The sequence below is a fragment of the Ahaetulla prasina genome, chromosome 5 (genome assembly GCF_028640845.1).
Source record: "Ahaetulla prasina isolate Xishuangbanna chromosome 5, ASM2864084v1, whole genome shotgun sequence".
NCBI classification, from domain to species: domain Eukaryota; kingdom Metazoa; phylum Chordata; class Lepidosauria; order Squamata; family Colubridae; genus Ahaetulla; species Ahaetulla prasina.
The window spans coordinates 44099609-44171697 of NC_080543.1; the positions used below are offsets into that span (position 1 = coordinate 44099609).

Here is a 72089-nt window from a genome sequence, read left to right on the forward strand (position 1 = left end):
TAGTCTATAACCATAAGCACCTTCCACCTGCATCTACATCTACATCATGCAGTAATGTCAATCTCTTTTGAGTGTGAAGATGATTATGATGTACTTTCTCCTCAAGAGGGCATCCTTGGACAGCTGGATCCATATTAAAAATATGATCTGAGATCATTTGCAAAGAACCTGAAGGAAGCCCATTATGGTCAGGTGTCAGTCCATGGTCCAGCACAGAAATGGCATTGTGCTTTGCTTGCTAATGACCAACAGAGCTAGCATGGACCTGTCAGAAGATTTCAATATCATTGATCATGTTTATTTTGGACTAGTTGTGGACAGGCACTGTAATAACTAGTTTTCCTCCTTTCTCAGCTAGTAGCAGGAGAGAGAGGTGTCCTTGTTTCTTCATTTGTGGAACTTTGATTCTTCCTTCCCTCCTATTGACATCTACATAAAACCACTGGGACAAATGATTTGTCAATTTGTGTTTGTGTATCATGAAGTTTGTGTACCTGAGAATTATCTGACCAGGACAAATGTCTTCTGTTGTACACCTGTTCTGTGAGATGATTTCTGCCCAGATTTCTATGTGGCTTCCATCCTAATGATGGAAACATTGTTTGGATGTTTTTTAAAAACTATTCTTCTAGGTCTCGAGGTTGACTAGTTGTGGAGTTCCATTAGTGTTATTTTTATGAGCTATTTTCTGCACTGTTCACATTTTTCCTTTTTGGTATCTATTTTTTATTGTAAATTAAATTAGATTTAGCTTCCACATCTAATAAATTAAAAAAACTTTCAGTGATAAGACCTTTACCTTCAATAGATTGTTTCAGGTTGATAAGATGGATAGATAGGTAGATAGCTAGACCTTCTATTGGTTGATAGTTAGATCACTGGGTGGTTCCAAGGTAACTGGCTCTGAGAGATGGGAAATTGCCACTAAGTTCTGTAAATGCTTTTCTTAACTTAAGATAGAATATGTTTAATATTTAGTAACATATAGTAGAGACATACATACATGTTAGGTATCCATTTAGCCAGTGGTGGGATTCAAGTAATTTAACAACCGGTTCTCTGCCCTAATGATTTCTTCCAACAACCAGTTTGCCAAACTTCTCAGAAAGTTAACAACTGGTTCTCCCGAAGTGGTGCAAATTGGCTGAATCCCACCACTGCATTTAGCTTAGTTTTTTATCATAACTTGTTAGGTGATTCCTGTTTAAAATAGCTTGGGAGAAATGTTAAGAGTACAGAACAAAAAAAAAAAAGAATTTTTTTCTACATTTCCCAACAAAATATGCTTGAATGGGAGACTTACCCACAAAAGAATACAAACAGTTATTTGATTGAATAAAGCTGTTAGACTGTTCTGATAAAGCTTGGCTGAGCTTTCTTCCTACTGATGTTAATAAAATGAAATATTTTATTAAAAAAAGAAAGAACTGGAAAACTGTGTGGCCTTGTTTCTTTCAATCAAATATCTCAAACTGGTGAATGTATCCTAGCATATTTTCGCTTGAATGAGTGTGGTCTAATTAGCATTTTATCCTTGTAAATATCAGAACTGGGAAATTTAATCATTATTGTATGTGATATGAAATTCCTTTTGAACTGGGTCCTTCCATTTTATGGAATTTTGCTTTATATCTAAATATTTTGCTATGCTTCTTTTTATTGTACTTTATTCCTAAAGCTTTCTATATGTATTTACTGTGCTAACTATGCACCATGCAGACAAGACTTGATTACTTTTTTTTCAAACTAGCAAAGCATCTACATCTATACAGTGATGAGATGCTTCTGGTTTAACAAATGGTTCTGTGATCGCGCGCTGTGTGCGCATGCACAGTTTTACAAATACTAACCTTCTTTATTACCACTTGGGAGTAACACAGCTAAGGCACAGCAATCTGCTTTGCCGTGCCAATCAGCTGAGAAGATAAAGGTAAGTAAAGCGCAGGAGCAGGTAGGTGGGCCGGTTCGCTCCCAACTAATCGTTGGAGCTACCGGTTCATCTGAACCAGTCCGAACAAGTAGAATCCCACTCTTGCATCTTTATCTATATCTATATATCTCTTTCTGTTTCTGTTTCTGTAATGTATTACTGTAAGTTTTGGCGGGAGTTTTAGGCGGGAAATATCTCGTTTCTGATTGGATGCAGCCTCAGGCTGAAGTGTATATAAGGAGAGGTTTTTCTCCAGAGTTTTGCTGGGTCACACTATATTAAAGAGCTGTTGTCACTAACCTGGTCTCCTGCCTCGTCAATACCCAAACTTAACATTGGCGACGAGGATGGGATATTGAGGCAGAGCACCAGAACAGAGCTGAACTCACTACGAGAATCAAACCCAGCAAGGTGACGGCGAATGCAGCGATGACCGGCTACACGCCACCCACTCCGTTTGACCCTGCCCAGGAGACATGGGGAATATATATGACCCGTTTCGAAAGTTTCCTGGAAGCAAACGAGTTACAGGGAGTCTCCGACAACCGCAAACGGGCTTACTTCATAAGCCACTGTGGGTCAGCAGTCATCGCCGTCGCAGAAGCCCTAGCGGAGCCAACACCGCTACACTCCGTATCGTGGCAGACCCTTCAGACCCTCCTGAAGAATCACTCGCACCAGCCCCGTCCAAATCGTTCGGATGCGAGTTTGGGGGCGCAGGCAACAAGAAGGCGAGTCTATCAGCGACTACATGGCAGCCCTGAGACAAGCCTCCAAGCATTGCAGTACCGCGATCTGGACGAAGAGCTGCTGGAACAACTTATACGGGGGTCAGAGACATCCGTTTGAGGAGACGGTTGCTAGCCAAGAGCAACCTGACATTGGCAAACGCTCTGGACGAAGCCAGAGCCCATGAGATGTCCAACCATGCAGCAGACACCTTACAAAGCGACTCACGCCGATGGCGGGCGCAAAGCGAGCACAGTCCACCACGAAGAAACCTATCGTGAGTCAACCAGCGAAGAGGAGGAAGAAGTCCACTACACGGAAAATCGACAAGGAAGACCGGAGGAATGCGGAAGTTGCGGGCGACATCAGCGCCAAAGATGTAAGTTCAGGGCGCCATTTGCGGCGGTGTGAAAGGAAGGGCACCTGGCTCAAGTCTGCCGAGCACCCCAACCTTCCGCCGAAAATTCAAATCGGCCAATCAGAGCGGCTCTGAGTCAGAGATGCAAACCCCACATTCCGCGAAATTTCAAACCAGCCAATCAGGCGCGAGATCGGCGAGGCGACCGCGATTGGCCAGGAAAGAAAGAGCGAAGTCAAACCGAATGACTGTTACCATAGACCACGCAGCTACCGCATCGAAGAAAAGATCTTCACAAACCCGACAATTGAAGGCGTACCGTGCCGACTGGAAGTAGACACAGGATCAGCTATCACAATCATGTCCTGGGACACTTTTGTGAAAGCCTTGCCGCACATCGCAAAGCGCAAGCTACAGAAACAACGACTCCGGGTGCAGGATTACCAGGGCAACCGCATCCCTGTTCGAGGAGCAACGACCGTCGAGGTCAAGTACGGGACATACGAAAAGACCCTGCCCATCACGTTAGTCGAGGGAACCTTGCCAAGCTTGCTGGGGCTAGACTGGTTCCGGGCGTTGGGAATGGGGGTGACTGGCGTCCACCGGAGCGGATGCAACCTGCAAAACGCCCTACTGGATGAATTCGCAGACGGATTCGAGGACCGTTTAGGCAAGTACAAGGGACCCCTATCTCCTTCAATTTAGACCCCCAAATAGCTCCCATTAGGTTAAAGGCAAGGAGGGTTCCTTTTGCACTCAAACCTAAAATCGACAAAGAGTTAGATAAATTAGTCAGCCAGGGGATACTAGTGCCAGTTGACCATGCCAAATGGGAGACGCCAATCGTCACCCCTATAAAACCAGACGGGTCCATAAGGATTTGCGCTGATTACAAGGCTACCTTGAACAAAGCATTGCAAAAGAGCGCCTACCCAGTTCCAGTAGTGCAACACTTATTGCACTCACTAGGGCACGGACAAGTTTTCGCCAAATTAGACTTGGCACAAGCGTACCAACAGCTACCCGTAGATGCTAGCACAGCTGAGGCCCAGACCATTGTAACGCACCGGGGTGCCTTTAAGTGCACCCGGTTACAGTTCGGGGTGAGCGTGGCCCCGGGGCTATTCCAAAATTTGATGGAGCGGCTCCTACAAGGGTTACCGGGAGTCGTACCCTATTTCGATGATGTGTTGGTATCAGGGGAAGATTTAAGAGAACTGGGGAAGCGATTAAGGAAAGTTTTGGCCATTTTTAGGTCGGCAGGATTAAAAGTCAAAGCAAGCAAGTGTCAGATAGGGGTCGAATCTGTTGAATTTTTGGGCTATAGAATAGACAAAAAGGATTCACCCACTGAGAGCAAAGTCAAGGCGATAAAGAGAGCCCCAGCACCCAAAAACAAGACAGAACTCCAGGCTTTCCTGGGTCTGGTAAACTTTACGCCGTGTTTTTAAAAGACAAGGCAACCGTTGCTGAACCGCTGCATAAATTGCTTGGAAAAACACTGCTTGGTCGTGGGGAAGTCAGAGAATAGGGCATTTGAGGCAGTAAAAAGTTTGCTATCAAGCGATAGCCTGTTAATACAATACAACAACAGACTGCCGTTAGTATTGGTTTGTGATGCGTCCCCCTATGGAGTAGGAGCGGTACTTAGCCACAGACTCCCAAACGGCACTGAAGCCCCTATAGCGTTCTATTCACGAACGATGTCCCGGCTGAAAGGAATTACAGCCAGCTAGATAGGGAGGCTCTAATAGTGTCAGGGTGAAAAATTTCACGAATCGTTTTGGGCGAGATTTCGAAATTGTTACTGATCACAGACCGCTATTGGGGTTACTGGCTGGCGACCGCCCAACGCCAGTAGCACTCTCACCTAGACTGACCAGATGGACTATTTTTTTGACCGCATACTCCTACAAGCTGCAGCATCGGCCTGGAAAGGAGCTGGGGCATGCGGACGCATTGAGCAGATGCCCATTGCCAGGGGAAATCGAGGACCCCACCCCGGGCACACCGTTCTACTAATTGACTCTTTGGACTCGGGGCCAGTCACATCGCAGGAAGTGGCTCGGCCTCCTACCGGGACGTTGTTTTAAGGACTGTAATCAGTTGGGTTCAAAGGGGATGGCCCGCTGCGCCGGGCGAACGTTTCAAGGAATTTGTAAAGAAAAAAGGGGAATTGTCTGTGCAAGGGGGGTGCCTGCTCTGGGGGGATAGGGTGGTAGTTCCAGAGAAGCTGAGAAAAAAAGTTCTGGAACTCCTGCATGAGGGTCACCCAGGAATTGTGAGGATGAAGGGTTTGGCTAGGAGCTATGTCTGGTGGCCCCTAATGGACAGGGAAATCAGTGACAGGGTTGGCCGATGCCAAGTATGTCAGGAATCCAGACCACTACCACCTACGGCCCCAGTTTTGGAGTGGGAGAAACCCCAAGGCCCTTGGTCCCGCATACACATTGATTTTGCCGGCCCCTTTCACGGCCAAACATTTCTAATTGTGGTGGATGCATTCTCCAAATGGCTGGAGATCATCCTAATGAAATCCACAACCGCGGGAGCTGTCATCTCAGCACTAAAACACCTTTTCGCCACGCACGGGCTACCGGACACCCTCGTGTCCGATAACGCCCACAGTTCACCGCAGCATTATTTGAAGGGTACCTGGCTGAAGGGCATCCGACATGCCCTCTCAGCGCCGTTCCACCCTGCGTCGAACGGCCTTGCTGAACGCGTTTTGTCCGGAGTGCGAAGAAGCGCTATCACGGCGGCCCGGCGATTGGCAGGCACAAATCGACGCATTCCTAACCGTCAACACAGGACCCCTGTGTGGCCACCGCCGCAGCCCAGCCGAGCTATTAATGGGCGGAAGCTACGGTGCCCGCTAGACCGGCTACACCGAACTACGTACAGGACGGGTTCAAAACAAAACCAGATAGAATCCGAGAGTTAAACATAGGAGACTCGGTGTGGGCACATAATTACAGCGACGGCCCTAACTGGATGAGGGGATAGTCATAGACAAAGCGGGCCCCAAATCTTATCTAGTGGAACTAGACGATGGCAGAATCTGGGCGCCACATAGATCAATTAAGAAACAGATTGAGCGATAAGGCAGAATTAGGCGAGAACAGCCCTGACTATGATTTAATTAACCCCACAGCTGACGGCGCCAAGAACAAACAGAAAGCGTAAGCAAAGAACCAAACAGAGACTTATCTGAGTCAGGCGAGGTCCAGCGACACCCTCCGGTCCCTCTAGAGGACAGCAGGTCCGAGCCGGCGAATAATCCAGGGCCGGATGGCCGGGAGGAGGAGCTCAGAGGAACGAAAAGTCCCTCCGGCAAGCTCGACTCAACTCCAGAAAGTGAACTGCGCAGGTCCGGGAGAGTCAGGAGACGCCCCACGTACCTGCAGGACTACGTAGAGAAGTAATATGCAAATATTGGCAAAGTGCCTTCTGGGAGGGAAGGAGTGTAATGTATTACTGTAAGTTTTGGCGGGAGTTTTAGGCGGGAAATATCTCGTTTCTGATTGGATGCAGCCTCAGGCTGAAGTGTATATAAGGAGAGGTTTTTCTCCAGAGTTTTGCTGGGTCACACTATATTAAAGAGCTGTTGTCACTAACCTGGTCTCCTGCCTCGTCAATACCCAAACTTAACAGTTTCTCTTTTTCTTTTTTCTTTTTCTCTCTTTCTCTTTCTCTCTCTCTTATTCCTATCTATCTATCTATCTATCTATCTATCTATCTATCTATCTATCTATCTATCTATCTATCTATCTATCTCTCTCATCTCTCCCCCCCCCTCAATCCACAAGAGACCTTTTAAATCTCATCTAGTGTTAACTTTTGATTTATAAACTTGATTTATATTCTTAGAATTCTTCTGGGAATCTACTCTTTAATTGTAGAATATAAATGAAATGGATGAAAATAGAAAAAAAAAGTATTTTGTATGCTGTACATCTTTAATATGATACTGCCCAATAGAGTTTTCTGTAAATTCTAAGAAGCCTAGCCCTTTTTCATTTATTAAAAAGAAAAGAAAAGAAAATAGTATCTTTAAAAGGGCTTAAAGCCTCATGTTTCTAAAAGATAGAGCTTGGTGACTTATTAATATAAATTATTATTCTTTCAGGAACTATCAATAGAATTTAAATATTAAATGTAGACAAAAAAAATCAACTGATATTTGAAAGTTCTCCTGCAGGTGTCTCTTTACATTAATTTTGTTTAGAAATAATTCAATGATAATTCTCAATTCTCTATTAATGCCGTGTTCATAGCCAAATAATGTTAATAAAATGGACAGTGATTGACAGAAATGAAGGTATGATAAAGACGTATGCAGTATATTCAGTCTTAGATGTTTTTTCAATTTACTCAAAGATTTTTAGTATAAAATGGATTGTACCAAATAAGATGAAAATAGATAAATTTTCATTTTTGGGATTGTGTAAAAGGAACAGCCTGATTTCTTTTATTATCAGCGTTCTTCCATAAGAAAATATTAATAAGATAGTTATTATAATAAGATTAATAAGAAGGGCCTCTGGTGGCTCAGGCTGGTAAGACAGTCTGTTATTAACAGCAGCTGCTTGCAATTACTGCAGGTTCAAGTCCCACCAGGCCCAAGGTTGACTCAGCCTTCTATCCTTTATAAGGTAGGTAAAATGAGGACCCAGATTGTTGGGGCAATAAAGTTGACTTTGTATATAGTATACAAATGGATGAAGACTATTGCTTGATATAGTGTAAGCCGCCCTGAGTCTTTGGAGAAGGGCGGGATATAAATGCAAAAAAAAAAAAAAGATAAGAGATTAAGAAAATAGCAATTTAGAAAATAAAAAATAAAACTAATGAAAAGAAAAGAAAACGTCATCTAGGCCTAAAAATGCAATAGTATCAGATAAATGTCTGGACTGGAGAACTACCCTTTTTTTTCCAATTACTTTTTGCTGGCATTCAAAATTCTATATTCTTGACTTTTCTGTATAAACATATGGAGAAAGAAATATAAACCTGCAGATACTGTAACCATAAAGTGGGACAAATTAAGGCTTTGGGAACAGCAGAACTCTTAAAATGTAGTAACCTTGTGCTTTAGCAAAGTCATACAACCTCCTCAATCCAACACAAGAATGGTCCACTGATCATTTACAACAGCTTTATGGAAGTAGTTTTTTCAACTACTTTTCCAACTAACAACTTTTATTAAAAGTTGGAATTTTTTGTGAGTTGTACCTCACTTCATCGGAAGCAGAAATAAACTAGAGTGATGATAGGATTCATGTGAGACAGAATACAGGTACCTTGTAAAATAACAAATATAATGTATTAAAAACCCCTCGTATTTGTTGAGACTGAGATTGCCTGAAACTTTCTCTTTCAATGGTTCTGCTTTTAAAGTTCACTTTTCTTATAATAAGCATTTTGAGTTTTGCTATGAAGTCTTCCTCTACCATGTGGCCAGTGGTGGGATTCAGCCAGTTTGCACCACTTCGGGAGAACCGGTTGTTAACTTTTTGAGTAGTTTGGCAAACTGGTTGTTGGAAGAAATCATTAGGGCAGAGAACCAGTTGTTAAAATACTTGAATCCCACCACTGCATTTGGCTCTTTGGGAAGGATAGGCAGTATTTCCTTCCAAGTTCTGATCAAAATTGGATTTTGCTCCTTCAATCACTTTAATACGTATAAAAGGTAAAGGTTCCCCTCGCACATACGTGTTAGTCGTTGCCGACTCTAGGGGGCGGTGCTCATCTCCGTTTCAAAGCCAAAGAGCCAGCGCTGTCCGAAGACGTCTCCGTGGTCATGTGGCCGGCATGACTCAACGCCAAAGGTGCACAGAACGCTGTTACCTTCCCACCAAAGGTGGTTCCTATTTTTTCTACTTGCATTTTTATGTGCTTTCGAAACTGCTAGGTTGGCAGAAGCTGCGACAAGTAACGGGAGCTCACCCCGTTACATGGCAGCACTAGGGATTCGAACCGCTGAACTGCCGACCTTTCAATCGACAAGCTCAACGTCCTAGCCCCTGAGCCACCGCATCCCCCCTTTAATATGTATATTGTCCCCAAATCCCAGATTTCTTGAGAGCCTTTAAGAAACTTTAAAGTCTTTATCTTATCTCATCATTCCAGCAATGGGAGACAAGAAAACAAAAGGGACGTGAAAAGTGGCCCATCTTTGTGATACTCATAGAGCCACAAACTATCAGTTTCTTAACAATTACATGTAACTGATTACCAGTAATAGTGCGTAGATAGGCATTGGTATTCGCCCATTTCTGTGTCTGTGCATGTTTCTATTCATATCTGTAGGCATCTCTTTGCAAGCTTACCCATGTTCTGATTCACTGGCTAGGAAAGCCCATATGTAGCTTTTCAGACTCAGTATCATTTGTACTGCAGACTGTGTTCTCAGTAAAATCCAAGGAAAGCAGCTGCGCCTGCCTGGAATAGCAACCGACTACCTGCTGTGTGCAAATACACAGCCCACCCCCCCACCCCCACCCCCGTGCCCATTCATGTTAATCCACATGTTAGCATGGTACATTGGCGGAAGATAACAGCAAAATTGTAACCCTAGCCAAAATCTTTTTTTTTTTTTTTTAGAACAGAACACAATTTTAAGCAAAGGAAAAAATAGGGATGGGAATAGGGAATCAAAAGGAATTAAGGGAGTCCACAGTTACCTGCGTGTTGTAGTCTGCTTTGAAGGTATCCTACAACTCTTCTGGGATGCCCAGTCCCTGCTGTAGCGAATTCCATAGATGTCGAATCATCTCTTGTCCCTACATGTCTGAAATATGGAGAAAGCCGCAATAAGAATTAAGAAAAAAGAGAAACTGTGCTTTCCTCACCTTTTAATAGGGTATATCAAAGAGAAGTGCCATGCTGTGAATTGATCCAATAGAATTGGTTGCTCATTACCATAAGCACAGGACGCACAACTGAAACAATAATTAAGTGTAGGTTGTAGGTTGATGTGTTTTCATATGTAGTTGTTCATCTGTAGGCTCTTGCCAATTTATGTACTTTTACTGAAAATTCCACCAGATTTGCCACACAGATGAATTCCCAGATACTTCCATCCTCTCCATAATGCAGTATAGGAAAGATAAATTTTGACATGGCACTGACAAACATTGTGAGAGAATGGATCTAGCATCACAGCATTGCTTCTGTGTGCTGTCCTGCATGACAGTAAGACAGTAATATTAAATTAGTATTAATTCATTACTACTATTCAATACTGTAATTGAATTATTATTAAATTTCCACCTACGGTTCAGCTTCTTCTGCCCTGAGTTGGAGTTCTTGGTGCTCTCTGAGCTTCGTTATTTGTTTGCAGACATTTCATTATCTTAAAAGGTAATATTATAAGTGCTAACGAGTGCTGTTGTTTTTCCTTAATACTTTCTAACTGATTTGGATGGAAACCTATATATTTTGTAGCAAGTATCACATCTTGCTAAGCCGAGTCCTGCCTGGTGGAGCTGCAAGAGCTAGCAGTAGCAAATACGTGAGTCACTGTGAATGCCACATGATTGCCAAGTTTTGTACTATTCTCATAAAACCATACCCATACCCATATCCTGGCAACCTCCAGGTGGGGGGACTTTGATGCTGGTTATCCAAAGGCTGCTAAAAAGAAATAACAGGTCAGATATAAAACCCAGCTTTCCCTCAATCCCCATACCACAACCTGGGTACCCACAATTGCAAGGATACCTGCTTTCCTTAGTATTACCATAGAGTGAAAGGAATATGTGTTGCTCTGGTGAGTTTGACTTGCATGGATTAGATTCATGTAGCACATGAAGCACACTGTAAGTAGGGGAAGGTGGGAGAAAAGAAAGGAGATTGTTGAGTGTTTTTCATGTTAATTTGATACAACGGTATACAGGTGTTTCCTGTTTAACCAGAAAGTTTTGCATACCTCTGCAGAAATAGTCTGTACAAAGGGCCTGACCATCCCCTCTGGCCACATACGTCAGCATTCCAGAAAAAAACCCAACTCCAAGTAAAAACTCTGAAGGAAGCATTTTTCAAAGTTCTATTTACTAGAATAGGTAAATTGGCACATCTGGGAAATCCCGAATCTGAGAAGTCCGGGTTTTCCCTCAGTAAATCAAAACCCCCAAAACCATCCTCTCACTCCTCAGACGATCACATGCTTCAATCACCATCTGTCCCATCTCGAGACAGCACTCCGAACACTCCTTTTCCAGATGCAGAAGCATCCTGACCTTGACCAACAGGAAGAATGCTATTATGTCTAAAGACAACCCCTCTACTAAATCCCCCTCCCTTCTACTTTCCCACACATGAGAAAGTGGCAGCATGGAAACTTTCGGCCTAATATGGCTTCCAAAGCTGACAACATATTTTGGTAACAGTCTGCTGCTGATGGACCAGTTGCCTCACATTGTATGTACACCTTTTCCTCTTTGTACTTCATCCACACCTGGTGGGTCATGGGTGGCTGGTAGCACTTTCATTCCAGCTCTTATGATTCTCCAGTAAACTGCAGAACCAGTTTACTGGAGGATGCAATTCATTTCCCCCACATCCCCATGCAGAACCATGGCCAGGATAATTTATTCAGTTAGCAACAGTAGAGAAAAGGGTAATGAGGTAAAGGAGCTGATATGCAACACTGACTAATCACATTATTGTTGCAGCAACTCCTATCTAACAATGAATCTGGATGCTGAGGCTGAATTTGCCTTTTCTCAACAACGTATCAAAACATGCACAATATAATAATGATGATGATGATGATGATGATGATGACGTTGCATAAATAAAACAAAAATTCAGCACTATTTCTGTCCCTTTAAATATAAACTACTTGGTTCTCATATTGTGGGAAATCAGAAAACCAGAAACGAAAACTATAAGCATTTTTCCAAAAGTTCATCCTGGGCAATAATAGCATTTCCTCTGCTAGCAAAGCAGTAATTCACAAAATGTTCCAGTTGGAAATGGTTTGGTGGTAATTTTATGAGCTTTGGCATTGAATTTCAGTAGGTGTCCTTTTAAAAACCACACTAGAAGAAAAGCTTAGATCTTTGCATCAATTTTTACAGATTTGCCATTTCTTTTTTCCTGAAATTATTTTTTCATCTCTGATCATCTCTGCCTATAAAGATTGACTATTATAACACACTTTAGGAAAGCAACTGACATTGTACCTGATAGACTAGAACGATTTTTTTTCCTCTTTGTATGTCCTATTTTTATGCTAAGGTTACGAGAATGCAATGCAAAATTAAATTAGAGGCTGATGCATATTCCATGATGGATTTCCAATTGCCAAATACACTGACAGCAAAAGAAAAAGCAAAAAAATTAACAATCTTATTTCCCCATCCTTCCTTGGGCGCAGTTGCTATTCCCCTCTTTCGCGAAGCAAAACAGACCACAGCATCCCCATCGCGCAATACCCCAATCTAACACTGACAGAGCGCGCACTAGCAACCTGCATAAAGGAGGGAATCCGGCACTTTCTTTTTTGTGAAAATCCACTTTCAGCCTCAATGCAAACTTTGCTCCAATCCGAAGAGGGCAAGGCGGAGTTTCCTAAGTTGGGACGCGCTGCCTGGTGCTCTAGCAACTGGTCGAGCGTGGGGGCTCCGTATTGCGTATATGATAATCAGGCGGCAGAGGCGTATTGCGCTTCTCTGCCTCCCCGTGGCTACGCTGTCTCCTTATGCGCCCGCCGCCGCCGCCACTTCAGAACTTCTTATATAAGTGTTAAAGCGGCCGCCTCCTGAAGATGAACGCATCTTGGCTTCGCAGTCCCATCAAAGCACCGTTGTCGAGATCGCCTGGGGAAAGGTAGCTGTGACCGGAGAGTAGAGCTGCAGGGACCAGCAACAGCAGGTCCTGCGGGTATCATGAGCTGCTCGGATGTGGTGAGGCATCAGGCGCAGGCGACGTGTCACCCGTCCCAGGTGAAATTCCCCGCAGCATCCGCCGCGTGTTCCACGAGTCCTTGTCCGTTCTCCACACCAGCTTTCACGTCGAGCCAACAGGTGAGACTCTGAACAAGTTAAAGGGGAAAGCTGTTACTCTCATAGTGAGAGGAGAAAGCAGAAATGGGAATGAGGGAGTCTGCTAGTCCCATTCTTGGGAGAGGTGGGATGGATGACCCCAGCAGTGAGAAAAATTTGATGAAGTGCCTGCTCAAAAACGAGCACTGGATGTTTATCTCTAGAAGAGGCTGGGTGATCTTTGCAGTGCCTTGTATCACTTAGGAGCTTGACTCCTGAGGCTCATTAAGTACCTGGTTGAACAGAGCTGGTTGCTCTATGTTGAGACCTTTCTTCAGTCACACACCATATACACAAATATTCTTCTGGCATTCTCTAATCTAGGAGTGCTACTCATCTCTTCAACACGGAGACTACATATAAAAGGACATATGAATCCAATCAGACACAGTGTTTGACTCAGTCACTTACTCACAGTTGTATTCATGAACATATGCTTTGGCTTACTACTAACCCCTTCAAACCTTAGTCTGAATATGATCCAAAATGTTCCTACATGGTGAATGACAGTTTATTTTTGCCACCATAAGAGTATTTGGGCAGGCTCTGAGCAGTGTAGGTGTAATGGCTGTGGCTTCAGCCACTGTCATTTGATGAACTGTCTGCTCAAAGTAGGAGCAATCAAACTTTGCATCTGGAGGGGCCTGGGTGATTTTGATAGCTTGATGACTGAAACTGAAGAAGAGAGGCTATCAGATGAGCCATCTGAGTCTTAAGAAGGAACCAGTAAGAGGATTGCCTATGTGGCAGAAGAAAAGTAACTTCAGTAACATAAAATAAATATACTGCAAACTGGTGGTACTTCATATTTAAAGTTGTTTCCCACCAAACCAAAATGGAGGTGTCAGTATCAGAGGATCGTGGGAGATATAGCCAGCTTGCTGTTTTTTCTTCTTTTTACCAATTCTGTGCCCAAGGCTGGATGGTTTCTTGAGTTATCCTCTTCTTGGAATGTGAAAACCTTTGTGATGACAATATTGAGAGCTACTCTATCCCTTTCTGAGTCACCTGAGATTTGTTCAAAGTTCTGCTATTCTCTTACATGTAGGAGTGTATGGGACTTGGAAGGTCAGACTGCTTGTATAATTTGCTAAAAAAAAAAAAAGGGATATTGGGGCTGTGAATTCATGAATTCACCATTAATTCTGAATAAAAGCTGGAAGTTGTCCTTAAGGAAGGCTGATTTTCTGCCTTTATGCCCCAGTTTTGAATATGCAGCATGCCCAGAAAGAAGTCACATTAAATTCAGTATGGTCTTTTACTTAAGGGTACATGTATTCAGCATACATGACTAGAATTTTCTTTTAGAAGGTAATGTAACATTGTTTTGTCTAAGTTGAAAGTAGGTTCCCAAAAAAGTTTGAGGTTTGTCATAGTGAAAATTTTATCATGATTACTATTGTAGACCCTAAGGCATAATAAGTCGTCTTAAATGGAAAGCCTAGTCACTTTAGAGTTTTAGTCTTTTAGAGATGTCACCAGAAATGCAGTGTCCCATAATTCCAAAGAGAAAGTTGGTTCATTACAGCAAACACTTAAAAAACTATAGGATGCATTACTGCAAACTGTATCATGATGGACTACAATCCTTTGCATAAAAGTATTTGATTAACTGAGTTGTAATGTATGGAAATATAGTATCTCAGTAAATGAATATATTTCTGCTAAAAGTGCCACAAGATCATGTTGCTTATACTGTTTCTACTGCTTGCTGTTTGTTTTTAATGAAGTCTATAGATTTTTGAACTGAATAGATCAATTCCAAACAGACATAATACAACAAAATTAAGAATTATATGAATCAAATGTCAGCATATACATTTACCATGGCAGCAGTTTCAGTAGACATGTTTTATTAAATACAATTTCAATGACTTCTTTACAGAATTATCTGCTATCATTTAAATAAATGATAGAAAGGAGCATTTTGCTATATGTTTGATTACAGTATTAATTTCAAAGAAAAGTGAAAAAATATAAAAACTACATATAAAATTTTATTTTTGAAATTCAGCTTTTACCCTTTGACTTAAGAATCTGATGTAACAAAATAAATCAGTACATTCTTATCAGGATGACAACACTTTTAGACTATGCTGTGCGTGGGTGAAGTGGGACTAATATTGACTTGGCTCCAATATGGTCATCTGAGAATTCACTTTTTTTTTTGGTTTTTACTGCATTCCATGAGGTTTTATCATTATTATGCACACACACACACACACACACACACACACTCACACACACACACACACACACACATACACACACACACACACAAATGTTTTCTCCATACATGGGAACTGACCCTTAATGCTATCATGGTTAAAATTCACAAATATGGTCTAAACTCAAATGATTTCTGTTTTATTATTTGTTCTTTCTGCTGTTCTAAGAGCAGTTTTATCAAAGCTAAGTTAAGCCCAACCTACAGTATATTAGTGTCAGAGCAATATAAATTAGGATATTCATTTTAATTGTAATTGATTTTTGTATGTAGGTGTTCAAGTTTATTTAAATTAATATTTATTGATTTATAATTTAAAGTTCTATGACATTAATAACTACTTTGAACAAACTTGTATGTCAAGAAGCAGATGTTTTTAATATCTAAAATTTAAACTGCTTTGAAACATAATGTATTCTACTTAAATTTTGCTTTTTATTTTTATAATAGAATATTGGAGTATCATACCATAACAGACAAAGTTTTTGTAAAAAAAAGGGAATATTTTGAAAATAATTGGCTTAAATTGGGCTGGTTTTTTTTCTAGCATAATTGCCCGGTTTATTGGAAAATAATTAAGATTTATTTCCAAGTAATTAAGCATATGATTGACATTATAATTCTTCTGTTTTCCACATTATTTATTCAGTTTAAATCTGCCTTTTTATGCAATGCACAAAAATACCACAAAGAATTTGCTTTTGCCAAATAAGAAACATCTTAAAGCTGAATAACACTGAAATAATAAATTGTTGGCATTCTTCTTTTTTTCATTAAAATATCTGGCTCTATATTTTATATGTGAATATGTACTCTTTTTCACTGAGGGAAGGGATTAATATTCTCTTCTTTCTCCATCATCTACTGTCCACGATTGCTCCTCCTGGGAAAGAGACATCTTTAAAAAAAAGTATTTGTTTAGGAGTGGGATATGATTTTTTACCATTCTGAAACCTTCAGAAAGACTTGTTTTAATTTTTTTTCTATCACAATCAAATAACCAGATGGGAAATATAAAGGAGATCCTAACAGGCCATGATAGTAACTAATTAACAAGCTTCCTACTATATAGAATGCGTCATGAATACAGTTGTAACAAATATATAATGTATATTCATTTTCATAGGTTGACTATCATTAGCTTTTATGATATGTAATTATGTATTATTCTACTGTCTAATCCATTTTTTTCTCCCCTTAGAATAAAATAGTTGTATATAGCAAGATGCAAGAAACTCTGGAAGTGACACTTTCTAATAAGCAAGAGGAAGAGGAAAAAGATCAGCCTACTGAAATGGAATACCTTAATTCTCGCTGCGTCCTTTTCACCTACTTTCAGGGAGACATTGGCTCAGTGGTGGATGAACACTTCTCAAGAGCTTTAAATCAAGCTAACAACTTCAATTCAGAGGCTGTTCTTTCAAAAACCAAAACAGACTTATGGAGAGGTAAGTTTTAAAAGGAAAGCTGAATTTAACATTGTTTTCTTCACAGGTGTTTAAAACACATACTGTGATTTCTTTCAGCTTGCCATATTATCTTTATTTAAAGAACAAAAACAATACAATGCAACACAATGCATACCGCTATCTGCGCTCACCCCATAAGATATACAGCTAGAAAAATTGGGCTAGCTAGCAAAAATATTACTTTGCAGAGATAGAATCTAAATAGCTGGAAGAAGAATGTGAAAACATTATTGTTTTAATTATCATTATTGTAATTATCATTTATTATCATTATTATCCTTAATGTATAGATTAATAAAAAATAAGAGTAAATAAAAATTCAAAAGACAAAGGAAAGCAATTGAAATGCCTATCATATACAGGCAAAATCATTTGCCCAATTTTAAACATATCAGTGTGTGATCATATGGAATAACATTGGTCATTATATCAATTAAGTTTCTATCAATAGACAAAGTGAACACATAGTGTTGATTCAAAATTGTCATTCTGAGCTCTCTGTTTTTAGGACACTGAAGAGTAGAATTGTTTTGTAGCATCTCAAACTTTGCAAATAGTTGGCATAATTCTTCATGTAATGATAAATTCAAAACATGGGATATTTAATGCAAGAGTATATTCAGCTCTGCAAACCAATTTAAATCAACTAAACAAATGTACGGATATGAAATTAACATAGTGACATAAGCCCATATCAAAGGAGTAAATATCTTTCCAGCCATTTTACACTTTCACTATTATGGGATTGGCAACAAATGCTTTTAAAAAGTTAAAACATTATCTTTCAATAATCATAAAAGGTAAACTTTTACTCAATTATTTCATCTGCAGATAAACAAATGAATTTTCTATTCTTCAGGGCTCTGATTTGTTAGTATGTGACATTCCAGTTCTTTTAAACAATTAATATTTATCTCAAGTGCACTCTTTAGTTTTTTATAAAAATATTTTGGAGATTTAAAATTATCCCAGACCCAAACTAATATTGAAAATAATTCAGGTTTAAGAATTATCTGCTGACTTATCTTGATAGAAGAGTGAATAAAAAATATTCAATGTACTTCTGTTTTGCAATGGCAGAAAAAAAGTTATGAAATGTTTTCCACTTTTAGAAATTTGGACACTAGTATGACACTCAGTAATTTTCTCACTTCTTATTAAAGGTAATCATAGTAATAGAAAGGCAAAGGTAAAGGTTTCCCTCGCACATATATGCTAGTCTCTGTAGGAGACGGTGCTCATCTCTGTTTCAAAGCCGAAGAGCCAGCGCTGTCTGAAGATGTCTCTGTGGTCATGTGGCCAGCATGACTAAATGCTAAAGGCACATGGAACACTGTTACCTTCCCACCAAAGGTGGTCCCAATTTTCTACTTGCATTTTTTATGTGCTTTCAAACTGCTAGGTTGGCAGAAGCTGTGACAAGTAACAGGAACTCACCCCATTACGACACTAGAGATTCTAACCTCTGAACTGCCGACCTTTCGATTGACAAGCTCAGTCACTGAGCCATCACGTCCCTTTTGTAATAGAAAACAGAAGCACAAATCCAACAGTTTGGGTTGGTAAATGATTATGTTTTTTTATAGCCATGAAAGCCAGCTCATTGACTTTGGGACAGTCATTATCTCTCACCATTTTACAGGTTGATGTGGAAAAATAGGGAGGGGACAGAAGTATGTTTGCCGCTTTGAGTTTTATATTTAAAAAGACAGTGTAACATTATTATGGTTGGTTGCATAATCAGCCAGATGTTTAGACATCTGGATTTGGCATTTCCGAGGACCTTGGATTGGCAGATGTTGTGGTTTGATGGTATTAAAGGTATTGTCACAGGATTAAGCTTTTCCAAGTCAATTGTCCTTGGCAATTGATTGATGATGATTTTGCCATTGCCAAGTATTTTCAAGCAGTGATCCCATTGCTTTGGGATTGCATCTGAGACACCTATTACTATCTTTTCTTTCCTTTCCCATAGTTGTTCTATTTCTGTGTAAAAGGTCTTTGTATTTTGTGATTTTTCTGCAGTTCTTTCTTTTTTATTCCGCTTATCATTATTTTATATTAGATAGTTCCAATAATATTACTACACATGCTTTTTCAGAAACTAGTAAACTTAAAACCATATAACACATTCTCTTCTAATTATTTTCATTAGTGTAACAGCAGACTAATAATAAGTTCAGTGAAGAAATACAACTAAGAAAGAATTTAAGTTTATTTTGGATGACCAGATCTAAAGAGATAGTAGCATCTTGAATTCATTGATTCATAGCAGTATCTTGAATTCATAAAGTAGTGTAACTTCATTGGATGAACAAATGATTTATATGGATTTGCAGAATTTGTGAACATATTATTACTTCTCAGTATATTAATCATTAACTGATAATGCTACAACAAATAAAAATTAGGAAGAAAATAAAATTGACATATTAAATTGATAGAAATCACTTACAACAGTGCCTCTGGATTACAAACAAAACCTCTGTTTCAGAACAATAGAAATAATAGAATCCTAAACTAATAATACCCAATACATGACATGTGTCCAGGCCTAAAAATCTAACAGGAATCCATATGCGCCAGCAACAAACCCACCACCAGGTAAATTTAATCTCCTAAGCTTATTGCCAGGGTGGATGTTCAACACACTTCTCCATGATTTGCAGTCCAAGGGTGCTTTCTGGTATAATTCAAGCTGTCTAAGGTCTCTAAGGTCATAGTTGACATAGAACAGCATTTTTCAACCCAGCATGTATGGACTTTGATACTAACTGGGAAATTCTGGAAGTTGAAGTCAACAAATCTTAAAGTTGCTATGGTTAAGGAACACTGGTATAGACTAAGGATAACTGCAAGAGAATCTGCCTATGATCATTTTTTCCCTGAGTATTGGCAAGGCCAACATTTCATGGATCCTTTCCATTAGGATATAACTAAATAGGAATTGTGCCTTCTCTCTTGAACAGCATCCCTGTAGAGATACTTTATAAGGCAGTTTGAGAAACCCCATTCTTATAAGAAAGATCGGATAAAAATATTTGTATCCATAATTTTATATATTGTTTTCATGTTATACAGTTTTTAAAAACTACCTCAAAAATCACTAGTTCATCAGATTTTCAATTATTTTGCATTATATTTTAATAATATGAAATTAATTTTAGGTTTAATTTAAAAGGTATAATAGATATAAAGCACTGGTCACTGTAGATAAGAAAATATTCTATGATTATTGTATTTATTGATGTAGTTTCATGAGCATTTAAAACAGTTATGCGCGTCCTTAGCTTCTCTGAGCCATGGTGGCACAGTGGTTAGAGTGGAGTACTGCAGGCTACTTCTGCTGCCTGCTGGCTGCCTGCAATTTGTCAGTTCAGATCTCATCAGGCACAAGGTTGACTCAGCCTTCCATCCTTCTGAGGTGGCTAAAATGGGGACCCAAATTGTTGGGGGCAATATGCTGACTCTGTAAACTGCTTAGAGAGGGCTGTAAAGCACTGTAAAGTGGTATATAAGTCTAAGTGCTATTGCTATTGCTCTACATAATAGCAATGGTGATTCTAAATTCATTTTAAGAGTTTATATCATTTTTGCTTTTTCTCTTAAAAGAGAACACAACAATTGCAAATCAAAGGAGGAACTTCCCAGCTTCATTTTGGACCAGTTCTTATCAAACTCCGCCTTCACCATCTTTAAGTGGAATTCATCGTGATTTTCCCATTACTATACCAAGCACTTTTTCAGTAGCAGATCCTAACGGCTGGCCAGGACATACGTTGCATCAGACTGCTCCACCTCCCTCATCTAACATGCCAGAATCTTGGCATTATCCTTTAGCATCTCAGGTGAACTCTTCATATGGACATATGCATGATGTGTACATGCATCACCATCATCCCCGTGTACACATGCATCATCACCATCATCCAACTTCACATCTTGACCCACGGTACAGACCTCTGCCAGTCCCCTCAGTTTGTGCAGGCAAGATTCCTCCACTACAGTGTGATGCAAGGTCAGATCCTACTACTGTCAGCTGTGCTACCTCAGCTTGGGCAGGAGCCTTTCATGGGACAGTTGATATTGTACCAACGTTTGGATTTGAAACAGGTAATTAGTTTTTGTGTATCTATGCATATCTCAGAAGATATATGACTTATAGCTCTTAAATCATTGTATTTACATTCTTCCATATTTTCCAGAGTTCAAGATGGTATACTTGGTTCTTCCTATTTTATCTTCATAAAACTCTAAGACAGGTTAGAAAATATTAATTGGGTTAAGGCAGGGGTGTCAAACTCAAGGCCCAGAGCCTGGATCCAGCCCATGGGGTGCTTAGATCTGGCCCATAGGGTTGCCCTATAACCAGGAAAGGACCGGCTCATAGTGCCTCTGCCAATGAAAATGGAGCTCGGGAGGGTGGCCCACCTGAGCTCCATTTTCACTGGCAGAGGGTTTCAGGAGAGCTTCACAGCCAGAAATGGAGCTCGCAAGGGCGATGAGTGGACCACCCAAGCTCTGTTTTCTCTGATAGAGGGTTACAGGAAGTCATCACAGCTGAAAACGGAACTTGGGAGCCCATTTTTGCTGGCAGACCACTCGGGCCACCACAGACGCCCCCAGCACAAGTGATATTGACCTGGCCACACCATCCCTGGCCATGGCACCCCCACCCTTCCCTCCGAGGTCAAACACAACCCTGATGAGGCCCTCAAATCGAGTTTGACACCCCTGGTTTAAGGTCACCATGATCCTTTATGGTTGAAGATTTGACTTTATAGTTCAAGTTTAACATTTTTGTTTATTAGTATAAGCAGTTATAATGAATTTTTTTCCTTAATCTTGTTCAAGAATAAAGGTAAAGGTTCCCCTCGCACATATTTGCTATTCATTCCAAATCTAAGGGGCGGTGCTCATCTCCTTTTTAAAGCCAAAGAGCCAGCACCGAAGAACCAGCACTGTCGTGTTCATGTGGCTAGCACGTGGCCACATGACCACAAAGATGTCTCTGTGGTCCTGTGACCGGCATGGCTAAATGCCAAAGGCACATAGAACGCTTTTACCTTCCCACCAAGGGTGGTCCCTATTTTTCTACTTGAATTTTTGTACGTGCTTTCGAACTGCTAGTTGGCAGAAGCTGGGACAAATAATGGGAGCTCACCCATTACACAGCACTAGGGATTCGAACCATTGAACTGCCCACCTTTCGATCAAAAAGCTCAGTGTATTAACCACTGAGCCACTTTTCAAGAATAGAATGATCTAAATTCACATACTGTAGACCTTAAGGATGTTTTTTTTAAATTCAATGATACGTCAATCTTTTTCCAAATAAATCAACATACACTATCAATTTTATTCAAATATTATTAATATAATTATGTATTTATTTTTGTAAGTAGGACAGTTTTTTATTAAAACTAAATTGCTTTTTCTGACTTTTGGCTTTGAGTTTGGAAACTTCATAATTTTTAGTCATTAGTTTAGTTGAGATCTGGTTTCAGACTTGACATTGCCATAATTCCCTGGAATGTTAAGTTACAATTTCGACTACAATTAACTGCCTTATAATTATACAAACCAAATTCCATTGTGATAGCTCAATATTTGGAGTACATATTACATTAATATGTTTTCTGCATTTGTGGTAATATCAGATTGTTACATTAAACCAAAAGCTTACTTGTTGCAATCCCAACAGATAAAATTATTGTTAGGCCTATTTTGAATCAGACACTTAAAACAACATCTTCAATTTACAACTTCTAAGAATGCTGTGTTCAGATGTTATCAGATTTGACTGCATTATTACTATTGAAAGGTTAAATTTTATGCAAACTACTATTTAAAGTGTTGATCTGCAAACTCATTCAATGCTTTTCAAAATGTCCTATGACATTAATCCTGTAAATATTTTTTTCTATTCATTTTAACATGATTGTTAAATCAATCATCATTTGTAAAGTATTGTTTATGCTTTGTGTTATGAACAAATAAGTAATTATCACTTGTCAGACAAGCCATGAATTAAAACATGCATGGAGTTGTGTGATCTATATACTAGGCCTGTGTTTTTAGAAAGATCTAAGATGCACAAACATGTGCCAGAGTTATCAAACCATTGTAATGCCATAGTTGGATTAACAAGAGATAACTCTAATCTGATGGCTCGTCTAGTTATTGGCATTTTATTACACAGAAACTGAAATTTTCAGAACTCCGTTGCATTTGCTCAATTGATATGCCTTAACTATTCCTGTGCTGTATTGTGTAGCAGATGATAAAGGAGAATTCATTGGCATTGTTGTGGAACTTGTACCTTTTGCTTGTGACTGCCATAACTAATTTCTGACAAAATATGAGTTATCATTCACTAAATTGTGAAAACTGTGAAGCTCACTAAACTGAACTTTTAAAACCTGGTATCTGCTGTGTATCAACTTAGCATAGGCTGTGTATTTCCTTTCCCTTCCATCCCTTCCCCTCCCATCTTGTCTCCTACTTATTAATGGCTAGTAGATCATGACATTTCAGTCCCTAGAAACTATGTCACATTTAGAGAAAGTAATCTGTGTTTGGTCTTGTGCTCAAAATAAAACAGCTACTTTTTACTTTGAAATGACTCCATTAAAGAAGCGAGAGAAAACATGTATTTTCAATACATGTTTGTAAAATCCTATACCGATTAGGAGTGTTTAGGAAAAATATAATGATGAATGTTTTTGATGAATATGTGTCATAGTTCATTTTTTGTGTATAAATCCATAGATTCACTTGGCACTATTGGAAGCAAATATTTTACCCATTAAATAACAGTGGATGTTTACTTCAAGATTTCTGTGCGTTATATCAGGAAAATGTGTTAGATAAACGCTATCACTTTAAATTGTTTTTCCTTTTTTAAATGTTTGAAATAGAACACAGGATGAGCAAAATAATTATCTGAGGGAAGGGCAAAGACAAGTAACAATTTGGATCTATTTTAATTGCATTTGACTTTCTCTTTCTTGTTTTCTGTACCAGTGGCTGCAAACCAGCAAGCTTTATTTTCACATTTGCATTTACCGGTATGTAATGGTAGAGTCAGTTGCTTGATGCTTGCAGCCTCAAGAAATTAATAAAAAATAGCAGAACTAGATCTTTAAAAAGCCTGGATGATTTTATGGTCATTAATAATGTTTCTAGTTGTAGTGATGAGACCACAATGATTACATTTCATATTTTGAGCTTAATGTCATTATCTGCTGTAATGTCATCATCTGCCAAGACAAGCAGATTACTCTTTATGGAACCTACTTTTTGCAAAGTATAGTATATTTTTTAGTAGATTCGAGTTTTCAATGAAATTTGTCTTGATTAACATATAGAAGGAAAGGTGGCTCAAATATCATACCCTATATTTTAATAGATTCGATTCTCAGATTTATATAACATTAATAGTGTGACTTTATTCTTTCTTTTTGAGGGGGAAATAATTTTGTTTATATCTAGCAGTTTACTGTCTATGCATGTGTAATCCAGCCTTAAAAATGATGTTGCATAATGAAAAATAGTGTCCATGACATATTTGGCCTTGAAACGGTGTTAGTGATGCCTGCTTTATTTTAGTCAATGTGACTAAGTGAATATGACATGATGATAAAATCATTTCACGAATAAGCAGGAAATAAGGTTTACACATTCTTTTCCCACCTTGTAGAATCTTTTCAAATGAGGAGCAGGCTTGTTGAGTTGTGAATATATGGCAGTAGAAGATGGGAATAACAGTTCATTCATTTGTTACATTTTTCTACTGTGTTTCCTCTTAAGGCACCATACATGACTTTGTGTTCCATTTTTTATTGGTATGAGTCCTGTGAGTAACATCAGGTGGAGAAAATATAATTGGCTTAAGGTCATTCTGATTCTATTTCCTTTTTGCACTTCTATGATTTATTGTTAAAAAGTCATCTCATCCATTGGTATTTCTCAATGTTGTCATCCATTGTTGTTTGCCATTAATAAAATGGCATGGACTCAACAATCAATTCACCCAACTTATTGCTTGCATTATTATGTCATTGCGCCAACCCTCTCATCGTTAGCCAACTTTGTTGGCAATTTTTAAACATAAAAAGATAATAAATGAGATATCATTCCTTTTCTTTTCTGTTCAACTGTGTAGAATTTTTCTAGTGCTGAGGATTGGAGCTGAACAAAGAATGGTGAAGGGTGAAGTATCTTGATAGAGTCTGGATATTAGAATAATTTGAAATCACAATTGCAATTGTTTGCATTGTAGTTACAAAGGAATATATATTATTTACAAGTCACACACACACACATTAATTATGTAGCTTTTTTTGGTGAAAACTCATATTCTGTTTTTCACGTTTAACTTAATCTCCTGGGTGATATTGAAAAAAACGGAAGATAAGATGAACCTGCTGGAAAGTTTCATAATTATTTTGTTAAGTTAAAGGAAATTTGAGGAGGCATAGTTCACTGGTTATGGTACATCCAGTAGTTTTATATTGCGCTGAGTGCTGACCAACCACCAAATGCTATATACATGCAATCGAGATGTATATGCTTCATTGGTCACTAGATGTTTCTCTTCTTGACCATACCAGCAATGACAGTATGGTAGCAAATGGGCATTGCATCAATATTTTTGAAAAAATGCAGAAGAAATGCCTACAGTGGTATGGCCATGTTAAAAAAAATGGCAAGATGACTATACAAATAATTGCCCTTTGCATGTGCATCCTGTGACTGCAATTAACAGGTCACCTTTTTGACAGCTGCCCCACATCCTCCCAGATCAGATTCCCCTAATCACAAATCAGGATATGTCATGACAAAAGATACAGCTCCATGTGTTCACTTCATACAGATTTAATCAATATAAGTTTGGTGTTCTAGAAAGAGGCTGTTTCATTTATTTCTATTTTATGCCACTTAACTTAAAGTTTGTTCATGCTATTAAAATAATGTTTTATTAACATCTCTAAGCTGATGGTACTACTTTCTTTGAGTTTAGGCACAATATTAAGGTGTGATATAGCATATATCCTGTATCACAAGATGTTTCTCTCACTGTAAAAATATAATCCTACACAGAAGTAGTCACACATTTACTCACAAGTAGTTGGTTTGTAGTTAGTTACTCCCAAGATCAGATGTAGTGTTTCAGTGTTCTATGCATTGCTCTCATCCAAACTTTTCTTTGCTTGGGCTGAATCACATGTTTATGATAATCAGCAGCAATCTTCCAAGAAGTACTGGAGAAAATAGATGCAATGAAGTGATGTCACTGAAGGAATTGTAGTTGAAATCATCTGGCTCTTGGGGTACCAGTTCTGGGAGACATTAAAAAGCTGCATTAACCTTTAACATGCATATTTCAGTCCTTCTTTTCTCACCACAGGTGTATTCCTGTTTTTTTTTTGGGGGGGGGGTTGCACTGTTATTTCAAGACTTTTTGGAGTCTTAAGCTACACAATTTCATCATACATATTAGGTTTGTTTATTGATTTAATGTATGGCATCTACAGAGGTCATGCAATCACTGATATACAAATTTAGTTTAAATAAAGCATCAGCAAATTCACACACGTAGATAATAGATACATGCCGGAAATAAATATTTGGGGTGGGTGCTCTGTATTCACTGGTTTGAATGTCATGCTAAACTGTGGTTAGTGATATGAACCAAGATGCTGTTCAGTCTTCTTTGTTCACACCAGACAGCTGTGAAACATTCAAATGTTTTGCTTATATTTTATATGAATTACCATATATCAACTGTTATTAGTCATAATTATGACTAAAACAACAAATCTCAAAATATGGCTAAGATTAAGCACATTGTAGGTTTTGAGTTTAATACCATAGTGCTGTTATTCTAAGTACAAAAGCAGAAAAAGCTGCCAATCCCTTTGCAAGCTTGCCAGGAATTGGATGGATAAATTTAAGATAACATAAATTTAAGATTCACTGTGTCTTATGCCTATCATGCTGAATGGTGGTGTCTTGTAATTTCTGAAAGAAAGCACCAGCGTCTTTTAGGCACTTATTAAATTTTATAAAGAGAGGTAAATTTCATGCCAAAGGATTTTAGTAACTCTATCAATTTTTTAAAAAATCACTGCAATTTTTCCTAGAAAACTGAAAGTAAGTACATTGTATATATTTAAAATCAGGTCTATAAAATGTATTATGTTTTCCATTGATGCATCCTTTCCTTTTTCTTTTGAAGCAGGCATCCAACATCAGGACAAAACTAAGGAGGCTTTATGGTTTTGAAGTACAAATGGACCTTGTAAAGAATCAGCATTAAGAGTTGCTATCCTTGAGAAATGGTTATGGCACACCTTTTCCGTCTCTCTCTTTCTCTCTGCATCTTCACAGCACCAATAGACATTCTGCTAAGCAGATGCTGAGCCAACTGTATCATGTGACTGATCCTTTATAGCCAGCTACCTATTTGTCAATCTCAGGATTGCTAAGTAGAAATGAGATGAAAAGACAAGAGCTGTTCATCATCCATCATTTGTCACCTGAATCTGCAACAACATTTCTGATATCCATCTTTTTATGCCACTAAATAAGCATTTAGTTTGGTTTGTGTGTTGGCATCTAATATTAATGCACAACCTGGAGAGGACATAATTGAATCTAATTGTTAACTTTTGGGAATGCATTTTGGTAGCTATTTGTGACTCCTTTTTGAGGAAATACAGAAAGTTTACATAAATATTTACAGGCTATTTTAGAACAGATTTTTTTTTTAAAAAAAGGTTAAATAATTTTAAAGTTCTGTTTAAAGAACTTGCTTGTAGAGGTGCACTGTCAGATGTTTTAAATGCCTACTTTTAGTTGTTTGTGGAATTCATTGTTATTTGCTCAAATATCTCGTAATTGTTCACTGTTAGCTATATAGGTTCGGTCCTACATAGATAACAAATTTTTGAATGTGTTTTAGCTTCTTCTTAACAATCACTCATATATAAAATAGTTTTCATAGCTGTAGCATCGAAAACATGAGTATAAGCTTTACTGCTTTTAGTGAAAACTTTGGGATATGGACAATCGATTTCAAAATGTAATCGATGCAGAGCTTTGGACTGAAAATCTAACTGCAGAGGAAGCTTTGTTCTTAAGTTTACACTGACATTAATTCCATTTTTACTGTTGAGCACAAAATACCTAATGCCTAATTCCTTTCAGCTTCAACCTAAATTGAAACACCTAGTTGGGTGCTTTAGAAGCCACTTTATATTGCACTTGTACATGTCTCTTTTTCCTCCTTGTTGCAAATTATTTGGAAGTTTCCTACTTATCCCAGCCTTGAAATCCATGATTAGGATGTACTTTAAGCAATCTATGTAGCATGTACAGTAGACTGGAAAGTACTAGGTGATGCTGCAAAGAGATTTGGTACAAGTACAGTTATGAAAATTTAAGCAAAATTCATCTACAGAAAGTCTGGCTTTGTTGTTGCTAATAGCTGACACTGACTTGATTAGACATACAGGTAATCCTCGAGTTATGAATGTAATAGAGCCTGCCAATTACATTTGTAACCCAAGGATTCGTTAATTGAATGACGTTAAATTAAATGCATTCGTTAATTGATTGTGCAGGTCTTTAAGTGCACATGAGGTATCGGGGTGGGGTGGGGGGGGGAGACCATGGGGGACCTAGTGCTGGAACAAGCCACCTGCTTCTGAGTCAAGCCTCCCTCAACCTACTGTGATATTTCATGCTTCTCCCCCATCCTGCCCCGCTGGGTCTCCACACTGGGCACTGGGCATGTTTGCTAACCTCCCAGATTCCAGTTGCTCCTCCCCACCCCATGTCTAATTGCTTACTTACTTTTCAAAGATCTTCAGATTTCCAGATACATGTGGCAGAAACAGTGGCTGTCTTTAGTCAGACACTAGTGAACATTGTGAGAACTAAGGAAAACAGCTTTGGCAGCTCTGCAAGCCTGATGAGACAAATAAGCTCCACACTGATTGCCTGCTGCTGCTGCCTTTGCACCCCAATCCCTGAAGCTGCTCATTTAAACCAGAAACCTAGCAGCAAGCAGAAGGCATCTGCGGCACTGCCCAGGCTAGAACCAAACGAGACCTGCAGGGATACTGGCCTCGTGGCAGAAAAGCAATGGGGCAGGATGGGGGACAAAATAGGCAGGGGGCATGTTACACCATCTCTGTAGTCAGTCATAAGGGTGAATTACCACTGCAACATACATAACAACTAAGATTGGGTTGTACGTCACTTTTTTTGGGGGGGGGATGTCATAATTTTGAATTGTCACTAAGTAAACTGTCATAACTTGAGGAATACCTGTATTTAATAACTCAATCAACATTCTGTTGAATCAACTGTTTAGTTGAATATGGAAAAAAGACATTCATCAACAATTTCAGTAAGGTCAGAGAGGATAACAATAAATATGGTAAGCTCATCATCAAAATATTAAACACAGTATTTAATGAAATTTATTAAAATTGTGGTTTGATTTCCTCAAAGTTACATTTTAACTAATTATGGATATTTCTAATGGAAATCGTAGAATGGGTTGTGTTGTAACCACAAGGGAAAATGGCTTTTGTGATCTGGATTAGACTTTCTGTTTGTAACTTGATACATTTACAGAAAGCTCAGTACTATTAAATACTGGAATAAAGCTGTTCTTTCTTCATAAGCATTTTTCCCTTGAAGTCTATTGAGTGTCTTTTCTACCTCTCTTCAGAATTTTTTTACCCTGAATGTAATGTATTGATTTCTAGTTCATCCAAAGATTTCAAATGTTCTAAAATTACATGTTCTCTTCCCTTCAGTGTAAAGCTTTGATGTACTGAAGTTGTTTAAAGTTTTCCATGCTCAGAGCCATATGTGACTTTAAAAAAGAGGCAGGAAAGTGTTCCTGCCTAGAAAGAGAAAGGAAGGAAAAAGAGCTATGTAAGAATAGAAAAAAGCAGAAAGCCAGGAAGAACTGAAAGTGTATAAACCAGTGATGGGTTGCCCCAGGTTCAGACCGGTTTGCAAGAACCGGTAGTAAAACCAGTGGGAGGCTCCACCCACTGACCTGGATTTCATCAGGAAGCTTCTGTGCCTGTGCAGAAGCGCGAGTGAAGCGAGTGCACTTGCATGGCCCCATTGCGAACCAGTAGTAAAGGTAAGTAGAACCCACCCCTGGTACAAACCAAATCAGCAATCAAGCGGAGGTGTGCAAGTGTAAGTGTAGAAAACTATAGAATCTGGTCTGAAAGACCCCGAATCACATCAGTATCACAACCATCAATTTATAATAAATAGAAGTGGACACAATTATTCAGAAGTGATTTCTATTCCAAACTCATTGGTTCAGGAAGCCTGATTTTATTAAATAAAATTCTGGTGATGCAACATTTTTTGTGAAATAGTAGCCTTCCAACACCTGTGGTAGATTACTCAATTTTACAAATGGAGCCAAGATTCATAAAATATACTCTTTCTATAGGCTTCACTTTATTCTTTTTGGGGACATTTTTTCAAATGAAATTCTCTTCATTTAAGGGTCCTTGAGTGGCTCAGACTGCTAAGACAGTTTGTTATTAACAGCAGCTGCTTGCAATTACTGCAGGTTCAAGCCCCACCAGGCCCAAGGTTGACTCAGCCTCCATCCTTTATAAGGTAGGTAAAATGAGGACCCAGATTGTTGGGGGCAATAAGTTGATTTTGTATATAATATACAAATGGATGAAGACTATTGCTTGACATAGTATAAGCCGCCCTGAGACTTCGGAGAAGGGCAGGATATAAATGCAAATAAAAAAAAAAAGGATTTCAAATACTATAGGGCATTGCCAATCATCTCTTCTTTTTGGCTGGTGAAGCTTATGGTTCATTCACCATTCACCTTTGCCAGACAATCTAATGAAATTCTTGCATTTCATTCTGTAAATTGAACAATTAATAAATAAGCCATGCGACAGAGCGTTTGCTGGGCTGCTATATGTTCCTATTATAGTGGTAGCTATATAACAAATGTGCTTGCATGATCAATTAGTTTAGCATTCATTCATAAACTTCAATATTATTGCAGCAAAATGTTAATTCTCACTAGTAATTAATTCTAGTTAGTTTAATAGTGCTTAAATAAAGCCTTTATTGCATTCTGTTCAACCTAAGAATGGAAACATACCAAAGCACCAGAACTTCTCCTTTCTTTCTTCCTTCTGAGATAGCCTTCTGCATTTTAGATTTCATTATTACTGATTCACAACTATCTTGTTGTAGAGAAATGAATGATAGAGAAAAGTACAGCTTTACTATTCAAGAAAGTGCAAGACGCTGGTTTGAATTATGTGAAAAATTTATTTCCCAGTACTGTAAGAGCAAATCAAACGCCCTTTCCAAGAACTCGAGTGGGCAAAGAGAGTTGGAAATATTGATACTACAGACTGTTTTTACAATCTACAAACATTTTTCTCAAAAAAACCAATTAACTATTGCATATTTCACCATTACAAATTGTATGCACATCATAACCTTTTGATAAATGAGTCCAAATAGATAGTTTTATTCGGTGGTGGGATTCAAATAATTTCACCACCGGTTCACTGCCCTAATGATTTATTCCAACAACCAGTTTACCAAACTGTTTAGAAAGTTAACAACTGGTTCTCCTGAAATGGTATGAACTGGCTGAATCCCACCACTGGTTTTATTTCTATACAGATTGGTGTGGGTTTATGCATGTAGAGTTCTGCTTTTCTAGGTGTTGGAGAGTTACGGTAATTTTCTGTGCTACTAGCAACTAGTAAACCACATGCAAATAAATGGCAGCAAATTTTCAGACACAATCCTCACCCCATCATGTTTATTTGTCATTTTTGTGCCATGAAAAGTAGACTACAATGATGAACCTGAATAGGTAACAGCAAAAGGCATGTATGGGATCAGGTTGCAGATTTTTTAAACTGGAGATAGAAAAGTTCTTTGTTTAGAAATACTTCATTGAGTAATATTGTTTTGTGTCCCTTTTGAAAGAACAAAGTGAGTAGATAATCCTATATTGCATAGATAAATAATGGCTTCGGTGTGAGGTACCAGCTGTACGCTGATGACACCCAGCTGTACTTTTCCACACCGGGCCACCCCAATGAAGCTATCGAAGTGCTGTCCCGGTGTTTGGAAGCCGTACGGGTCTGGATGGGGAGGAACAGGCTCAAGCTCAATCCCTCCAAGACGGAGTGGCTGTGGATGCCGGCATCCCGGTACAGTCAGCTGAGTCCGCGGCTGACTGTCGGGAGCGAGTCATTGGCCCCGATGGAGAGGGTGCGCAATTTGGGCGTTCTCCTGAATGAACGGCTGTCTTTTGAAGACCATTTGACGGCTGTCTCCAGGAGAACTTTCCACCAGGTTCGCCTGGTGCGCCAGTTGCGCCCCTTTCTAGACCGGGATGCCTTGTGCACAGTCACTCACGCCCTTGTGACGTCTCGTCTGGACTACTGCAATGCTCTCTACATGGGGCTCCCCTTGAGGGGCATCCGGAGGCTACAGTTAGTCCAAAATACAGCTGCACGGGTGATAGAGGGAGCCCCTCGTGGCTCCCGAGTGACACCTATCCTGCGCAGGCTGCACTGGCTACCTGTGGCCTTCCGGGTGCGCTTCAAGGTGTTGGTGAATGTCTTTAAAGCGCTCCATGGCATAGGGCCGGGTTACTTACGGGACCGCCTGCTGCTACCGAATACCTCTCACCGACCCGTGCGCTCTCACAGAGAGGGACTCCTCAGGGTGCCATCGGCGTGACAGTGTCGTCTGGCGACACCCAGGGGAAGGGCCTTCTGTGGGGCTCCGCCTCTGGAACGAACTCCCCCCAGGACTTCGTCAACTTCCGGACCTCCGAACCTTTCGCCGCGAGCTTAAAACCTACTTATTCATCTGCGCTGGAATGGGTTAGTGTTTTAAGTTTATGGGTTTTAATGGGTTTTAGTTTTAAATTTTAATTGTGGCCAATTTTAATAAGTTTTTTAACTGTATTTTAATTTGTATTTATAGTATTGTATTTTTACTTGGCTGTGAACCGCCCTGAGTCCTTCGGGAGAAGGGCGGTATACAAATTTAAATAATAAATAAATAAATAAATAAATAAAAAAGATAGGATCATAAAACCAACCCTCTTCCTGTCAAGGGCTTTTTATAAGTTATTATGATTCAATGAAACAAACAGGAAATTTCTCTCATAATTCAACATATTTATTATTTCTTCAATGTATAAGTCTTTCTATCTGCCCAATGGGCACTTAACAATATTTAAAAGCAAGCAACAGCAAAACTAAATATAGCCAAGATAAAAAACAATCAATTCACAATTAAAACTATCCTGTCATGGAAAACCCAACCCCTGCGTACCTGAACACAAACATGGTTAAGGGTCTCGCAAAATGATGGCAGATTTTTCTTAGAATTGTCCAGTTTGAAAAGAGATATAAAGGCCACAATAAAGATGGTTGAAAGTTGTCACTGGAGTACATATGAATTTGCCTTATATTATTTTGGAGATTCTTCGTAAGTCAATTGTTTGGCAACTTTCTTTGAAACAATCTGCACTTTAAATAAAAAATATATTAATTTGTGAAATAAATATACAGGTAAATAAAGGCAATACAACATTAGCCTTGACACTGTAAATGTTTCTAATAAATGCAAAGTCCAGTATCTATGATCACAGAAAGAAAAATAGACAAATGGTGTGTCTGCAAATATGAGTTTGTATTCATTATATTTTTTTTCTAAAAAGTGACTTAATGGTCTGGACATGGTATATTAAAACTTCACTAGATACATATCTATAAATCTAATACAACTGGATTAAGGTTATTACAAAAGCCATTAATTTGCAAATGTCAGGATTATAACCACATTGCTTGATATTTTTGTCAAAAGAATCTCAAAGAAAAAATAACTTTCTTATATCATTGGCAAAGAAAATGTCATTACCTTGCTAATCTTGGAAAGACACCAAGATGGTAGATATATTTTAAAATGTGGCATTTTGCTATCCAAACTATATGCTGAAATTAAGATGATAACACATTTTCTTCCACTTGATTAGGGAAGGAATAAAACAGAAACAAGAGAAGTTTGAAATTAGGTTAGTATCTTGTGACATTTTCAGCAGAGTTATCTCTAATTTAGGTGGACATGTAACCAGGAAGAACTTCTGCAGTGATCAATTTTGCTTTGTTGGATTGCTGCTTCTGCTGTCCATTTACCTCTTTTACTGCAATGAATGCATCATACAGATGTAAAGATAGGAAAGATGGAGATAGATTTTCTTTTTTCTGTGATTTCTGGGTTAAATGGAGTATGAAAATGGATTTGGCAGTCCATTCCCTACTTACTGTCCTACATTCTCAGGTTTGAGCTTTGTAAATCCTAGTCCTCTTTTTAAGGGATAACACTATCACTATGTTGTACCAGAATAATGGAAGAATCATTCACAGGCCAAAAAGGACTAACTTTCATGAATCAACTTAAAAAGAATGTTGACAAAATTTTTCAAAGAATACAGTTCTTTCAAACTACATGAACTTGCAGTGGGCAAAAAGGTATTAATAACACACTCTCCCCTGGCATACATAACACTTCTTTTCTAGCTAGTGATCCCAATGCTGGAAATCATAATATTCTTAATATTTAATACAAAAAAAAATCAAAATAAGAGGGATAAACGTTAAAATGTCAAGTTCCTATTTTTAAGCCATTGGAAACATTTTTATTTTCCCAAATAAAATTAATTTTATTTATTTTTTATAAGGAAATGGCTATTGATTGTACAGCAAAGACCTCGTGGCTTCGAATATTATAGAATTTGTTTATATGCTGAACCACAGATATGAAAATATCTGAAGGGCCGGTTTAGCTCACGCTGGTAAAGCCTGTTATTAAGAACACAGTAGCCTGCAATTACTGCAGGTTCGAGCCCGGCCCAAGGTTGACTCAGCCTTCCATCCTTTATAAGGTAGGTAAAATGAGGACCCAGATTGTTGGGGGGGCAATAAGTTGACTTTGTAAAAATATACAAATAGAATGAGACTATTGCCTTATACACTGTAAGCCGCCCTGAGTCTTCGGAGAAGGGCGGGGTATAAATGTAAACAAAAAAATAAATTAAAAAAAAATGCCTTTATAATGCAGATCATTGCCAGGAATATATTGAGAACACTGATTTCTAGAAAACAATGTAATAGATTCTGATACAAAAAAAACCTTTAGGTATGTCTTAGTTACAACTGTGACTATCAGTAAGATACAAATCCAGCCATTGCCAGGATTACTTCATTAATACTATTTGAATGACAAAGGGGACTTTTGTAGGCCTGAGGGCCTTTGCTATGGTTTGCAGGTCGTCTACATTAATAGTTATTAAAATTATGTGCTTTCAAATATACTTACTGTATATTTACAGTATCTGAAATAAATGTGTAATATAAATTATTGTGATTTCAGAATATTCTGAAATGTGTCTCAGTTCTTGCATTGCATAATGCATCACTGGACCAACTGGAATATTATGCAATTGTAATGCATACAACAAGACTTCAGAGCAAGCTACAGAAGCTGCAGAATCGAGAAAAAATTGCCATAGTTCATGTTCACTCTGTAATGGGAATACCTGTCATTATATCTGTTTCATAAAATATTTATTATCCAGCTCTTCAGTGATATAGTTTTGCCAGGCTGCTTCATTACTTGCAACAGCAGTAAATATCTTTGTCTCAATGATCCCCATGACCTAAAAATATTGATTTTCCTTTCTTTCTTTTTCTTTTTTCAAAGTCAGGCATGATCCTTTTATTTGAATGAAATGGATGCAAACTAAGGCATCTGGTAAAAATTTCTAATCATTGTTTGTTTTTTTCTTTTGGGAATGAATTGATGAGAATATTTTGGGGAGGAACACATATGTAATTTAAACAATCACCCATCAAGAAGCCTGTGCTCTCTGATTATGGTCATTTGTTTTATATCCATGGATTTCAGTTGGATGTGCATATGCGTGCTGAGTCCTGGATAGTACCCAATATCTGCACATCTGCAGCTAGTTTTATTATTGTTTTGCACTAGCAGAGAAAAATTGAGTCAATCCTCTGTTGTTTTTCGAATCATGCTTTGTAAACGATGATTGTATGATTCTTTTACAAAAAAAGAGGCAGCTTGTTTCCAATGCTACGAAGATCGCTGCATCACATACTAATTTCTTTTTCATCTGCAGAATTTTAGAAGTGTAGTCCCAATAGCTAAATAATAAAAGAAATATTTTTATCGATAGAACTACAAGATTCATTAACATTCCAGCTATATGTATAGAGAGAGCTGTTTTCTTCTGGTTCAACTCAAACAAAAAAAAGGTGTTGAAGAATTTTCCCCCACTCCCCATCATATTTAAAAGCAGAATCAGTGAGTTCATACTGGAAAGAAAGAAATCACTTTATGGCTGAGCATAATATATAATTCTACTGTAGTTTTTAAACCATGATTATAGCTTATGTGAAGCCAGCAAACTATATATGCATGCATATATGTATATGTATTATAATATATAATAGTATATTAGTGGTCAAGCAACCATTGATATTTTATTTATTTATTTGTTTATTTATTTGTTTGTTTGTTTGTTTGTTTGTTTATTATTCAATTTATGTAGCCACCCATTGTGATTCTGGATAGCTTAAAATTAAAACATACAAACATTGAAAACAATTAATGTTTTTATGCAGTACTGGGAGAGACTGGGACTCTCATATTGTGCATGGTAAATTCCTAGATTAAAGTTTTCTCAAAATCCAAAGCCACTCAATCTTGCCAGGATTAAACCAAGTCTATTGTTTTTCATCCAAATTTGTATAGCCTCTAAGCACTGAGTCAGGATATTGGCAGTATCACTTACTTCACCATGGATGGATGTGTATAATTTGATATTGTCAGCATACTGCTACCTCAACCACTTGATGTAGATGTTAAATAGGAGCAGTGAAAATACAAAACTGTGCAGTGTTCCACAATTTAGATATGGAAGATAGGATCTCTTCCCCTGATCAACACTAACTAAAACCAGTTCCCGAGAAAGAAAGACAATGGGCTAAATAATGGTACCCACTCAATGGTATCAAAAACTGCTGAGAAGACAACAAGAGCAAGCATGGATGTAATACATCCTTCCCACGCTCAGCAGAGGCAATCAAAAAGTGTAACCAATGCTGTCTCGGCCCAATAACCATACCTGTAACATGATTGAAAAGCTATTGATAATCTGCTTCATCCAGGATCCACTGGAGCTGTTATGAGTTCACCTTTTCAATAATCTTCCCTAAAACGTTAAGATTAGATACTGGATGAAAATTGTAAAGAAAGGCCAGGTGCAATAATGGCTTGTTGAGAAGAGGACAGTCCAACACGTCTTAAAAGTCACTGGAATCATTCCGTCTCTCAAAAGAGAATTTATCACCACAGAAACTCAATCACATGTCATCTGCTTGGAATCTCCTTATCAACCAGAAAGGGTATGGATTGAAGAAATAGATGATCACAAACATTAGGACTTTTGTTGCTTTCTTGGGCCCAATAGGTTTGAATTCCTCCCAAAAACATGGCAAGATTATGCCTCAAGGCATCCCCACAGGGGCTGCACCAATGCTAGTATCAAGCTGGGAATGAATCTCAGTGATTTTGCCAAATTCTGAAGATGTATTCTGGAATCACCTCCACCGAAGCAAACTTTGTTTAACAGTTAAACAGAGTCGCAAGTCTGCTATACCCAGATAGATAAGTGTGGACATTTACTGATGTGAAATATTGATACCTGATATGCATCCAATAAACTTTATCAATCAGATAAATTTATAGAGTTAAAACTTATAACTATAAAGTTACAAAGAAGGTGGAAACCTGTAATTTAATGTAAGGATATTCATTTTACGAATAAAGAAAAATACTTATGTAACATACTCCAATATAGAATGTAATTGAGATGGATCTGGATTTTGATTTTTTTCTGGACCTATTCCCTGTAAACTCCTACTTGTAACCCTTCCTATATATACAGAAACCAAACAAAATGAACAGGAATAAAATAGATCAGTATTAATTAACAGTAAGCTAGCTGGGATCATTTTCTTCTAAGTAGCCTAAAGATAGGCTTCCAATAAAAATATTCAGTCAATAGAAACCACAGGGATATACCAAATTTCATGTAGTTACAAATCCCTAGTCAGAATATCATTTGATGAATTGGACACCCATCTCATTTTGGGGCATCTTTTGTACATAGACAAAACCAAGAAAAAGTTTGTTGAAACTGGGATAACACAATGGAATTTACATAATTAGTACCTTGCTTTGTTAATTTTAGTGGGATGTACTTTGCTAAACTTGTTATGTATCTAATCCCTTCATGGGGTTCACATTATATGCTAGGCCAGAGTACAATATATTTGTTTTTTAGGTTACTATATTATGTGAAGTTAGCCAATTTTGAGAAAAAACAAAATTATTTCAAAAAGGAACAATTAAGTAATAATCTATATATACATTGAGAACCGCAATCGCCAAATGCCATTTCCATCCAGGAGTTCTATATAATTGTTGGAGATTGAAGGATGTAGTGTATACTGTATGTGTGAGCATTTCTGAGAGCAGGAATTTAACTTTAGCAAAGAATAATGATGCACATTTCATAATTGTATCAGGTGATTTAGCAGAAGAAATACATTATACTACAAACAAAAGCTAGTGCATATCCAAATATATTTTACTAGGATAGGAGATAGCTAGCATGTTCTCTTTGTGTGGAGTGTTTGTCTGTGTGTTGTACACAAAAGGCAGGATGAAGTGACCTCTGAATAGCAATGTCTTAGATAAAGACAGAATAGAGGGGGACAGAATATATTCTTAACTATCTATCTATATTTTACTACTCCCTTGTGGTAAGTTAGTCATAAAGTACTGCAGTAGTACTTCCAATAGTGTCAGCAATTGTTAAATAAATGCCATTTTCAAAGGTAGCATTTCAGGCTTTCGGAAGACATAAGACCACTTGGGACATGATGAAAGACCATCGATCTTTTAATTTCAAAGATGCTTCATCATGAGACATAGCCCATCAATGGAAACTAGTTGGCATTGATCCTAACATCATTTCATAAAGTTGCTTAAACAACTCTACTGTAGCCTCTTAAGCTTGAAGATGTAGGGCACTGATGTCATTATGCTAGCACCTAATGTTACATATTTAATTGATTGTGTTATTTTATGCTATTATTTGATGGGTGAATTTAATTGCATATTTTGCTTTATCATAAGCTGTAATATTCTGATTTATCAGCATATAAAGATAATAAACAAACCAATCTAAATGGCAAAACAAACAAAACAAATTGAAAACACAAATAGGTGCTTTATTTGTGAGACAAAATCATTTCTGCCATGAGTTCATATTTTGTGTCTTCTGGAGAAATTCTCTTTTCTCCTTCACTGTGACATACCTAGTTTACAACTTTGTTTACTGCATCTTGCAGAGAGAATACAAAAAAGACAATGATATTTGGAATTCATTTGGTATTCTCTTGAGCCAGAAAGATAAGATACTTAGTTAGGAGCAATCTGTTCATTGTCATTTTATATTAAACTGTGAGTGGAATTATTATGTGTTAAAGGATATAAACTACATCGCTTAGACAGGTCAAACTGAATCAATCATGGTTTATCACTGCATCTTCACTGCAGAAAAACTGTTCATGCCTTTCGTCTATTGAAAGAAAAAAGAGAACAAAGTAGTAACCTCCACAAATATCAAGCTGATTTTGTCTCTCTTTCAGTAAGAAAAACTAAAATAATTCAGGATCAAGGTTTTTTTCCCCCATTTTGTAAAATCTTAGGTTTTTTTCCACTTTTGGGGGATACAGATAAGGAAAATGACTGTGGTCTCAAAGTCATTCCTCTAGCTAACAAAATAGCATTGCTTTTAAGTCATCAGGGCTAGTTTTGTGCTGGCCTTCACTAAAAACAGAGCAAACATTTAAAAAAGTTTCCAGAATAGTTTTACCCAGGGAATGCATATCCTCAGAGGTCAGTGTTGCCAGACATATTAGTGTTGAATTTTAAAATAAACATTGGGATGTTTGGAAATATTTGTTGTATGCAAATATGTAAAACATGCAAAACAAGGCTAACAGCTGTGGGGTGTTCTCACAAGCCACATGAGTAAAACCTTCTCTCCCCGCCTGCTGCTCCCTCCCCTCAATTACAGGCACAAAAGATATTTGATGGCCTTCTACTCAAGAAGAAGAATAGATTATACAGTAACTGTGAAGTAAGGTATGATTTTTCAAAACTGTGAAAGCAATTCAAAGTCTCATATTCACATTTTATTCCTTTTCTGGATCAATTTTTAATTTCTGTTACATACTAATAAGTAAAGAGATATTTAAAATGAGTTTGTCCAAGAACAGAGATATTACCATTTCTGTTAGTCCTTCTCTCAGGGGTGGGCTGCTGGGGTTTCACAGGGATTCGGGAGAACCTCTAGCTAAGATTCTGTGCAGTTTGGAGAACCCCCAAATCCCACTCCTGGCCAGCCCTGCCCACCTGCCTCACCCCTCCCAGGAGTCCTCACGCAGACCGTTTTGGATGCAGGTTAAGTGCAGGGTGCGCATGGAGGCTCAGGGAGGATAAAATACGTGTCTATCAGAAGTTTGGGAAGGCCAGAAATGGGACTGTTTCCCGCCTGTGGAGCCTAGGAAGTCTGTTTTCACCCTCCCAGAGGCTTGAGGAAAGCCTTCGGAGCCCAGGGAAGGCAAAAACACACCCTCGGCCAGGAGGCCGACTAGGCTTTGTTCACCATGTTCATACCCACCCAGCAACTGGGCAAAGAACCCCTTGCCAAAACTTTTGAAGCCCACCCTGCCTTCTCTCATTTTTTCTCTAATTCATATTTAGATTACTTTCTTGTTTTTTTATTGTGTGGGTTGGGACTTTTTCAAAGAAGTTAAATGAGAGCCCTAAACCAAGGGTCAAAAAGGTGTAAAATCATGGTTCTGAGAATTGGTAAATTTGCTGTTGAATTTGATTGAATGGTCAAAAAAGAATAGGCAGATCGAAGGACTCATTACAATATGCCTATTATTTGCACTTCTTAACTAAGGTACAGTAAAGGTAAAGGTTCCCCTCGCACATAAGTGCTAGTCGTTGCCAACCCTAGGGGGCGGTGCTCATCTCCGTTTCAAAGTCGATGAGCCAGCGCTGTCCAAAGACATCTCCGTGGTCATGTGGCCAGCATGACTCAATGACAAAGGTGCACGGAACGCTGTTACCTTCCCACCAAAAGTGGTCCCCATTTTTTCTACTTGCATTTTCACATGCTTTCGAAACTGCTAGGTTGGCAGAAGCTGGGACGAGTAATGGGAGCTCACCCCGTTATACGGCAGCACCAGGGATTCGAACTGCTGAGCTGCCGACCTTTCGATCGACAAGCTCAACGTCCTAGCCCCTGAGCCACCGCGTCCCCTTATTCTTAACTAGCTCCATGCAAAGGAAAAATTGGAAGCTGCATTGCTAACTCAATCTGTTACAGAACTATTTGTTTTTTAAATTATCTATTGAGGAACTACAGAATAATTATATTAAAATGCTAAAAATACCATTACTTTTCTATGTGTTGATACATTTAGACACAAATGTAAATATTATATATTGAGTTAGACAAGCTTTCTCTATATTATCTACCCTCAATCAGAACTCTGTGGATGCATTTAACTTAAGTTGCATATCTGAAGCTGGAATCCAAAGAATCTGGAAAACAAATTGGACAGAGTTTGCAGGACCCATTTTGTTCAAAGACTGTGGTTCAATACATTATATGAAGCCCTAGGCCATGTCATTCAAATATAGTACGGTTACTATTCCTGAGATTCCCAAGATCTCAGATAAGAATCTTTTTTGGAGATGGAAGGATAAAAGGAAAATTTCTAACACAAAATTATGGTTCTCTCTACTGTTAATTCTAAATGCTATGCCCATGTTCTCCATCATTTAATTCATGAGAACAATAACATTTAATAACAATAAGAAGAAATGTTTCAATTTTTTTTTCTGAAAAGCTATGTAATCTACTTTGAATGATGTATTGACTTTTACTTGGATTTAGCCAATCTATTCTTATTCATTTCAATAACATTCATATGATATGTGCATAGCTGGAATTTAGCACTAAAGCCATATCAGCGTTTTATATTTATGCACTTTAAATTTAAGAATAGCTTTTGTTTTCTTTGACATTGATATATCAGATTCAAAACAAATATTCCAGCTAACAAAAGAAGCATTCATTAACAATCTCCAAAGATGCAAATGTGTGAACTGGAAAATAAAAAAGGATCATCAGCAACAAGGTAGATGGAGTCAATTAGAAAAGTGATGGTCAATTCCTGGAAAATTGGAAGATTCAGATCAGTATGAAGAATATCCATCTATGGTGTTGCTCAGAATCAATAGCAATTTAAAGATCAATTAAACTAATAATTTAATTAATATTTGTGTGTGCATATATTTTTTATACATGTGTAACCCCCTGCCATTTTTTAGGATGTACCAATCAGTAAATCTTGAATTAAGGGCATATAGTACATCACTCCATATTTGCTTATCCTATAGATTTTTTTTAAATGTGGGTTCCCCCCCCCTTTTTTCTTGAGTCTAATTAGTTTTCTGTTGGGAAACAGAAACTGTGAGTTGTCAAAATAAGACTTTTTCTCTCCTCTCCCCCTTTTTTTGTTTTGTTTTACAGTTACATTCCAATATAAGTAGATGGCTGATTAGACTAACAAACATAACCACAGCTGTTAGAAAGTCTAATACTACTTAGGCTTTGCCTCTTGGCTTTACTTTTGACAAGTTCAAAGACATATGGTAATGTTACATTATTTTGTCTCCTTGTGTTGCTAAGCTAGACACTTTAGTTCAGATGCTGAAATCATTAGAAGGGAGAGGGAGGAAAGGTGGGAGAAAGGCTGAGAAAGCTTTTTAGTGAAGATCTTAAAATGAAGACAGATACAGGAGGTAAAAATGGGGATAAATTAATAAGGAAGCCTATATACAGGTAACTCAAAACTACAAGGAGTGAGTATGTGAAGAAAGTACTGATATGTACCCCATATGAAGCAACTATGAAGAACCAGAATGAAAGGTCAGGATTCAACTTCGAAACTGATGAAAATATGGCCAAGGAATAACTTTGAATAAGTTTAGATATCTGGGCTATAGTGAACTATTCTTTGGGATAATATGAAGAAAGATGATATGTGAAAAATCCTGGACAATAGATGAAGTGCCAGATGACTGGAAGAAAATTAGGGGAACTTCAGAAAAGATAGTATGATACCAAAAGTAAGAAGAATCTATAAAGATAATAAAACATATTGTTGCATATTGAATGAATAAAATGCTGTTTAATTTGGATGCTTGCACTGAACAGGGAGTTAGAGAACAGTTTATGGTGCTTTCATTCTCTAATTTTAACATAGTTAGACTATGACAACAACTAAATGCAGTTAAATGCAGCTAATATGACTACTTATTTTTAAAATTAAATTTCCCTTCAAGCACACTGAAAATGACACTTTGATTACAATACTTGGAAAGGCTGTAGTATATGCACTTGTGCCTAGTTCCTTAAGCAATGATTCCACCTTTTGCTTTAGAAAGATAGAAATGGCAAGATTATTTGGTCCCTAGTATGTTAGATATTTGCATTACAATTAAGACTTTGAAAAAGTCTTATTTTTATATACATTATAACTAAGACTTTGGAAGGGCATTATGTATGCACTAAATAAACATTTATTCATTTATCCAGACCTTTTCTATATAAGAACTCTAGACAGATTTCCTTTAATTTTTCTTCAATAAATATCCAGGTAGAGAGTATGACTTTCTATGTAATATTGCTTCTTGATTCAAAAATAACTTTCCAAATCACCTGGTTTTGTGCCATTATATGTATAATACACCACTCTTAATTAAGTTTGGATGCTCAATTACTCACCATTTCTTATAATACTATTTTATTCTGTTTAATTATTAAATAAATAAATCTGCCAGAGTCCCTTAGGTGAGATGTGCTGCATTATAAACTAAACATTATATATTTATAACATTTATGTATGATCTACTTTTTAAAATAAATATCTAGAACCCATTTAAGTTTTAAAGTCACAATAATTATACTAAAAAAAACACCACACCATCAGACTATAACGTTGTACAGGAAAAAATACTTTTATAACTTCAATTTGGCTGGTCTAAAACATGTCAATTTCCTTCCTTCGTAAAATCTTAATAAATCAGACAAGTCAGAAATATTGTTATTTATTTAGAAACTCAACATGTACTAATTTATGCTAGTCATCTCTCCTTATCTATAGAATAATTAGCAATCAACTGTGCACATAGGATTTATTACATTAATTGAATTACAGAATTTGATTGATATTAATAGATATTTCAAGTTTTATATTTTGAGAGGTAGTAATAGCCTAAAAACAATTGAGTTCTTGAAATCTGGTGGCATGAGCTCTTTGAAGACTGCCACTATTCATATTCATTGTGCAAACTACTGAAGCAACAAAATCAAGCTGTGTATGAAAAGATACCAAGCTTCCAAGAACTGAACTTTTATCAGTAATCATTTTAATGAACCATACATATAATTATGTACAGTAAATAGATAGCCCAAATCCTAAAGAACTGAGCTGCATTTAATCTAAGTCATTCTATTGCTCTCTTGAAATAAATTGATCAAGCTGGCCATGATTAAGTCACATCTCATTAATTTCAATTAGACTAAGGTATTACTTAGCTTTGAGGCCAATGATTCTCAGAAAAGTTTCATGCTAATAGGCATTCTAAGTAATGACTCTGCTCTAAGGAGCAGAAAAATCACATTATCAGCTATGGAAATCAGAGATGCACAAACATAAGCTAAGAAACAAGCAACAATTTAGACTTTCAGTTGCCTTCAGTATACTCAGTTCTAGTAGTTCATGTCCAACTTTTCACAGTCCCATGGATCATAGCACGCCATGACCCCTGTCCTTCGCTGTCTCCTGGAGCTTGCCCAAATTAATGTTCATTGTGTTGATGACACTATTACATTCAAAACACTGCATTCTTGAACTGGTTTCATAAGTGTGGATTATTGATTTATAGCAAGATGATAAATCTCTAATTGGTCCATGGAGTCTTGTTTTTTCAGAGGTTTTCCATAGTTTGCTGCCAGTGATAACCAGCTTGCAACAAAATCCCTCTTGTAGTAACTGTTATTGAGCCAGGTATTTTATTTATTTATTTATTTATTTATTTATTTTGTCACAACATCATACAAAAAGATTATATAGTATATACACATATAAACATATATAGGAAGAAGAAAAGAAAAACAATAGGACAGGAACGGTAGGCACGTTTGTGCGCTTATGCACGCCCCTTATGGTCCTCTTAGGAATGGGGTGAGGTCAATAGTAGAAAGTTTTTGGTTAAAGCTATTAGGATTATGGGAAGAGACCAAAGAGTCAGGTAAAGTATTCCAAGCACTGATGATTCTGTTGCAGAAGTCATATTTTCTGCAATCTAGATTAAAGCGGTTTACATTAAGTTTAAATCTATTGGTTGCCCTTGTATTATTGCAATTAAAGCTGAAGTAGTCTTTGACAGGAAGGACATTACAATAGATGATTCTGTGAGTTAAACTTAGATATCATCCATTGGTTTTTCTTGCCTAAATGTACATCCTTACTTTTCTCCCCATTGAATTTCATTTTGTTAGATAGGAGCCAGTGTTCAAGTCTGTCAAGATCCTTCTATATCTTAAGCCTATTTCTGGAGTGTTGGCTATTCCTCCCAGCTTGGTGTCATCTGAAAATTTAGTCCTCTTGACTAAATCATTGATGAAGATATTGAATTGAACTGGCCCTAAGACAAAGGCTATTGCATACTTCCCTTTATGTAGGTACACTTCCATTAAGGACTATGTGGGTTGGTCAGCCAGTAACAAATCCATCTGATGGTGATGCTGTCTATCCCACATTTTTTAAATCTTATCAAGTAGTAGGTTATGGTCTATTTTATCACTTACTGAAGTCCAAGTAAATTATATCCACAGCCTTTCTCTGGTCCACTAATTTTGTCACTTTGTCAAAGAATGCAATAAAATTTGTCTGGTATGATCTGTTTTTGACAGAACCATGTTGGCTTTTGGTTATGACTTTTTCTCTAAATGTTCACAGATTTATTGTTTGATTATTTTTCCAGGTATTGATGGGAAGTGTAATCCCAGGCTAATCAAGTTGTAGTTTCCTGGATCCATTTTTTTTCTTTTTTTGAAAATGGAAATTACATTATCCCCTTTCCAGTCATCTATTAGTTGCCCAGTGCTCTAGGATCTTTGAAAGATATGGTTCAGTGATTCTGAGATCACGTCTGACAATTCCTTGAGAACCTTGGGGTCTACATGTGGTCCTGATGATTGAACCTTGTCTAACGTGTATAGGTATTATATTACCATTTTCTTGCTTATTTTGACTTGCAATCCTAATCTGCATTTTACAGAATTTTTTTCATCAGTTGTTGATGAAATAATATCCTACCGAATACTATTATTAAAATAAAATAAAACAACAAACCTGGAAAAAATAAATGATTTCCAAATCTTTTGACCCCATATTTCCCTTTTCATTTAATCTGAAGGTACAAACCTCCCCCCTGAGTCCTAACTCCAAAATGAACACAAATGACCAATAAAAATAATGCAAAACTTTGGGAAATGTGGATTAATTCTACCAATGTAATAAAAAGAATCCTTCACCACTCCTCTGCACTTTGGTGCCCCTCACAATTTGGGAAACCTTGGTCTGTGGGGATAATTTCACAACTATTTGTCTTTTGATAAACATATGAAGAAAGTGGATGAACAACAATATTTAAAACTTTGTGAAATGCAGGCAAATCCACACTGAGTAAACAAACCATAGTGTTTTTTGTATTAAAGGTGATATATGATGCTTGTGTATTTTTAAAATAATGTTTGCTATTTTTTTAAAAAATGAAATAATATAATAAGTATAAGATCACCAATATCTTGTAATGGTGACTCGGAAATTAAAGTAGTTTCCCATAAGATTAGATTAAGAGAACTCTGGCATGCATGACAAGTTTTAATTTTATTTCATTGTTTAGAAAAGAAATGGTCTAATATTGGTAATCAAATTATGCAGTGGATTGGAGTCCAAAAGGATCTGCTTGATTTCTTTCATAGCAATGCATTTAGAAAAATAGGTCTTTGCTGGCCATATCTCATTTAGCAGCTGTGCAAGAAGCCTTAATATGTGGTTTTTGGCTAATATTTGTAGTCACAGAAGAATTCATCAACAGGCATTTGACAGTGGGGTGTGCCTAGTAAACAGGAATCCACTAACCTCTCAAGAGGTCACTGATTAGCTATGGAGAGAGTCATATGAAGATCTCTTCAGGAAATGATTTGAGATGAAGAAAGAGGTCATTACAGAGCCTCTGTTTTCTGTGTTCTTGGCACTGCATTGAAACAGGAAATCAGTACAAAATCTGGCTTATTTTATTGAAGAACATAGCTATAAATTCAGGCGAGAGGTTTCTGCAATAAAATTATTGCAATTTTATATTCACTGAAATTGTGAAATACTAATATATGGAACATTTTCTGTTTTCTTCTTAACTCCTTCATAATTTGTCTACGTAACTGTGTCAGCTATTCCACACCAAAATTAATTTTTTTCCACATGTATGAGCTCACATTGCTCTCTTTCTTCTGATGCTGATCAATGACAGAAAGTACCATTTTCGGTTCTCATTAACTTTGGCAGCTTTGTACCTCTGGTGGTTTAAAAAAACAAAACAAGGGGAAAATGTTTATTCAAGTTTCTGTTGTTGAGCTTTGAAAGACTATTTTTGCAAGAATCAGCAGCAATTACATTTTCCTCTCCAGATTAAGAAGATCATAATACTGTTAGTCTCTGAGCTATCAGATTTTTAATTAGCTTAATGATTCCTGAAATTTTACATTCTCCCAGAGGATCTGCAACTGAGTTCTTGGGATGAACAAATCTGTCAATGTCAATTTCACCCAGGTTCTCATTTTTTCTAACTTTACATTCATTTTGTCCTGTTTCTGCATCATTGCCTTTTTAAAAATATGAAAAACGATTTCGCCTTTGGTAAGCACTTTTACCTTATTTTTGCAAAGCATGCTGTAATATATTGCATTAATACAATTTTTTGTTTGAATATTATTTTTGCCTCAATATTTTTTAATATATAAATAATTTTAACTGCTGAATGCAGTACAATATTCACAAAAATGTAACTATATAAAGCTTGATTTTTATTACAGAAAAGGCTTTATAAAAAGCATTACAGAAAATGTTTATAAAAAATATGAATCAAATTATTTACTGTTGAAGTTCTAGATTTCAGATGGCTTAAGGTAAAGGTAAAGATTCCCCTTGCACATATGTGCTAGTAGTTCCCGACTTAAGGAGGGGATGCTCATCTCTGTTTCAAAGCCGAAGAGCCAGCGCTGTCTGAAGATGTCTCCATGGTCATGTGGTTGGCATGACTAAATGCCAAAGATGCACGGAACGCTGTTACCTTCCCACCAAGGGTGGTCCCTATTTTTCTACTTGCATTTTTTTATGTGCTTTCGAATTGCTAGGTTGGCAGAAGCTGAGTCAAGTAATGAGAGCTCACCCATTAAGCAGACCTAGAGATTCAAACCGCTGAACTGCCAGCCTTTCGATCGACAAGCTCAACATCTTAGCCACTGAGCCACTGCGTCCCTTCAGATGGCTTAGTTTAGGACTATTTGAAGAACTGATTGTGTTTTTATTCTCAGAAGAGCTTATGATCTACATTTTCCAGATTAATCAAATAAAAAATGTCTTCCCTTTTTTCCTTACTCTTACTGCTAGGATTTTTTCCCAGATTCAGGCTGGAAAAATCCAGAAAGTCAATCAGTGGCAGGACAGAGAGGTTTGGCTTTTTTTTACTTCTATGTAAGGACACTTGAATCCTTGAACTTGAAAGAAGAAAAGAAAACAATTATTCAAAAAAACTCTATAGATTATTCTTATTAATTTAACAAAACATAAAAAGTGTGTGTTTTCAAGTTATTTTAAACAAGAAATTGACGAAAAAAGACAGCAGGATTCTCAGTAAGAATATCTGTAGAAGGGGCACCAACTAAATTTGCAAAAGTCTACTCATTCATCGCTTGTTCAAAGCTTCAGTCTGATATTCATTACCTACAAACAAGTGAAGGACTCATAATTTTAAAATCTTCATATGAATCGGCTTTGAAATTGTAAATGCAGTCCATATGCTCTTATTAAAGAATTGTAAGTTAAGTAAACTGCTGAAGAAAAAGAAATTAACGCTAATGGTTAGTGTAAAGATTTGCAATGGCTGCTATGTTCATATAAACCATCATTATATATCAAGCTCACATACACATACATATCCTTTTTGCTGTCAATAAGAACCTGGCTGTGGAAGCTATTCCTCATTTGAGAGAATCATGAATGATATCCGCCTTTCCTCCTTTCCATCTCCCCCTTTCTTTTACATCTGTTGAGCATGTTGTGCTCCTCAATCATCCAACTCGGCTTGAGCTTCACAATGAGCTCACTGTTTGAAAGCATGTTCGGATGGCATTTTGTCAAGCCATGTGCTTGCCAGGGGTTGGGGGTAGGGAAGGAGAAACAAAAGTTTGTTGCACCATCATCAGCCTGCAATCCACTTTTCAGCCTACAGAAAACTGTAAGTGACCTTGTCAGTAAGACATATTCTTTCTTTACTTTTTTTGAAGAAGCCTTAACTGCCTACAGGAAAAAGATGCATTTCTTCCTCCCTCATTACCGTTGGGTTCCAAGTCTTTAGCAAAGAAGAAGAAAAAAACGTGGGGGGAGAAGCATTTGGAGGTTGTTTTCATAAGGTTTTCTTTAACTTGTGTTTTCCTGGGTGAGAAATTTCGTTTTTGTGCCAGTTGGATAGCATTTTGTACAGTACATTCATCTATTAGATGTCAGAAACCCATAAATAATGTCTTCAAAAAGCCATGTCCAACCAAGTCCGCAGAATGATTTGGTGATGCAAACTCTACTGAAGTTAGCATAGAACTGGGTATGTGACTCCTGTTTAGGAATCAGTTGCTAAGTCACTGAGTTGTGCTCAGTGGTGAAATCCAAATTCTTTTACTACCGGTTCTGTGGGCATGGCTTAGTGGGCGTGGCAGGGGAAGTATACTGCAAAATCTCCATTCCCACCTACTACAGGGATAGGATACTGCAAAATCCCCATTCCCTCCCCACTCCAGGATATTGGAAAACCTCCATTCCCACCCCAGTCTGGGACCAGACAGAGGTGGTATTTGCTGGTTCTCCAAACTACTCAAAATTTCCGCTACCGGTTCTCCGAACTGCTCAAATTTCCACTACTGGTTCTCCAGAACCTGTCAGAACCTGCTGGATTTCACCCCTGATTGTGCTGCTATATGTGTCAGCATTCCAGAAACCCCCCCAACTCCAAGTAAAAACTCTGCAGCAAGCATTTTTCAAAGTTTTGTTTAACTCACTTTTTGATAATGACAACTTATATTTATTTATCTCTTCCCAAAATGAGTCAGCAGTAATTCAATGAGATTTAGTTCCAGGTAAATATATCCCTGGGATTGCATTTATGATCCTTTGCACTTGATGAGGATAGGATAATAGAGCAAACTGAGTGCATAATTCACTGCCATGTAGACAGGCAGGTAAACAAAATGCCAATCTTGAGACACAATGGACTTATTGATAGTGCTTTAAGCACAACAATTACTAACTAACGCAGGTCCTGATGTCAGTGTGCTTCAAGCAAAGGATTCAATAGAGAAAAATTTCTGCTCATTAAAAAATAAAATACTTTATGTAGTGCATCATAGCTTTGGTATGGTGTATTCTTAAACTACAAAAAGTAGCCTTTTTAAGCACGAGAAAGAAGAAATTATACAAACTTCAGAGAATCAAGCAACAATGCCTGAAAAAGCAGTGTAACCCCCCAATTCTTTGTTGTTTCTCTATCCCAAATGGTATGCTGGCCATGTTTTCCCACCATGAGCTCTGTCATCCACCATCTGTCAAGTTTCAAACAATCCCTAATGTGTCTTCACTATTTCTGTGAACTTCTGCACTTAGATGTTATATACATAGCTCCTAAATGTATTTTGTATTTTGCACTTTTGCCTAGACGCTGCAGTGAAGCCAGCATGCATACAAAACTGTTTATTACATAAGGATCAGTGTGTCTATACACCACAACACATGCATGCATAAGCTTTACACATACACACTTACAGGCATACACATGTATATAGATACATACTATCTATACATTCTTACATAATACTCACATTCTTGGTTTGTAAAATGTGGATGATGATATGCAATAAAAATATACATAAAATTATACATTATGCATTATTTTACAAAATTATACATTATACAAAAATATACATAAAATTACATTATAACTACACTTACATTATAAATCCCTTTCCTTATTTTAGCAGTTCTACTCCAATAGAAGAAAACTAGTATGCTGGCAAAATAATACTGGATTCAGAATAAGCTCAAAAGCACCTTCGGTAAACAAGTGCTTTCTTTTATTAAAAGCAATAAAATTGCTTTTATTAACATTGGCTCTATTGTTATCAGTCATAGCTGGGACTTCACTAAGTAGTGAAAGTATTAAAAAGTGATAGGAACCATATTTCTCATGAAAAAAAAATATTGGGAAAACAGTACTTGCGTATTTTATTTCATTTATCTGAATGAAACTTTGTTATCTAAAACAGATAGCTAAAGCTTACAGCTAACGATGCTCTAGTTACATTTTGTCTGATCCAAGATGGTCTGATCCAAGATGGCACTGCCGAAGGCTGACTCGGTGAAATGCTCTCTAATGGTTTCTTTATTTTTAATTATTCTCTGAGACTCACTACAGATTTCATACTCACAAGATCATCTGCTAAAAATTAAGCAACGTTCCAAGTAGCAGCTTTCTGTGATCTCACACCCCACCCCTGTCTTTACAAACGCGGAGGAGATTCTAACACAGGAAGAAGCAATTTCCCCAGAGCCATGGATTACAAAACAACAACAACAACAATAACAACAAAAAACAAATGGAGGAAATGGAGAAGGAGATGTAAAAGGGCAGGAATTTTAAACAGGTTAAGAAATAGGAGAAATAAAACTCATCTGCCTTCAATTTTCCTAACCAACATATGTTCACTTGCTAATAAGATGGATTAAATACTCCTTTTAAACAGATACAATTCTGATTTTTACAATTCAGCACCCCTATGTTTCTCTGAAACCTGGTTAAATGAATCAATTGAAGATAGCAGCCTGCATATCCTAGGGTTTCAGATTCAGCGAGCAGACAGAATTGCAGAAACATCTGGTTAAAAAGAAGGGAGGAGGCTTATGCTTATATATCAACAACAGCTGGTCTCTGTATATAACTATAATATATAAATTCTGTGATGAAAACTTAGAGACATTAATTATCAATTGCAAACCATACTATTTGCCTCGTTAATTTTTCTCATTTCTTCTAATTGCTGTTTATGTCCCACAACAAGCCTGTATAAACAGGGCATTACGAATTCTAGCTGACCAAATTATGGAGGCTGAAGCCAAATACCCCGATTCACTGGTCATTATTTTGAGATATCTAAACAAGGCAAACTTAAGGTAAGACCTACCAAAATACTTTCAGCATGTCAATTGCCCCACTAGAGGCAAGAATACTTTATACCATTGCTACACAACATTTAAAGATGATTTTCAGTCTTTATCATGAGCAGCTGTAGGACACTTTGATCATTGCATGATTCACTTACAGGTAAAGACTTTACAACCACAACGAACAATTAAATCATTGAAGACTTGGACTGAGGAGGCAAAGTTAAAGCTACAAGCTTGCTTTGACTGCACTGATTGGAATATTTAGAATTCTTGATGAATGTGTCTTTACTTTTATGTATACTGAGAGCATATGCACCAAGACAAATCCCTTGTGTGTCCAATCATACCTGGCCAATAAAAATTCTATTCTATTCTATTCTATTCTATTCTATTCTATTCTATTCTATTCTATTCTATTCTATTCTATTCCATATTCAGGAAAAAGTCAACCATCAATTATTAAGTAACATCAGATGATCTTTCTACAGCTCTTAGCATGTATGCAATAGCATGGTAGATCATATGGAATTAAAGTGCTTGCTGTGTTTATCCTACCATAACTGTAGTAAAAGCACAAGCCATTTGAATGGATACTATATGATTAATAACACAGTTCTTTCCAGTTCAGATCACAGTAGCAAGTACAGACCAGTGGTTTGCTACCAAAATCATCCATTTAAATAGGCTAAAATGATGGCAAAATTATGTGACTAGTTAGATATCTGATAAATGAGTACATTCACTCAAAATAATATTTTGTAGATAATCTACTCTTAGCAAGTGGCTGAGTACAGCTGTTTTCACATTTAAATAAACGTGTTACATTACCACTGTTTTTCCTGCTCTTGTCTCAGTGTAAGAGTTTTCAACACCATTTCAGAAATTTGCTGAAGCATTGAAAGAGCTAACATAATGTTTCGAAAATCTTTCTGGAGGCATTTCAGAACAGTCCTTTGGGGAAATGCCCAGTAAATAAGGAATTTACCAAATGACATATTTATTCAGTCACAAAATTTTAATAACCAACAAGCTACTCCTGAGAGTAGCTAATATGTCTCACCTAAATACATCTGAGATTTATCTGCAGAAAACTTTTATTATGGGTTAGGAGGATCCAGGGTGGGTTTCAAAACTTGTCGCTACCAGTTCGCTCCTAGGTGTGCAGAATCGTCCGAGTGGTGGGTGGAGCCTCCCACCACTGCCACTACTGATTTTCCCAATCCGGGGTTAACCAGTAGCAACCCACCACTGGGAGAATTACATGTTTAAGAAGCACTGATGACAACATTTTTTTGTAGAACAATTAAGGTAATTTTCTCTATTGAAATAGCAAAAAAATTGTTTGTGCAGATCAGAAAATGGAATGGAAAGCATATTCTGTTCCTACAATGAGGTGAAACTATATCCGAATCCAAATATGACTATTGAATCATAATTGATACTTCATCATTTTAAGCAGACATTTTTAGATTCTGGAAGAGTTCAATCTCTTTCTAAGGAATCTGGAAATAATTGTTGAGGCTAGACTTTCTAAAAATACCACCTCAGATACTTTGGTCTTAAGCAAGAGTGCCAACAAAAAGTATTAATACATACACTCATGGTGTGGTATTGCAAGAATAATAATTTTCTTATGATCATAATATCATTAGTATGGCATTTATATTAGAGAGCCAGTTTGGTGTAGTGGTAAAGGGACCAAGCTAGACAGTGTGAGATTGTAAGTTCAAATCCTGCCTTAGGTTCAAAGCCACCTGGTGACCATGGCCCTGTCACACTTTTTCTACCCTAAAAAAAGGCAATGGCAAATCACTTCTCAAATCTTGCCAAGAAAGTTTTGTCCAGGTGATAGTCAGGGGTTAATAAAGTTAAAGGCACAAAACAAAAAGGAATATATTGATAGTTTTTTTTAAATTTGCATTTATATCCCGCCCTTCTCCAAAGACTCAGGGCGGCTTACACTATGTTAGCAATAGTCTTCATTCTATTTGTATATTTATATACAAAGCCAACTTATTGCCCCCAACAATCTGGGTCCTCATTTTACATACCTTATAAAGGATGGAAGGCTGAGTCAACCTTGGGCCTGGTGGGACTAGAACCTGCAGTAATTGCAGGCAGCTGCTGTTAATAACAGACTGCATTAGCAGTCTGAGCCACAGAGGCCCAGGTATTGATGCCTGCATGTAATTTCTTCTAATCAGGGGCAACCTTCTACATGTTTGGATTCTTATATATTATGGAAAGGCCATAGCTCTATAATTTAAACCCATATGTGCACACATTACTGTAAATTAGTAATATGATACTGTCCAGAAGGAGTGCAATTCTCAAAATCTGATGTTGATACAGAATTATAAGAGCAGAAGTCCAACATTAACAGAAGGCACTGAAGGGAAAAAGCCAAAAATGTTTTTCAAAGTTTTAAGAAGACATATTTTTGGAGGGCACTTTTTATTTTTATGTTTTAAATGAATAGGACGATAAAAATTATGGATTGGAACTATCCATTGGCCTCAGTGACAAAACTTCTTGGTCCTCTTTGTCTAATTTAAAATAGTGTCCTTAACTCCCACCAAGTATAAGATAGCTATGTAAATATGTAATATTCTGGTACCATTCTAGATAATTTGCATTTTTAATTATCCCAAAAGACAGAAATAATTCACAAAAGTATGATTCTTTTCAGGAACATTCCTATCACAGCTTCATGATTATAAGCAATTTGTTGTGTCAATCAGTGATACTCTTCGGCTAATTTTAAAGTTCTGATATATTTCATTTCATTCTAATGGCATGGCATGACAAGAAATAATTGTTTTCTAGTATGCTGGCAATTATTTGAATTCTGGGAAAAGCCTGCTTTGAAAAATTGGTAATGTTTTGCTTTTTAAAAGTTTTTAGGAATAAACTTCTAATTGTTCTCTTAGGCAACCACGGAATCTGTTCTACCTCTAGTACACCTGAAGGAGATTTTTTAAAATTATTATTTGAATTTATATCCCTCCCTTCTCCGAAGACTCAGGGCGGCTTACACTGTGTTAATGTAAATTGTAAATACACAATGTAAATTTAGATTCATACGAGAGGCAGAAAATTTAGGGTTGGTATTTGCAAACCTACTCTCTATAAGAGAAAAGAGGTGGGGGAGGGGAAAATGTATTTGCAATAGCTAAAAGTGGGGTTCTATCAAATTTGGGACTGCATTAATTTTTAAATTTTAATTTAACAATTTATTTAAAATGTTTGTTGCATCGATGTTAATATTTATTAATTAAAAATGGTAATTTACAGTAGCATTTCTTTCCAATTTATCCAATATTATACAAGTGACATTGTATAATATGTCACTCTATCTAGTCTTTTCTTCATATGCTATTTTTTGGAACCAGTAGACGTGACTTTTCTGCCATAGTTTCTTCCTTCTGTAACATTTTATTTATTTATTTATTTATTTATTTATTTATTTATTTATTTATTTATTTATTTATTTATTTATTTATTTGTCACAACAGTATATAAAAGCATAAGCATGAAATAACTATACGAATTGGATACAATTAAAGGGGATATTAGGACAGGAACGGTAGGCACGCTGGTGCTCTTATGCATGCCCCTTACAGACCTCTTAGGAATGGGGTGAGGTCAATACTAGATAGTCTTTGGTTAAAGCTTTGGGGATTTTGGGAAGAGACCACAGAATCAGGTAGTGCATTCCAGGCATTAACAACTCTGTTACTGAAGTCATATTTTCTGCAATCAAAATTGGAACGGTTCACATTAAGCTTAAATCTATTGTGTGCTCGTGTATTGTTGCGATTGAAGCTGAAATAGTCTTCAACAGGAAGGACATTGTAACAGATGATTCTATGAGTTAAACTCAGGTCATGTCGAAGGCGGTGGAGTTCTAAATTTTCTAAACCCAGGATTTCAAGTCTGGTGGCATAAGGTATTTTGTTGTAATCAGAGAGTGGAAAATTCTTCTTGTAAAATATTTCTGGACACGCTCAATTGTATTTATGTCAGAAATGAGGTGTGGGTTTCAGACAGGCGAGCTGTATTCAAGAATTGGTCCAGCAAATGTTTTATATGCTCTGGTTAGTAGTGTAATCTTTCTGGAGAAGAAGCTACGCAAGATTAAGTTTACAACTCTTAAAGCCTTTTTTGCGATGTAGTTGCAGTGAGCTTTGACACTTAGATCATTTGATATGAAAACTCCAAGGTCTTTAACAGGGTGAGGGTCATCTATAAGGTAATGTCCATCGAGCTTGTATTTAGTGTTCTGATTCTATTTTCCAAAGTGTAAGACAGAGCATTTGCTGGTTGAGATTTGGAGTTGCCAAATTTTTGACCATTCCGACACAAAGTCAAGTCTTTTTGAAGGGTAGCTGTATTGTTGGTAGTGTTAAATAGTTTGACATTGTCAGCGAAGAGAACACAGTTACTTATATTATGGTCACAGAGGTCATTAATGTATAATATGAAGAGTGTTGGTCCTAGAATGCTGCCTTGGGGGACACCGCTATTGACAGGAGCAGGATTTGATATGGCACTGCCTATTTTGACCACTTGCTGTCTGTTTGACAGGAACACTGTTATCTAATTATGGAGGGGTCCGGAGATGCATTCTCCAAGGTCATGAAAACTTGTTTATTTGACCAGTCCTGGGGCCAAAATTTGTTAACGGTCCTGTTTCCTGGTTGTATTATCATCCATATTAATAATTTTACTTGGTGTCATATCTGTCTGTCTGTCTAAATTTTTTTAATGTTTTATGGTGTACATTGCCCAGAATTATTTTATGAGAGGCAACTATCTAATACATTATTTTAAAAATAAAATTAGATATTTTCTAGTGTGATGGTTATGCTATTCTGATGTAAATTTTCTAAGAGGATGTATTATCTGTATGCTTCCAACATTCACAACTACTTTCAGTCAAATCCCATTGTAAAGTTTGTTCACACTGTAAACTACTGAGATCAATTGTGGCAGATGGAAAATATTAATTAAAAATGAAATTAATGATGTGGCACAGAGAGCAATAATAGTCAAACAATATAAATATGATAAAAATCAACATAAAATTTGCAAGTATTTTTATTATTTATCAACATGAAAGAATGAAAAACATAATTCAAATACAAGAAAAATACTGATTTGGCTATGGTAAAGCTTGGGTTAAATAAATGAAAAGTTGAAAAATCTGGAGGGACTGCTAAAATCCTCCCTGAGTCAAAATAGATGCTTTAACTGTCCTATTATTTTTTGTGTTAATTGATATGTAAGGCTCATTACAACAAAACAATTTATTTAGCTTTAATATGTCAAGTTGTAAGAAACAATGTTTATAAAAGATCAAAATGATTTCATTCATTATGCAATGATCCTTAAAGATCAGATGATGTTCTTACACTACTCTCAATAGTTTGGAAATACATTGCATAAGTAGGATTTTTGGCTGTACCAAGAATGACAAGGAAAATAGGGGGATAAACAGATAACATCAAGATAAAAAAAAAATAGATGTAGATTTTTCTTGTTATTCTTTGCCATGGTTGTCAATCACTGGAGTCTGTGAAACAATGCTTCATCACACAGACTTCCTTGTCTTTTGAGGATATAACCTACAAATAAGAATGCAACCTAGAAAGTATTTCTTCATAGGAAGTCACATGATTTTGAAATATAATAGAAATTTTTTTACTCCTAAATCTTGTGGCTATTTTCAAAGGAAATATTTGGTTACAGTTGAAAGTATTTTCTCTGACGAGTTTACTTCACATACTTCTGCCAATTTCAGTTCAGATACATCTTCCAATTTCAGAACAAGACCACCAACCATAGTCCAATTAAAGTTCAATTTGTAACAACTCTCATTACATTCAAACTAACAAATTCTATGTTATTAGCTAGTTTCCAAAAGCCAAAGGTTATCTAAAAGGAAAGGCAAAGTCTATTATTTCTTTTTTAAAATAAATGCCATGGAATTATAGTGTTGTCACTTGTCTGGCTTCATCTAAGAATGACTTGATTGACAGTACCCTAGGAGATGTCAACAGTCCATCACCTCCATTGTAGTCTTGTGTACCACAGCTGCCTTGGGACTTCTTTTTCAGATATTCCTGAAGAGCTGTCAGCATACTAGAATGATGACTTCTTGTGGAGTTACTTGGTTAAGATAAGGTGCCTGTCTAAGTGGAAGACATCAGGCATCTACAGTACATGAATGGATGAGAAAGAACCTTATTACAGTATAGATCCTCTTCAGAAAGCACAGAGAATGAAATGTCCATATGAAAACATTATTGACAGGTCTTCTCTATCTTCTGAATTGCCAGAAGAGGCTCTCTGACAGTTTTAAAGACAGATCCTTTGTAGAAATCAGCAAGTGGTAGAACATACACTTGTCAATTGCCTGCATAACTGGCATTCCCTCTAATGCCCTGATAGAGGACCAACCTCCTCCCTTCCCCATCTTTTTCCTTCATGTTCTGATATTGCTATAGCAGTAAAACAAGAACCCTTAAAAAAGGATAACCTCATGTGCTGATTGTATAATAATAGCAATATTATGATGGTATAATAATAGCAATATCCCAGGTCCTTGGAAAGGATTCAAGAGGTGGATAAAAATGCCAAACCCAATCCAAACAGCTGTGACTGTGTGGCCAACCATAATATTGCTTTTTTAAATGTTTGTGGGATCTATGGTCAGTAAGCTTACTGCCACAGAGAGGCAAAGAAAAAGTTACAAAATTGAAGGTGCTTGAAATTTGCATAACTTTAAAGTGGACTTGTGAAAGCATTTTATTTTTTAAAAAAATTCCAAGTCTTCTAGATTGATTTGATTGGTTGTACTGAAACCACAAACTGGAAGGATTATTTTTATCTTATTTGTTTAGAGTATGAAGACATCAAAATTTTACAATTCTTGGAGGAACTTGTTGCATATATGTTAAAGAAATACTTGTGGATAAACAATATAAAGGGATTGACAACAGAAGATTTAAAACCATCCCTATCTATAGGACCTGATAAAAAGCTTTCCACTTATATAGCAGAACCCCTAAGCATAATCTTTGAAAAAGCCTTCACGACTGGTTCCCTTCCCAAACTTTAGTCACTAGCTATGGTCATCCCTGTCTTCAAAAAAGGAGACCCCAGCTTAGTTGAAAATTACAGACCAATCTCTCTATGCTGCGTAAAGTTATGGAATCCATCATCAACTAATACATTACCCTCCACCTAGAAACAAACAATCTACTCTCTAATAAACAATTTGGTTTCAGAAAAAAATTATCATATAACTTACAACTTCTTCACTGCAAAAACATATGGACTACTAATCTTGATCAAGGCAAAACAATAGATACAATTTACAAAGACTTCTGTAAAGCTTTTGACTCAGTGGTACACGACAAACTTCTCCTAAAACTAAAATCCTATGGCATCTCCGGATCCCTCCACAATTGGATAACAGCGTTCCTGTCAAACAGACAACAAGTGGTCAAAATAGGCAGTGCCCTATCAAATCCTGTTCCTGTCAATAGCAGCATTCCCCAAGGCAGTGTTCTTGGACCAACACTCATCATATTATACATTAATGATCTCTGCGACCATATTAAAAGTAATTATGTTCTCTTCGCTGATGATGTCAAACTATTTAACACTACCAACAATACAGCTACCCTACAAAAAGACCTTAACTTTGTGTCAGATGTCTAAAACCTGGCAACTCCAAATCTCAACCAGCAAATGCTCTGTCTTACACATTGGAAAAAAGAATCTAAACACTAAATACAAACTCGACGGACATTATCTTACAGATGACCCCCACCCTGTCAAAGACCTTGGAGTCTTCATATCCAATGACCTAAGTGCCAAAGCCCACTGCAACTACATTGCAAAAAAGGCATTAAGAGTTGTAAACCTAATCTTATGTAGCTTCTTCTCCAGAAACACTACTCTATTAACCAGACCTTAAAAAACATTTGCTAGACCAATTCTTGAATACAGCTCGCCTGTCTGGAACCCATACCACATTTCAGATATCAATACAATTGAACGTGCCCAGAAATATTTTATAAGAAGAGTTCTCTACTCCTCTGAATACAACAAAATACCTTATGCCACCAGACTTGAAATCTTGGGTTTAGAAAACTTAGAACTCCACCGCCTTCGACATGACCTGAGTTTAACTCATAGAATCATCTATTGCAATGTCCTTCCTGTTGAAGATTACTTCAGCTTCAGTCACAACAATACAAGAGCAAACAGTAGATTTAAACTTAATGTTAACTTTTTCAATCTTGATTGCAGAAAATATGACTTCAGTAACAGAGTTATTAATACTTGGAACACACTACTTGACTCTGTGGTCTCTACTCAAAATCCCCAAATCTTTAACCAAAAACTGTCTACTATTGACCTCACCCCATTCCTAAGAGGTCTATAAGGGGTGTGCATAAGAGCACAAATGTGCCTACCGTTCCTGTCCTACTGTTTCCTTTCATTATATCCAATTTATATAGTTATTACATGCTTATACTCATATATATGCTTATATGTTATATAGTTACTTCATGCTTATGCTTATGTAAGCTGTTATGACAAATAAATAAAAATAAATAAATAAAAATAAATAAATAAATAAATTAAGATGGATGATGGACTGCTTAAGTAGGCTGGCACTTAACTTGTGACTAGGAAAACATTGATAATATTTCAATGTATAAATGGTATTTATGATGAGCTACATTAAAACCACCATCATCATCGTGCTGATGATGTTGCCACAGAGGAAAAGAAATTAGAAGCTCTGAGAGAGAATTACAATGAAATGGAATGTAAGTTAACATGAACACAGAAAAGGTCAATACAGTGAAAGATGAATTGAAATGACTACAAATTGACATTTTAGCATTAGTGAATTGAGACAGACCAGGATTGGACATTTTCAATCATAGAATCCCACTGTTTACTACTCAGGACATGAAAAACAACAAAGGAATAGTATTGTTTCTCTGACTGTGAAGAATATAACAAGGACAGTACTTGGCTACAATGCATTCAAAGACTGAATAGTATTTTCATGGCTCATGGACAACCTTTTAATATGACAGTTATCCAAGTTTGATGCAGAAAAATAGGAGATTGATGAATTATAGATAGTCTTTGTTGGAGGACCTCTTATTTAGTGTTTTCTTTTATAAAAACAACACAACAAACTCATTTGCTATCACTATAAGAATATGTGTAGGTTATTATGCCTTTTATGCCTAACACAGGAATTTGAACAGGAACAGTACTTTCATGTTCATGGTGTTGATTTTATGTGCTTTCTCACGGTAACTATTCCAAGAGATGAAAGGGGCAGAAGACCAGTTTCTCCAAATATTTGCCAGATAGTTGTAATCCTGTTCTGCTTTTTGACCATCTTCCCATGTAGTTTGCTGCAATTAATGAAGAATGGCGCGTAGCACAAGCAATCATGCCTCCAGCTTTCACCTTCACACAACTATATTACCAGTAGTTTTACAGAAATACATCAACAATCTAATGTCATCTTTTAAATCGTAGCACCAATGAAGGACCACATACTTGATTTACTCTCTCTTTTCTCTAATAACTTCACTGATCTCATGATCCCAAATAAAGCAATAAAGTAACTATTGCAACTCTTTTCACTTTGAGAAATAGTCAATAAATTAAAGGGTAATTTGTAACAGCAGTCTTAGCTTTTGGTTTACCAATGGAATGCTAGTGGGAGTATCAGAGAGACCTTTGTGCTGCAGATCACCAAAAGTATGACCATACGAGCAAAATTAGTGACCACAATATTTGACAACTCAATTCACAGTCATGAACTGTGCAGATTGGAGGCACTAAAATAACAGAAGCAAACTTTTTTATAATGTATATACTTAATGTATATACCTATGGTATATAAAACTATATACCGTAGGTTTAATTCCAATTTTAATAATGTGTGCATGTTCTACAAGTCACTTAGAAATTGGTTCTAAGGAATTGAAGTTTCATGGATTCAGAATATGGGTACAGGTTAGATTTTTAATAGGGGGAAGTAATATTTTCAAGTTATGACAATGGCGGGCTAAAAGAAAATAGATTTTCTTTAAAAATAACCACAATACATACAAATTTTAAGCAATGGTATTTTTAATAATTATTTTCAAGCCTTACAGCTAGCAACATGATGATTTTATCTATGTTGGTTCCAGTGGAATTAATACAAAGTTAATCTTGGGAACACTCACTTGTAATTTGTACTTTACTATTGTTTATAATTTCTATTTTGAAGTGCTCTTCACATTCAGAAAATCATAAAACATTCATAAAATCAGGTTAATCAAGACACATTTCTGTGTCTTGTATACATTTATACAGTAGACTTGTGATTTACAAGCTTAACAAGGAGAAAGAATATACTAAATGCTGTAAAACGAACTTTTCATTTGTAAGGTGTTTTAGACTAGTTTCCAGAATTGTTATGATAAACTTTTGAAGCTAACATTTGTTCCATCATTTTGATAATATATGCAGATAAACTATGCATAATCTCATTCACTCATTAAAAGACTTTAAACATCTGCTATATATTCCAATGGGTACTTCCATTTCCATAGATAGGTTAGAACAGATACCTCCTAAATTATTGCTTACCTGCTTAATGTAAGGTAATAAAGAACATAATCCACCATAGTATAATAAAATTCCTTCATTCTTGAATAAAATTGCAAAACAAGTATGATTATCAAGCTATATATTCCCAGAATATACAGAATCATTTGTAGCTTAAAGCCTATATTCAAATCAATTCTGTCTTATAAATCACATTATTTTGTATTCCCAATAGTTCTGGTAATTATACAAGATGGCTACAATAGTTATTTTGTTCAGAGCAACTATGTCAGAATCACATGAAGTTTCAACATTATTTTGGGAGACTGGAATTTCAAGCTTATATGGACTAAATCTCACAAAGTGTGATAAGGAAAAATGGAATCATATAATGGTTAAAAACAGATATTAATTCATGCATGAAATGGCACATCTAGAAACGGAAAGTTATCTTTTATGCTCATGTGCACTAAAGAGATATTATGCACTCACATTTATTTCACTAACACTTACGAATCAGAATCCTAGCAAATCATTTCTTTTAAACTTTAGCAAAATGATTTCAAAAAACACCAAAAGAAACAAAGCAGAGATTTGGAAGGAACAAGTAATTTTTCTTTGTTATCATCCCAGATCTTCTTTAGTTTTAGATTTCAAAGCAGGAAATACGACTGATAAGTATTCTTGGCTTCTTTTTTAAGATACCATGTTTACTTATCATAATGGGCTTTGATTATATGTTCAAATGGAAGCAGCAATTCAAATGGATCCTGTTCCTCCCCATCCAGACCCGTACGGCCTCAAGACACCGGCCCATCACCTCAACGGCTTCATTGGGGTGGTTCGGGGTGGAAATGTACAGCTGAGTATCATCAGCGTACAGATGATAATCCACCCCGAAACCATGGATAACCTCACCCAGCGGCTTCATATAGATGTTGAACAGGAGAGGTGAGAGAACAGACCCCTGAGGCACCCCACAAGTGAGGCGCCTTGGGGTCGACCTCTGCCCCCCTGCCAACACCGTCTGCGAACGGTCAGAGAGATAGGAGGAGAACCACCGATACACAGTGCCTCCCACTCCCAATCCCCCCAACCGTCGCAGCAGGATACCATGGTCGATGGTATCAAAAGCCACCGAGAGATCTAATAGAACCAGGACAGAGGAACAACCCCTGTCCCAGGCTCTCCAGAGGTCATCCACCAACGCGACCAAAGCCGTCTCGGTGCTGTAACCGGGTCTGAAGCCGGACTGGAACGGGTCCAGATAGACAGTTTCCTCCAGGTGTTGAGGAAGCTGATTTGCCACCACACTCTCAACAACCTTCACTAAGAAGCGAAGGTTGGAGACTGGACGATAGTTCGCTAAAACAACCGGGTCCAGGGAGGGCTTCTTGAGGAGGGGCCTCACCACCGCCTCTTTCAAAGCGGCGGGGAAGACACCCTCCAACAAAGAAGCGTTGGTAACTTCCTGGAGCCAGCCTCGTGTAACCTCCCGAGTGGCCAGCACCATCCAGGAGGGACACAGGTCCAATAAACATGTGGTGGAGTTCAACCTGCCCAACAACCTGTCCATGTCCTCAGGAGTCACAGGATCGAACTCAGCCCAGATAACATTCTCAAGACCTGTCTCCGCCATCCCACCTGAATCTATCCAATCAATGTCCAAGCCGTCCCGAATCTGACCGATTTTATCAGACAGATACTGAACAAAATCCTCACCGCATCCCTGTAAGGGGTCCTCCTGAGCCCCCTGCGTGAGCAGGGAGCGGGTCACCCTAAACAGGGTGGCTGGGCGATTATCTGCCTATGCGATGAGTGCGGAGAAATAGTTATGTTTCGCTGCCCTGATCGCCACTAGGTAGGTCTGAATATATGACCTTACTAGTGTTCGGTCAGGTTCGGAGTGGCTGGACCTCCAGGCGCTCTCTAGGCTTCTTTTCCGGCGCTTCATCTCTCTCAGCTCCTCGTTATACCAAGGAGCTGGTCGAGTTCGTCGCCGGGTCAGAAGCCGCAAAGGCACGTCAGCGGCTGCCTCATCCCAGGCGGCCGCCAGCTCCTCGGCCGAGCCGTGGGCTAACTCCCTCGGAAATGGCCCAAGCTCCGTCAGAAACCTCTCGGGGTCCATCAGGCGCCTGGGACGGAACCATTGAACTGGTTCTGTCTCCCTGCAGTGAGGTGTAGCGGTCCGAAAGTCTAGCTGAAGGAGTAAATGATCTGACCATGACAAGGGTTGAGATATTAATTCCCCTAACTCCAGATCATTTAGCCACTGTCCCGAGACGAAAATCAGGTCCAGTGTGTTACCCCCGACGTGGGTGGGGGCTGCAACTACCTGGGTCAGGTCCAAGGCCGTCATGGAAGCCATGAACTCCCAAGCTACCATTGACGAATCGCCCGCCGACGGCAAGTTGAAATCCCCCATGACCATAAGTCTGGGGGTCTCAACCGCCGTCCCGGCTATCATCTCCAGCAGGTGGGCTTGCTGATCACGTACCTGGCTCCTTGCTGCGTGACAACAGCCCTGCCTGAGCTGTTGGAGTTGCTGGCCGGGTTGGCAGTTGAAACCCCTAGACTGTTGGTCATGGGGGATTTCAATTTGCCATCAACCGGCGTGGCATCCTCGGCGGCTCGGGAGTTCATGGCTTCCATGACGGCCATGGACCTGATTCAATTAATTGATGGCCCTACCCACGTCGGGGGAGGCACCCTAGACCTGATTTTTATCTCTGCCCAGTGGTTGAATGATCTGGTTTTAAATGATTTAGTTGTCAAACCTTTGTCATGGTCAGATCATTTTCTCCTTTGTCTAGACTTTCTGACCGCTACCCACCACCGCAGGGAGACGGAACCAATGCGCTGGTTCCGTCCCAGGCACCTGATGGACCCGGAGAGGTTCCTGACAGAGCTTGGGCCATTTCCCGAGCACCTGGCCCACGACACGACTGAAGAACTAGTTGCGGCCTGGGAACAGGCCGCGGCTGGAGCTTTGGACCATGTCGTGCCTTTGCGGCCTCTGACCCGGCGTCGGTCTCAACCAGCTCCTTGGTTCTCCGAGGAGCTGAGGGAGATGAAACGCCGGAGAAGACGCCTAGAGAGTGTCTGGAGATCCAGTCGTTCTGAGGCTGACCAGACACTAGTTAGGTCCTATAGCAGGACCTACCTAGTGGCAATGAGGGATGCGAAACATTCCTACGTTTCCTCCCTCATTGCATCGGCAGATAACCACCCGGCCGCCCTGTTTCGGGTTACCCGCTCTCTCCTTCAACAGGAGGGGCGGGAGGACCCCCTACAAGGGCGTGCCGAGGAGTTTAACGGTTATCTATACGATAAAATCGTTCAGCTTCGGGACGGATTGGATCAAAATTAGGTAGGTCCAGGCGAGGGTTCCGAGACCCGTCTTGTTGAGGTGGTTTGGGATGATTTTGATCCTGTGACTCCCGAGGATATGGACAGGTTGCTGGGTAGGCTGAATGCCACTACATGTTTACTGGATCCGTGCCCCTCCTGGTTACTACTGGCTACTCAGGAGGTGACATGAGGCTGGCTCTGGGGGATTACAAATGCTTCTTTGCAGGAGGGGGTCTTTCCCACTGCCTTGAAAGAGGTGGTGGTGAGACCTCTCCTCAAGAAGCCTTCCCTGGACCCAGCTGTTTTAGGGAATTACCGGCCAGTCTCCAATCTTCGCTTCACGGCGAAGGTTGTAGAGAGTGTGGTGGCATGTCAGCTACCCCAGCACCTGGATGAAGTTGTCTATCTAGACCCGTTCCAGTCCGGCTTCTGGCCCGGATACAGTACAGAGACAGCTTTGGTCGCACTGGTGGATGATCTCTGGAGGGCCAGGGATAAGGGTTACTCCTCTGCCCTGGTCCTATTAGACCTCTCAGCGGCTTTTGATAACATCGACCATGGTATCCTGCTGCGACGGTTGGGGGGATTGGGAGTGGGAGGCACTGTGTATCGGTGGTTCTCCTCCTACCTCTCTGACCGGACGCAGACGGTGTTGACAGGGGGGCAGAGATCGACTCCAAGGTGCCTCATGTGTGGGGTGCTGCAGGGGTCGATTCTCTCACCCCTCCTGTTCAACATCTATATGAAGCCGCTGGGTGAGATCATCAGTGGCTTTGGGGTGAGATACCAACTGTACGCTGATGATACTCAGCTGTACTTTTCCACCCCGGGCCACCCCAGTGAAGCTGTCGAAGTACTGTCCCGGTGTTTGGAAGCCGTATGGGTCTGGATGGGGAGGAACAGGCTCAAACTTAATCCCTCCAAGACGGAGTGGCTGTGGATGCCGGCATCTCGGTACAGTCAGCTGCAGATGCGGCTGTCTGTTGGGGGTGAGTCATTGGCCCCGATGGAGAAGGTACGCAACTTGGGCGTGCTCCTGGATGGTCGGTTGTCCTTTGAAGACCATTTGGCGACCGTCTCCAGGAGAGCTTTTAATCAGGTTCGCCTGATCCGTCAGTTGCGTCCCTTCCTGGACCGGGATGCCTTATGCATGGTCACTCATGCTCTCGTAACTTCTCGCCTGGACTACTGCAATGCTCTCTACATGGGGCTCCCCTTGAAGAGCACCCGGAGACTTCAGCTAGTCCAGAATGCGGCTGCGTGGGTTATTGAGGGAGCGGTTCGGAGCTCCCACGTAACACCTATCCTGCGCAGACTGCACTGGCAACCTATTGTTTTCCGGGTGCGCTTCAAGGTATTGGTTACCACCTTTAAAGCGCTCCATGGCTTAGGACCGGGCTACTTACGGGACCGTCTACTGCCGGCCTCTATCTCCCATCGTCCGGTGCGTTCCCACAGAGAGGGACTCCTCAGGGTGCCGTCAGCCAAACAGTGTCGACTGGCGGCCCCCAGGGGGAGGACCTTCTCTGTGGGGGGTCCGACCCTGTGGAAGCAACTTTCCCTCTGGCCTCGACAACTGCCTGACCTTAGGACCTTTCGCATGAACTTAAAACCTATTTATTTCGTATGGCTGGACTAGCTTGATTTTATTTTTAAATTTTAATTGAATTTGATGGGTTTTTAAATTTTTATAATTTTATGGGGTGTATTGTTATTTTAAATTTTTGGGCAAATTTAAATCAGTTTTTTAAGGGTTGTTTTAACTATTGTGTATGTTTGTATTTTATCTGCCTGTTCACCGCCCTGAGTCCTTCGGGAAAAGGGCGGTATACAAATTAAAACATTATTATTATTATTATTATTATTATTATTATTATTATTATTATTATTATTATTATTATTATTATTATTATTATTATTATTATTATTACTGAAGTTCGCAGATGACACAACAGTGATCGATCTCATTCGAGAAAATGATGAATCCGCATACAGACGGGAGGTTGAACAACTAGCCTCATGGTGCGACCAGAACAATCTGGAACTGAACACACTCAAAAATGTAGAAATGATAGTGGACTTTAGGAGAAACCCTTCCATACTTCCACTTCTTACAATACTAGACAACACACTATCAACAGTAGAGACCTTCAAATTTCTAGGTTCTACCATATCTCACCACCTAAAATGGACACCCAACGTAAAAAATGTCATAAAAAAAGTACAACAAAGAATGTTCTTTTTACGCCAACTCAGAAAGCTCAAACTGCCAAGGAGCTGCTGATCCAGTTCTACAGAGGAATTATTGAGTCTGTCATCTGCACCTCTATAACTGTCTGGTTTGGTTCTGCAACTCAACAAGACAGACACAGACTTCAGAGGATAATTAGAACTGCAGAAAAAAATATTGCTACCAACCTAACTTCCACTGAGGACCTGTATACTGCACGAATCAAGAAGAGGGCCATGAAAATATTTACAGATCCCTCACATCTTGGAAATGAAATGTTTCAACTCCTACCCTCAAAACGACGCTATAGACCACTGCACACCAGAACAACTAGAAACAAGAACAGTTTTTTCCCAAATGCCATCACCCTGTTAAACAAATAATTCCCTCAATACTGTCCAACTAGTTATTAAGTCTGCAGTACTATTAATCTTCTCATTGTTCCTATCACCCATCTCCTCCCACTTATGACTATATGACTGTAAACTTGTTGCTGGTATCCTTAAGATTTATATTGACTGTTTCCCTATGACTATCATTAAGTGTTGTACCTTATGATTCTTGACAAATGTATCTTTTCTTTTATGTACACCAAGCATATGCACCAAGACAAATTCCTTGTGTGTCCAATCACACTTGGCCAATAAAGAATTCTATTCTATTCTATTCTATTCTATTCTATTCTATTCTATTCTATTCTACTTGACTGCCAACAGGGTGAGGATAAATAGATATTATTTATCTAATAATTTGATAGCTTCACAGTTTTAACTTCTTCCATTCCTTTTTCTTTTTAACTCTTCTAATTCTTTTTAAGTGTTATTTTTATCAACTATGTAGAATGTTATGTGCTATATATATATATATATACATACATACCCTGGTCAAGCCCATAAGGTTTATTGCTACTACAATTCAAAATTTATATTACTACTGCGTATATATGCATGTATACGTAGTTAACAGGGGAATAAAATCCACCAATAAGAAGACACTCTCTTTTTGATTATCTTAATCTATCATAAACATTTGTCTCAGGCTCAGTTTATAACTATGACACCATCCTATCTATCTTCCTCTGCTTCACTAACTATTGTAGCACTATCACTATTGTGCTTTTTTAAGTCCCAATGTAGTCCACCTATCATTAAGGTGTCCTTGGTCTTTTCTGAGCTTGGTTGTTTTCTTGCAGACATTTCATTAACCCAAACTGAGTAATATCATCAGTGTTAGACCCCTCATTTCAATCCCGAGCTACAAATATTTTCTTTATTGGTACCACTTATCATTATCTTCATGAGTTGAGCTGTTGGCAAGACAATAAAGAAATAATTCAGGCAATAAAATATTGTTACTACAATTCACTGTTATGGTCCAAACTCTATAAAATTTACAAACATTGTATCTATTTCACAGAGATACCATAGTGTTCAACTCTGCTCTACAATTTAGGATTTTACTTTGACATATCAAAGTGATTTTCTGAAGAGGAGAGGAGAGGAGAGGAGAGATAAGGGTCTTAAGGTGATTGCTCCAAGGCTAACCTAGCCCAACATTAGGATGTGACTCAATGTACAAATATATCCAAATATACAGTATAATCTCCCCCAGTGAAATTGTGCAAATTCCTAAGAGAACAGAAGCTAACACATCCTTTATAAGATATAAAGTTAAACTTGATGACTTTCTGTAAATTTCAAAGCACACTTTATAATTATATACTTTTAATTTGTCAGCAGTTGTTCACAGATTTAAAATAAGAAAACAGTAAACATGGAAGGTGCAGATGTTTGGATACCCTTCTGGTTAGTACTTTTTAATAGCTCTTTTGGCAGAACTTCAGCTACTAAATATGTCCTGTAGCCAGCAAAGAGACTTTTCTATTTTTACATAGATATTTTTTCTCTGCAGTAAGTCTTCTAGTTCAGAAATATTCTTATATGTCTTTTGATACAGTGCTTGTTTAAGATCTTCCCTCAGGTAATCAATAATATTTAAATCTGGGGATTATGAAGGCTATCCTATAATCCTTATCATTCTTTCATATAAGCACTTCATGGTTGATTTGGAGGTATGTTTTAGATTACTGAAATAACCAGTCTTTTAAAATTCTAATTTCTTCTCTGACTGCAGTCATGTGTAAAGCAAAATAATGCCACATTGTCTTTTAATTTTTGTCACTTATTTTGGAAGGGGAAAAAAAAGGCTTTTAGCTCTCAGCACAATTTATCATATCTGTTCCGATTGCTGAAACAGCCTGGCCCAACTTGATCTCCTGCAGACATATTGGATCTGACTGTAATGGCTGGGAATTCTGGGAGTGTAAATGTGTCCCATCTGGACTCCATGTTGGCTGAAAATCCTCTGAGTTCTAATCCCAGTATAATTTGGCAAGGTTTATCTGAGAGAACCAATATGATATGATCATTTTGGAAATTAAGTGTTATCACTATGATTAACAGGAAATGAAGGATAAAACTAACTTCTGTACTGACAAGTTCAACCCAGTGTTAAGCCCATTTATTATGTTCTTGCACAATTCCAATTATTAGTTATTTTTTTTGCCAATTTAGACATAAACATTCCACAAGTTCCAGTGCAACATAGTACAAATTAATGATACTTTTTAAAAATCAGTAATTTATCACCTAAATTAACTATTTGGTAGGAGATGGGGTCTGATTCCATTGCACCTCCATAAAAAACATTTATAGGAAGAAAACTGTCAGGGTGACTTTTAGTTTCCTGATTATACAGTACAGGAATGACAAAAGTAATGGCAGTAATAATAATGCAGTCGATCAAATGAATTTCTATACACTAAATTGCTTCTCTCTCTCTCTTTCTCTCCATCTCTCTCTCTCTCTCTCTCTCTCTCTCTCTCTCTCTCTCTCTCTCTCTCTCTCTCTCTGTGTGTGTGTGTGTGTGTGTGTGTGTGAGAGAGAGAGAGAGAGAGAGAGAGAGGTTATGAATATAAATTAGGACAAAAATGCAGATAGCAAATTCTGCCTGAATGTATATTTTGAACCTGCTCCTTTAGATCTTAAACTTTTTATGGTTCTCACAAAAACTGTTTTAAATATAGTTGCAGTTCAAGAACTACTGAACTCAGATTTTCTCAAAACACAGTATTTCTATTAGATGTCATGTGAATAGAATTCTGATTTTTTTTTTCACACTCACCAAAGAAAGCTTCATTTGTTCCTCTTTACCTGAAGGGAGAAAAATACACAAGTGTAGT

At 37.8% G+C, this 72089-nt stretch overlaps 1 protein-coding gene and 2 long non-coding RNA genes across 4 annotated transcripts; 2 read left to right on the forward strand and 1 right to left on the reverse strand.

Annotated features, from left to right (window-relative positions):
- Positions 1-838: 838 nt before the first annotated feature.
- LOC131199884 (uncharacterized) lies at positions 839-12597 on the reverse strand. Its single transcript, XR_009155462.1, has 4 exons — positions 12496-12597; positions 10297-10838; positions 9704-9810; positions 839-903 (listed from the first exon to the last, which is right to left on the reverse strand). It is a non-coding gene; the product is annotated as an uncharacterized LOC131199884 (long non-coding RNA).
- A 54-nt stretch (positions 12598-12651) lies between these two features.
- VGLL3 (vestigial like family member 3) lies at positions 12652-29459 on the forward strand. Of its 2 annotated transcripts, none has more exons than XM_058186134.1 (4): positions 12652-13051; positions 16498-16744; positions 20378-20878; positions 27012-29459. In XM_058186134.1, the coding sequence occupies exons 1-4, from the start codon at positions 12914-12916 to the stop codon at positions 27053-27055; spliced, it is 930 nt and encodes a 309-aa protein (XP_058042117.1). In that variant the 5' UTR covers positions 12652-12913; the 3' UTR covers positions 27056-29459. The 2 variants fall into 2 exon arrangements, with proteins under 2 accessions (XP_058042117.1, XP_058042116.1); XM_058186133.1 differs by having other exon boundaries at positions 12653-13051; positions 27009-29459.
- Positions 29460-49587: 20128 nt separating this feature from the next.
- On the forward strand, positions 49588-69406 carry LOC131199645 (uncharacterized). The gene is made up of 3 exons (XR_009155377.1): positions 49588-49651; positions 52518-52629; positions 68562-69406. It is a non-coding gene; the product is annotated as an uncharacterized LOC131199645 (long non-coding RNA).
- The last annotated feature ends 2683 nt before the right edge of the window (positions 69407-72089 follow it).

Coding starts and splice junctions, on each gene's coding strand:
- VGLL3 (XM_058186133.1), top strand. CDS start 12,914: ATGAGCTGCTCGGATGTGGTGAGGCATCAGGCGCAGGCGACGTGTCAC. Junction 13,052..16,497: donor CTTTCACGTCGAGCCAACAG/GTGAGACTCTGA, acceptor TTCTCCCCTTAG/AATAAAATAGTTGTATATAG. Junction 16,745..20,377: donor CAAAACAGACTTATGGAGAG/GTAAGTTTTAAA, acceptor TTCTCTTAAAAG/AGAACACAACAATTGCAAAT.